The sequence below is a fragment of the Lynx canadensis genome, chromosome A1 (assembly GCF_007474595.2).
Source record: "Lynx canadensis isolate LIC74 chromosome A1, mLynCan4.pri.v2, whole genome shotgun sequence".
NCBI classification, from domain to species: Eukaryota; Metazoa; Chordata; class Mammalia; order Carnivora; family Felidae; genus Lynx; species Lynx canadensis.
This window is the reverse complement of record NC_044303.2, coordinates 138,185,092-138,246,039: the sequence shown is the minus strand read 5'-3', so window position 1 is coordinate 138,246,039 and position 60,948 is coordinate 138,185,092. Positions and strand designations below refer to the sequence as shown.

Here is a 60,948-nt window from a genome sequence, read left to right as displayed (position 1 = left end):
TTTTTTAATGTTTATTTATTTTTGAGAGAGAGAGAGAGAGAGAGAGAGAGAGAGCGAGCAGGGGAATGGGCAGAGAGAGAGAGAGAGGGAGATACAGAACTCAAAGCAGGCTCCGGGCTCTGAGCTGTCAGCACAGAGCCAGATACGGGGCTCAAACTCACGAAATGTGAGATCATGACCTGAGCCGAAGTCAGATGCTTAACCAATGGAGCCATCCAGGCATCCCTGGACCAGGTAAAATTCTAAAGGCAAGTCCCCTTTTAATTCATTTTTACATTCCCCAGAGTAATCAGCACAATGTCTTGCAAAAATTTGGTGTCAGGGAGATTCTGTAAAGAGGTTAGGATTTCCAAATTTGTTTGGAAAATGTAGGTTTTCCGCTGAAGTTTACCTTCAAATCTCTTAAAGAAAAAGTAAACTTTTCCTCTGGCTCTGTTTTTGGGTCTTCCCTCTAAATTTTTCTCTTTGAAAGAAAGCAAAAGACACCCTCCCTCAATTTCCCCAAGCCTTGTGGATGGAATACTCCCACGGTTAACTCTGTTTCTATCACTTCTGGGAAAGGGCTGCTTCCTTGGGGCAGCTGTTCAGTGGCTGCCTCCTGACAGGTGAGCCAGAAATGAGTCTGGAAGTCCATCCTTGGAGGCCTCACCACACTGTCGTCAGGACTGTTTATGTCTGGGTGTGTTGCCTGTGGTACCTCAAACTGGACAACTTCATAGCGACTGGCTTTTGAGTGAGATATTTCGGACTGCTGAAATGAGTCGAAAATGTTTGAGTCAGAAGTAGTCTAAATTGTTAGCAGGGTTTTCGGGATAAGAGTACTAAATGTGAGAACTTTTATAAGAAAACGTGAAAAGTAAAAGAGGTCCTGAACTCAGACTATGATGCTATCAGCTGCCCACCATTGCTGCTTGTTCCTTGCTAAGAGGCCTTCACTGGCCTGTCTCCTGTTGCTCTGGGAAGAGATTCAGCGCTGTGCCTTCCAGCGCTACCTCTTACTCATTAGCTTCGCCTTGCAGAGGATGAGGAGCATCACGATGGATTAGGAAGTCCTGGAAGTAACACGAGTTTTACAGTTAGAACAAAAAAACAGATTGATGCCTGAGACCGCCATGGCTCTCAGAGAGCAGGACCTATTGATCTGGGCTCACTATCAAGAGTCTCAGGGGTGTATCCAGAAGCCCTGTGATGATGTTGCTTTATATTTAGTTTTTACTTTCATCAAAGGTCCGTGTGCAGCATGTAGAGAGCCAAGGGGTTGTATAAGACTGGCACAAAAAACAGAAGCCTTTCTGTCCCTCCCACATCCCACCTTCGGAGGGCAAACCCACTCGACTTTTCCAAACAGTCACGTGCTATTTGCATCCATATCTCTAAAGCACACATTTTATTGCTACTTACGAATTTTCACTTTGAAAACATCACCTGTTGGACTTCCTACAATGGAAGTATGGATCTACCCTGTTTCTCCCTCCCTCCCATGACCCATGTTTACAGGACCCATCGTCTTCCCAAATACTTTCACAGAGGTTTAGTTAGATCCATGTGTAACATTTCCAATTTATGGTCATTTAAAGTGCTGTTGATAGCTTAGCCGTGTGTAGTCCTACCATGATTGCTTTTCCTTTTCTCCATACAACATACTGTGGCATTAATGAACTTGGGGGTTAACTTAGCCTCTGTCTCATGTTGAATTCCCTGTTTCTCGGACCTCATTGTCCTCAAATGATTTATTAATTTGTTGTGGCGGAATACATCCTCTAGTAGCTTTCTGAGAAAGTCAATGGTAAATATTTTGAGAACTGCATTTCTGCATTTCTGAACTGCATATATGTATTCTACTACTCTACCTGATTAATGTTGCGACCAGGTAGAAAATTCTAGGTTGGGAATACTTTTCTCTCAGGAATGGAAGATGTTTCTTCGGCCTTCGTATTTCTAGTGTTGCCGTTGATAAATCAGATTCTATACTGATTATTGGTACTTTGTGCCTGTATTTTAGGATCTTTGCTTTGCCCTAAAGTGTTAAAGTTTCGCAATGATAAGCCTAGGTGTGGATCTATTTTTATCCATTGTGGCCAATACCTGATAGGTCTCTAGTTCTGTTGACTTCAATGAGCTGTTGGATGATCTCTTTCTGTTTCTTTGTCTTTTTCCAGCACTTCTACTCATCAGAAGATGGATGTCCCGGGCTGGTCCTCTAAATTTCTTTCTATATCTTTCCATTTCTATGTCTTTGTTTTACCTTCAGGGATATTTCTCAACTTCATTTTTAACCTTTTACTGAGATTTTCATTTTTCCTTCCCAGTTTTAATTCTCCAAATGTTCTGATTTTTACATATAACATCTTGTTCTTGTTTTAGGTATGTGATAATTTGTTTAAGTTTCATCTCCCTGCATGATTTCTTCCAAGCTGGAAGTATATTGGTTGTTGATTTGGCATCTTTCTTTCCTATTGAAAGTCTTCCTCAAATGCCAGTGACTGGCTCTTGTCCATATGTAAGATTAGGGCGCTACAAAAGCTGATAGGAAACCCTCTATGCAAGACAGGATTGTCAGACTGAGCTTGTCAGTGTGGTGTTTCTGCTTAGGCCGTTTCACAGGCAGATCCCTGATGTCAGTCTGTGGTCTTTTCTCTTGAGCTGCCAGATTCCCCAGAGGAGTCTTTCTAATCAGGAGGCCAAAATACTGTGAAGTGATTCAACACCGTGTCAGTCTTCACTTACTCACCCTATGTTCAGGACGCTTTTTCCCATCCCGACTGTTCTTGTGGTTCTCAGTCAACACATCCTGGTCTTATTGTCTTCCGGAATGAGTTCCTCGGTTTCTGTTCAGGTGGTGGAGGAGACATGGGTGTCTCACCGCTGCTTAAACAAACTTAACCAACCCTCGGATTTATTTTATTTTTAACATTTCTTTATTTTTGAGACAGAGAGAGAGCATAACAGGGAGGGTCAGAGAAAGAGGGAGACACAGAATCTGAAACCAGGCTCCAGGCTCTGAGCTGTCAGCACAGAACCCGACGCGGGGCTCGAACCCACGGACTGCGAGATCATGACCTGAGCCGAAGTCAGATGCTTAAGCGACTGAGCTACCCAGGCGCCCCAGCCCTCTGGATTTTAGCCCCGGCATGTCTCCATTTCCAGGGGTAACCAGTACTGTCAATTCTTGACATCTGGGGATTCCATGGATATAAATTAGATGCCCTCTCAGCTTTTTCCTACTGTTCAGGGGGTCTGCTAAATCATTACGAACCCCTCAAAATTGCTTTCCAGCTTCTAAAATGTAGTTATTGTTTCTCCTTTTCTCTTGTTTACTTTTGCTTTTTGTTCTAGTGTTTAATCCCTTAGTTTGTCCCTTTAGTGGAGTGCTGGAGGAGTGGAGGCAAATCTGTGTATTCAGCTGGTTACTCTAAACTGGAAATCCACGTAATCTGATGTTTTTTTTTTCAAGAAAAAAAAAACCGTTCTACAGAGAAAGCTTTCCATGAGTGCTTGACATGCATAGAGTCTAGGACCTACTGTAAGTTGCTAAATTGAAAGGAAAATGATATCTTTGTCAGTTCCCTCTAATATCTGATCTGTAGGTTGAATCCTTGATTCATACCACTGCCATATTGGTTAGAGGTCCTAAGGAAGTCCTCTGCCCTTGGGTCTATATTTAAAATCCAAGAGTCTCAGGAAGGATTTTAGCCTCTCAGTATATCACTCCACCCTATTCGTTTGTGGTTGCTTGCTGGGTAACAATGGAGAGCCTAAAACTGGGAGAGGGAAAGACACTGACTGGGAATGGAAGTGGAGGACCTGAAACTCTAATAAATGCACCCTCCATAACCCTGTGGCACAGCCAGGAATTGCGCCCACCCCTCCCACCAGCTACCCCTTTGGTCTCTCCTTTCCCTGGTTCCTTCACACCTTTCAGGACGGAAGGGGGAAACACACATTTCATTAGTCCAGTAAGGACTGCCCAGCCCATGGGTCAGAGATGAGAATTCTGCCAAGGTCACTTTTCTTAGAGCCAGTGGATGACCATATCCTGCAGGGAGATAGTTTAATGTGCTTCCCATTTCCATCACTTTTTTTGCAAGGGAAAGAAAGAGAAAAAAGGGCCGTAAAGTTTTTAAAGCTAAGAGTTCCCAACAGGGTTAGTTCTCAAAAGGGAAGTTTACATAGGGGGCCTACCAGCTACCTGCTTACACACATGCACACACATGCATACACACACACACACACACATGCACACACACTCCCCTTGAAGCTTTTATGTAAGGCAGATAAGACCTGAATGAGTATCCTGCAAACCTGAAATGGGAAGGAGTCCCCACAAGGGAGTTGAGTAGTCTCAGTGGATATTTATATGTGTGAAGGGAAAGGAGGACCCTTAATTTGGCAGATGTAGGATGAAAGTTTTAATGAACCGACTATGTACACAGGCCTCAGGATTGCCTGTGTTTTGCCTTTAAAGGTACCACCTGACTGTCTAGTATCTTAAGCTCCACCCTGGCATGTGTCACCTAGCTGTGTCCCAGCAATCCCTCCAGTTCCCAGGACTGTAGCGCCAGAGCCGAAGCTCGCCTGACGTGTTCTTTGGATGATTCACATAAAAACCCCTGGACATTCCCTGCATGGGCTCTGAAGTAGTGGCAAGAGGTCTCACCTAATGGGGACCTTCCTTCCCCTCTGCCCTCTGATATTTTGAATTCAGATTTCTACGACTCAGTCTGCTGCAGAGCTCAAGGGCTCGGGAACTGCAGGAAGTCCTCCAGGTGCCCAGAAGCCACCCAGGTCCGGACAGCAATAACACTGTGCTTATTTCAGCTTCTTGGACAAGTGCTGCAGGCTCCATCATACTCCACGTTCAGGGTGAGCTGCTTTCAGAGACAGCAGCGTTTTCTGCATGTGCGTCTTTATACAGAATTGTCAGTCATACTTTGCAGGCAGCTGCCCTTCTACATAGGAGTAGCTGCTGGAAAGGCAGGAAACCACACAGGCCAGAAACAAAAAGACACTTGAAGTATTGTTTAGAGAAACGTGTAAGATGTTAGAACCCAAACATCCTACACCTGTAGACAACATCTACTGCAGATGGGTATGTGCTTTGCAGTCCATTTTAGACTTTCAGGCGGATCACTTCTAAGAAACAAACTTGGGCTTCCCTTGTGCCAAGTTCCCTGCTGTATGATGATTACTCCTAAAGTCTGCATGTATGACAACTTTTACTATCTCTGGAGCAAGAGAAGGACTTCATTTGCAAAGATTTGCCCCGACTCAAGCCAAGGTCAGCAACTGAGGTTTCTGTCAGAGCCATTTGGCCCCCAGAGATACTGCTTGCTCTTTCAAAGTCAACAGGAAACCAAAACAAACTCTATAGGCTATGCTTAACAAAAGCAGAACTCAGCCACTCACTCACTCACTCACTCACTCACTCACTCACTCACTCACTCATATTGTCCAAAAGCAGCACTTACCGCCATCTCAATATTGGTTCTGTGAAAAGCACATTAGCCACGTTAGTTTTGACACCCTTCTAATTGCATTTTCTGTGACTGGACCCGGGGCTTCAAAGATGGACTCCTAGACCTCACTGTGCAACAGAAACTTGCCACTGACGGGGGGGTGAGCACCCTTATCAAGCAGAGATTTTATCTTTATTAGTTTCCTATTTAAGCCCGAGCCATAAACACCATAACCATTAACAGTTTCACTGCTCAGATATATAATGTTCTCAAAATTGATGGCTATCTACAGTTTTGGGCAAGATCCAAGACCATAAACTCTTCTGTGCTTTGAGAACCAGAGAGGCTGTGAGGCTGGGAGCGGCAGGAGTGTTCTATAATGCCAGCTGCCTCTTAGGAAAGATTTTAAAGTTAGGGACCCTCTGGGGATTTTTCCTTTGTGCTGATTCTTAGGCTCTTTCAGACTAAGCCAACTTCTAAACAGGGATACTGGAAAGGCTTAGTGAAAGAGACCCAGAATGCTTTTCTATTAGTTTTGTACCTGGCTAACTTAAGTACCTTAAGCAAGTGTGTCTGATGATCAGTTTTCTGAAATGACACTTCCCCTGCCTTTTCCACAGAGCTGTAATGAGGACCATATATGTCTTCTTGAAAAACAGAAAGTAATAAACAAGTCGAATCCCCTTTTGCCTTTAAAGTTAAGAGAACGTTTACTTAAGTACTCAGTGTGTTAATTTATCCATTGCTGTGTACCAAATCACTCCAAAACTAAGCAGCTTAAAACAGTAAACATTTATTATCTCACAGTTTCTGTGAGTCAGGAATTTAGGAGTGACTTTGCTGGATGGTTCTGGCTTAAGGTCTTTCATGAAATTGTAGGCAAATGTTGGCCAGGGGAGTGCCTGTGTGGCTCAGTTGGTTAAGCGTCCGACTTCGTCTCAGGTCAGGATCTCATGGTCGTGGGTTCGAGCCCCACATTGGGCTCTGTGCTGACAGCTCAGAGCCTGGAGTCTGCTTTGGATGCTGTGTCTCCCTCTGTCTCTGCTCCTCCCCCACTCACGCTCTGTCTCTGTCTCTCCCTCTCAAAAATGAATAAACATTAAAAAAATGTTAAAAAAGGGTTGGCCAGGGCTACAGTCATCTGTAGTCACCCACTTCCAAGATGGATTACTCACATGGATATCGGCAGGACGTTTCAGTTTCCTGACACATGGGCTTTGCCATAGGTCTTCTTCAGGGTGCATGGCTTGGTGATTGACCTTCCCCAAATTGAATGATCCAGAGAAAGTAAGAGAGAAACCCACAATGTCTTTTATGACCTAGCCTTGGAAGTTGCGTTACACATTGTCATATCTGCAATATTCTGTTGGTTAGCCAGCTCATCATGGGAGTGGAGTGCACAGAAGCTTGTACACTAGGCAGTGAGGATTGGTGGAGGCTAGCTTGGGGATTGGTTACCACAAACCTGAACTATACTGACAAGTAACTGAGTGAACTAAAAGTGGTTATTAAGTGCAATTTGAGATCAGTGTATTGTTTCCCAATATTTTTCCATGTCTGATACACACAGGTGCCAATCCTATGTTGAGTATCATCTGATAAATCCTGAGCATAGCATTAGAGTTACTCAGGTCCTTAGAGTCAGAAAGTGTTGGGTACAAATCTGGCTCATTCACCTACTTGTTTGAGCCTATATCTCCTCATTTACAAAATGGGCGTAATATATTTGCTTCACTGGCTTACTATAGCCATTAATCAAAAGACCACAGAATAATACCTAACTACTCAATCAGTGGTAGGTATTTTTCTTAGTTAGTATTGCTTTTTTTCAATTAAAAAAATTTTTTTAATGTTTTTATTTATTTTTGAAGGAGAGGGAGAGAGCATGAGCAGGGGAGGAGCAGAGAGAGAGGGAGACACAGAATTTGAAGCAGGCTCCAGCCTCTGAGCCATCAGTGCAGAGCCCGATGCGGGGCTCGAACCCACAAACTGTGAGATCATGACCTGAGCTGAAGTCAGATGCTCAACCGACTGAGCCACCCAGGCACCCCAATACTGCTTTTAGCATACAATTCAGCTTGAGAGATGAGCACATAGAGTATACAGAGTTGCATTCTGGCACTCACATAACAAAGGGTCTGGATATTGGCTAGTTTCAGGTTTGATGAATGCAGTGGCTCAGTGACATCATCAAGTACCTGGGTTATTTTCACTTTCTCTGCCATCCTTGGCATTTGGATTTTCTCTTTGATAAGATAACCATGGCAACCTAGAGCATCAGGTCCTCACAGAGAAGCTGGCTGCAAGAGTTAAGTCCTTTCCGTACGCCCTTTTTTAAGGTGAAGAAAATCTTCCTATACCCCAGTAGACTTTTCCTCAGATTTAATTGACCTGAGTTGGGTTACATGCCCATTTGTAAGCCAGTTATTGACCCAAAGTAGGAAATTACAAGTTGTTGGCTTAAATTATTCAAGGCTTCTCTCTGGGGCTGGGTAGAGATTTGGCTTCCCAGAAGCACATGGCTATATGATTAAAAAATAATATGAAAGAAAGTTGGAGATGGCTGTTGGGTGGGTCAGCGATGTGTGTTACAGGGTACATGGAGATAAAAATTTTGAGAATTTTGCATGTTTGAAAATGTCTTTATCAGCACATTTGATGGGTATTTTGCTGGATATAGAATTCTAGACTAGAAATTTTTCCTTAGAATTGTAAGGCATTGCTCTATTTTCTAGTCACTTCCAGTGTTATTTTTGAGAAGTTCAATGCCATTCTGATTACTGGTTTTTGGTATGGGACCTGGTTTTCTTTCTGGAAGAATTTTGGAGTTTCTAGTTATTGATGAGTTTCTAAAATTTCATGATTATGTCCTTTGGTATGATCTTTCATCATTTCTTATGCTAGACCCAGCTAGTCCTTCTAGTCTGAGAACTTACCCAAGTAAGTTCTGGGAAATTTTCTTGTGCTGTTTCTTTGGGGGGAAAAATCCCCCTCAGGACACCTGGGTGGCTCAGTTGGTTAAGTATCCATCTTGGGCTCAGGTCATGATCTCGTGGTTCGTATGTCAGGCCCTGTGCTGACAGCTGAGAGCCTGGAGCCTGCTTTGGATTCTGTGTCTCCCTCTCTCTCTGCCCCTCCCCCACTCGTGTTCTGTCTCTCGCTCAAAAATAAACAAACATTTTTAAAAAATCCCTCTCTATTATCTCTGTACTTTCTTCCTGGAATTACTTGAGTGTTGGACTTCCTGTATTGATCTAGGTTTCTTATCATTTTCCCCCTATTTTTCATCTCTTTGTCTTTTTGTTCTTTCCTGAAAGATATCTTCAGCTTCTTCTAGACTCTTTTACTGATTTTGTTTTTGCTACTGTATTTTTAATTCCTGAAACTTCTGTCTTGTTCTCTTAATGTTTCTCTTTTACAATATCCTTTTCTAATTCCATGGATGAAATACTTTCTCTCATCTCTCCAAGGATTTTACTTGGAGGGTGTGTGTGTGTGTGTGTGTGTGTGTGTGTGCGCGCGCGCGCTCGCGTGTGTGTTTAAATTTTCTCCAACTCCTCCCAGTTACTTATTTTTCCATTTTGGTTTTTATCATTTGGTAAAGGTTTTCCTTAAAATAGCTGGGTGATTCTTCTTCACTTTCTTATATTTCAAGGGGAAAGACTACTTTCCCCTACTTCATAATCTGCCAATTTGGTAAGTTGTAACATTAAAGCAGAAAGGACTGACATGAGGCCACAGGTGAAACTGCATGTTATTTTATTTAATCCTCATAACTATGTGATATAAGTGTTATTACCATCCTCATTTCACAGGTGAAGAAACCGAAAGCTCATAGGGTTTTATAATCTGTTTAGGGGCATACAGACAGAGAATCGCGAACGTGAGCTCTTAGCCACAATACTACCATTGCCTCTCGGTTGGTGAAAGTTGTTCTTGGTATTGGTCCACATCTCTTTCTCTCTGGCCCACCTTTGGGTGGTCTTCTCATTCCCCAATTCCTTGGTTCCCCCCCCCCTTTCCTTAGGGACCCTCACTTTGTATTGATGCCCATCCCTATTATTTCTCAAAATCCCCTGCTTCCTAAGTTTCTTCTCCTTTTCCCCACACCCTCTCGCCTCCTCCAATCAAAATTTCCATTTCTCTAGCAGTACTATCTCACTGTGGGTTCAGAAGAGAAGCAAGTTTGCTGACATAAAGTAGAATCAAGTAGGAATGGTGAGGGAAAAGTTGGGTGCCTCTGCTCACTATCACCACTGTAGTTATTAGCATTTTGAGGGGACTGTATTAATTTTAACTGTGGAATCAACACAGGTAACATTTCTTTTTTAAAATTAAAAAAATGTCTATTTATTTTTGAGAGAAAGAGAGACAGAGTGTGAGTGGGGAGGGGCAGAGAAGAGGGACACCCAGAATCTGAAGCAAGCTCCAGGCTCTGAGCTGTCAGCGCAGAGCCTGACGCGGGGCTTGAACTCAAGAACTGCGTTATCATGACCTGAGCCAAAGTCGGATGCTTAACCCACCACCTGAGCCACACCCGGGCACCCCAAGATAGATAACATTTCTTGATCTGACACTGTACTGAGACAATACCAACACCTGGTCTTGGTCCCTGTCCCCAAGTTGTTAAATTTCAGTTGAGGAAACAGTTTACCAAAAAAAGATAATTATAGTACATCATAGTTTATTGGTGTGCACTCTTTGAGATACTTGCCCCTTTAAAGGTCATGGCTGCTTGCCATCAGAAAGGCAACTTGACCTACATAACACTGAGATTTCCGAGGAAGGGATGGGCTTAGAGTAGCCAGGTCTGCAAGGCTGTGAAGTGCCCACAGGATGGGTGCAGGGGGGCTATGCATGGAATCTAGACAAGGAACTTATGGTTAAGGTGGGGAGGGGTGTATGAAGAAAAGGGGTCGTAGCAGCCCCCCCCCCCCCTTCTGAAAGGCATGCTCTCTGAAACAAGGATGGGGAAGCTGCAGGAGTGGCATGATTCAGCAAAAAGCCACACCAGTTCTTTCCAGTTCCTAACCTTCCTCGTTCTCAACAGCAGACAACAGCAGACAAAGCTGCAGGGAAAGAGGGCTTCTGAAGACCATCACTCTTCCGAACTTTTGAGTGTTTTTAAATAAAAGTGCTTTCGTTTAGCATATTTGAAAAATCTGGAAGGAATACGGTAAATCAATGACTTAAGCCTTATCAGCTTCAGGTTTAGTCATTTTTCTTGAACTGAATCCCCCCCCACCGCGTTTAAAGAACAATAAGAACACAGAGCCCTCAGCACAGCCAGTCTCCTAGACTTCAGGATGAACTCGCAGATGGACTCGTGCTCAAACACCAAATCCCTTTTCGACTTATCTTTGGCTTTCAAGACCCGCATCCAACAGCCATTGAAAATGCTTCCCCTAAGAGCCTTGCTTCTGGAAGAGAGGAAGCATTCCCCGCTCTCTTGGGGCATATACCTATACTCATGAGAGGCACCCGGGACCTCCAGGAGGAACGCATTCCCGGGAAGGCAGACTCGGTTCCCAAAGCCCGGCAGCCAAGGGCGCCGCAAAGACACCAAAGGGTCGCCAAGCCACAAGCCAACGACGTGTGTCCAGAATGCCTGGCCTGTGCTGCTGGGATGTTAAATGTGGGCTCTGTGTTGTTTTAATAAAGCGGGGCAGACGCTGGCAGGTTTCCCCAGGGGCGGGCCCGTTTCCTCAGGAGACAGCGAAAGCAGCTGAGTAGAGAGCTGAAGGCGGCACGGTGCGGGCCGCGGCTTCCCCGGTCTCAAGGACGCCAGACCGCCTCTGCACTAGTGCGGGTACCTCCCGAGAGGCCCCGGGCTCATTTTCCACTCGGCTGCGTCCCGGCCGAGCTGTAAACCCAACCTGACGTGGGCTCATTAATTTGGCAGCGACTGGAAGGCTGGGCCATGGCTGCGCACCCAGGAGGCCTTTGTGCGCCCAGGGTCAGGTCAGAGGGCAACCGAAACACGGCTGAACCCTGCACGCGGCTCCCGGGCGCGGGGCGGCGCGACCCGAGCCGCTTCCTCCGGCCGGGCGGCCCCAGGACCCGGCCTCCCGCCTGCGGCCCCGCCAGCGCGGCTTCCGGAGCCCGGCAGCGCGGTGACCCTGGCCCTTGGCCGCGCCAGACCGGGCCTCGGGATTAGGCGCACACCCGCCGGCGCTCTCCTCCTCCACCCCCTCCCCGGCATTAGCCCGCAGGCGGTCGCAGGCCGGCCGGCAGAGCGGGTCTCCGCGGCCCTTCCGTCTTCGAGATTCCGTCACTGGGGTGCAGGCCCGCCCTGCGCGCCGCTTCCCTCGGTCTCCGCCGCCCCGCGCCGGCCGGGAGCTCGGGGCTCGCGGGGGCGGGGACGGGAGTGGGGGCGGGTTTGGGCGGTTGAAAGGCCCGGCTGCGACGCGCCGCCCTCCCCACCCCCAACCCGCTGAGCCAGGCCGCTGCCCCCAGCCCGGTGCCTGCTCTGGTGGTCGCCTCGGGATGTTTCGGGGAGGGTTTCGGCTGGCGGCCCGTCCCTTGCGCTCTCGGCAGCGCTCCGTGCTAAGTAGCACGTGGCGCAGCCCTGACCCGGTGGGCCAGGATCGATAGCACACTTCTTGTCCTGTTTTCTTGCTTCGCCAGGCCCGAGGCGGGAGTGCCGAGGGAGGCGTGCACACCCGGGGGTGGAGAGAGGGGGCGGCGAGATGGGCCTCGGGGAGGGGGCTAGGAGCCCCCCCTCCCTCCAGCGCACTCCTTAGGCCCTCTGGGTTGACAAGCGCCTGCTCGATTTTCCTTCCCTTTCCCAGTTTTCCCGAGTGGCGGAGGCACACTTCGAAGTCCTAGCCCCGGGATCCCAACCCGGGGGTCTGGCCTTCACGAAGGCGGCGGGGAGGGGGTGGGGTGGGGGTGGGGTGGTTCTGCGTTTCACAAGTGACTCCAGCACAGATTAATTTTAGCAAGTTTCGCAAAAACAAACCGGCCTCCTTCTGTGCCTTTAGGTGACTTTTGTGACATTCAGCAGCAAAGAAAACTATTTCCTCTGTCATTCAGAGCTAACCACGTCTAATTGGCCCAGAAGTCTGTTGTATTTGGGGGAACTGTTTGCGATATCCCATCTGTTTTCATCTCGCGGTTCAAACGAGTCTGTGTTTACCCTTCTGTCGGGGAAATTGGTTTACATGCACAGCAATTTTGGTGCAACACCGAAGTATCCCCTTGAACTGATGCTACGGGGCCGACAGACTTTGTACTGCTAATAACCCTCCATTACGTCTGTCAGGAGACATTTACACAGCCGCGTGGTCGGTCCCATAAAGGAAATTAAGATCCTAGGTTTATCTTAACTGTTTGAAAACCAATTGGTTTCTGGTGATGGCCACAGACGCAGACGCGCGGGTCGCGGGAGCAGTCGTGTCGCACTGGGGGGAAGCCCTGCCGCCTTCTGGCTTCCGCGGGGTGGGCTAGTCTGACAGCGGGTGACCCCCAGCAGCCACTCCTCCTGCCCGGAAGACGAATTTGTGTCTCTTTTGTCTGCACCACCTTCCCGAGCTGCGGGCCCTGTTTCCCAAGTGACAGACCGCGAAACCGCAGGGAAGTGGCGGGAGCCTGGGTGGGAGGTCTCTGACGGCGTGTTTCGCAGATCGAGGATGGATGGAGGCGCAGAAGGCTCAGCGGCCATCTGGCCGTTTCGCAGGCGGCAGGGAGACGATTTGGTGCTCCCAGGAGGGCGAGGTCTCCTTCCCAAGACTGGGGGGCGCGGAAAGAGATCAGGGCGCGTGAATCGCCGGCGGGACGCGGTGCTGGTGGCTGGTGGTCTCGTTTTTGACCCGCCTTGGGCGCCTGCCGGTGCCCGTCGGAGGTGGGGGGCGAGGAGCCCAGAGCCGCGAGGTGGCTGCGGAGTGGCCTCCGCACGTCCGGGAGTGTGCCTGGAGACGCGGCCGGCTGTCCTGGGGCTGAGTAATGGGAGAAATTGCTCTGAAATCGAGTCCGCAGCCCTGGCGGAGAGGCTGGTAATCAGCCCCTGGCATGTGTGCAAATGGTGATTTTGCGGGTGTTACTTAATCCATGCTGGCGGTGAAAAGCCGCAGGTTGGTGGCAGCCTCATCTCCCGTAGCCAGGCTTCTTCCAGGTCTGGTCTGCGGAGCAGGCCCTGAGCCCAGGTTAGGGTGCGGTGACTGGTCAGGGCTTGCGTCTGAGGTTTGGGTTATTATCCCAGTGTCTCAATCAGCCATTTCCTCTTCATCCCATGCTAACTTACTCTGTCAAGAGGAGGAAAAGTTGGGAGAGGAGACAACTGCAATGTTTTACAAACAGTGGAGAATGTAACTGAGGCTGTTTTGGTAAAAGGAGCAATATTCAGTTGTTCTTTTAACCTTAGTATGAGGAACTGTCATAGTTGTCTGTGGGAGGCCATAAAAATCAGTAAATGACTCCTCTGCAAAGGAAGACCCAAGTCTTAGTGTTAAGGATTTGAGAAGTGACCTTTGCTAACTCTATTAGGGTGGAGGCCTGCTCCTGGGTAAATGCGGGAAAACAAAGATCTAAGGCCAGAACCTGTGTTCCCACAGATAAAGTGTCCATCTCTTCCAAAGGTGAAAGGAAATAAGCCCTCCCCACCCCCATCCCCGTCTGCTGGCAAGCCCTGAGTTCCTACTTCATGGTCAATTCCCTGCTTCATTTTACTTATGCAGAAACTGGTGATGAATAATTTAAAACTTTTAAAGAAAATATTCCAGGGGTAAAAGGAGCGAAAATCCCAACCTACTCCACCCCTTAAAGCTCAAAAAAAAAAAAAAAAAAAAAAAAAAAAAACAAAAACAAAAAAACAACAACAACAAATAATCCACTGATTTGTGACAAAGAGCAAGAATTTATATAACTACTTGGATATAGGTCTGAATTATAGGGGACAAGCTCTCTTTTGAGATCCTTGAGCATTTTATTTTGTGGCATTTTCAGTACCTTTTACTGAAAATAAATCTACAGAGAGTGTGAAAAGACCCCAACTCTAGAAGCTAGTTTTAGTCAATTCATGAAGATGGACTGAAAGGTTTGTCCTGAAAAGGAATGATTTTAAAGTTAAAATTCTACTTTGTATTCGTGGTCAGCATAGCCATGAAGCACGAGGAAAGACAACAGAATTATCTGAGAGTACAGTGCTCACATATTCAGGGAAATCATAAAACAGGGTTTTAGTTTAACAGGGTTTCTTAGTAGTGGCTGACTTACTGTTTTTCCTGATGTTTCTCTTTTTTTAATTCTTTTTTTAAAGTTCATTTATTTATTTAGAAAGAGACGGGGGGCGGGGGGGTGGAGGGTAGGGGCAGAGAGAGAGGAAGAAAGTCCCAAGCAGGCTCCTCATTGTTGACACTAACCCGATGCAGGGCTCGAACTCACGAACCATAAGATCATGACCTGAGCAGAAATCAAGAGTTGGTTGCTTAAGCAACTGAGCCACCCAGGCCCCCCTCTTTTTTTTTTTTAAGTTTATTTATTTGTTTTGAGAGAGAGCACAAGTGAGGGAGGGGCAGAGAGAGAGAGAGAGAGGGAGAGAATGTATCCCAAGCAGGCTCTGTGCTGTCAGTGCAGAGCCCAACATGGGGCTCGATCCCATGAACTGTGAGATCATGACCTCAGCCGAAATCAAGATGCTTAACTGTTTGAGCCACTCAGGCATCCCCTGACGTTTTCTTTTGTCCTTCTTATCCATCAAGTACAACTGACCAAAAATTACACCAGACAGACTCCTCACACAGTTTATTTTTGAGAGACTGCTCTTGCTTAGTACTGCACTAGCAATAATGATGGGCACAGAAGGAACAGATGTGTTGCCTGCCCTTTTGGAGCCTCTAATTTGCTCGGGGAGAAGAGACTTAGAAAACTGAGAATATCCTTATCTAGTAGGAAGTAGAAAGTAGGAGTAGGAGGGAGTAGGAAGGGCTTGCATAGTATTGCTGAGGGAACAGAATGAGGAAGCCACCAGCTTCCCAAGACCCAAGTGATGCTGAGGTCCTGTCAGAGAGAAAGCTAGAAGAGGAGACTAGGAAGTCAGTAGCCAGACGGGGTGTGGCTGAGCTATTGTCCTTCTTTTCCTGCCCCTTCTGCGCTTGCAGTGGCACCAGGAGATGACATTAAGGGCAAATCTGGAGTTCATGGTGTATGTCTGCGTGTTTGTAGGAGTGTGGTGGGGAGGGAAAGTCCAAATATATTGTCTGATCGTTCTCCACCTGTGGTGAGGTTAGGGGGAGCTCCATTTTCTGGCTGTCATCCAGGAGCTGCTTGTGTTACTGTTTGCATCAACATGATGCCCACAGGTAATCTCGAGAAAATAAACTAACTGGATTATGAGCTAAAGAATCATGTGGGCTTTTCTCCTGCTAGGATCTCAACAGCTGTTCCAGGACAAACATTGCCCAATAAGACTGCCCCCATCACAGGATGAATCTAAAGGACTTAATTGTGTGTGAGTAATTTCTAGAAAGTACTTGTAATTTTGCATGTGATTGGAAAGAATAACCACGGTGGAAAAGCCCCTGCATTTCTAATTGGTTTTGAGACTGTTTTTACCTTGTTGGTGTTTGAAAGCAAAATAATTGTTTCTCCTTGAGAAAACTGTTTGATTCTAATACTCCACATGCGTTTGACATAGTTAAAAAAAAAATTTTGGATACAGTTGCTGTTTTGATTCTGTCGGCCCTCTCCCCCCACCTCCCCATAACACAGGCTTTGGTTTGATTTTTCAGACCACACACACAGAGAACTGAATGTTCCATTAGTGATCATAGTCTTATCGATTCTATAGGTGGCAGAAGGCTCACTCTAGGACCACCTGCCTCTGCAAAGTATTACACTGTGGGAAGACATTCCCCCGCCACTAATAATGTGGGATGTGGTAGGGTGACTCTCACGGCCCATCTACTTTGGCATTGAGAACAAAGCTAGTTTAAGTTCAACTGGTCTGAAGCCCGCTTTCCTTAGATCTTGCCCAAGATCTATAACTGTAATCATCCATAATGACCCTATGCCATTGAATCTGCCCTGCCCCTGTGCTAGGAGACAGGAACCCAGGCCAGGGTCAGCACTACTAGTGGGGTAGCCTTAAAGATCCTGGAGGAGCCCCACAAGTGAGAAGCTCTCCACACTCACTTTCCGGTTTCCCCCTCCCCACGTGAAGGCCAAAAGCCGTGCCTGCCCCTAAAATCTCTAAAGGAAAACAGACGTTTTAAAATGACTGTCAACCTGTAAACAGTTACCCATTAATGAACTATTAAGCACTTAATTCTTATTTCCTCTATGTATTCATTTGCTCATTGAAATTTTGCCCAGCACACGGAGTATTTGGCAGTCAGTTTCTTCTGTTTTGGGAAACCACTTATGTGTGTTTTCAGGGATGCCCAGGGAGACAAGGATTCGGTTTATGTGCAGCCAGGGAAGCCCTCAACTAGTAGAGGACGAGATCTTGGCAGAGCAGTGGACGGGGTGGGTGGAAGCAGTGGATGGGAGAAGGAGAAAGAGGGGGTGAGCAGACGATCCAGAAGGTCTAGCTTCTGAATGTTCTTAGCAGGTTCTGGCCATAATCTCTTATGCTGATAGGCCTTCAGATATGATAAAGATCATAGCATTGGATGAGAAAGAACAAACGAGCATTTTTAAAAAGCAACTTAAAAAGAAAAAATTGTCATGCATGGTTTGATTCTAGCAAAAGAATGATTATACATAAATAAGACATAGCATTATAGTTATTCCTAATGCATACGTGCTTGCTTTTTTATATCTGTATTTCTTCCATCTAGATACAAAGATAAAATATACAATCCAAGTCAGCATTTACCATTTATTGTGTTATTCACGTTCACTTGTTTTTTTTTCCCTTAAAATGTATACTTTTTTCCCCATGGACTTCCTTTTAGGCACAAAACTCAGATTCTGAAAGAAATACTTTCAGGTTTTTTTTTTTTTAAGCTGAGTTAGCTTTGTCCACTTTACTAACTGTGCTTTTGTACATTTATTTATTTTTATGATTTATAAAAATGTTCTCATCATTTTAATAGTCACCCCTGGGTGCATGGGCAATGGTTTAGAAAACTTCCAAAATATGGTAATACCACTATAGCAAAGCACCACACAGCAACAAAAACACAAACCCACTGAACACTGGCCCAGAACAACATTCCTCCAACTGTCTGGGGAAAATAAACCAAAAAAAGCTATCTTTCATCGTGCCTGAAAGGTCAGCTAACCAGGGCTTTCAGGAGAACAAGAGAATGGTATTTACAGAGGAGGGCCCCTTGTTGAAGACCCTTTGCCTCCAGCTCCCTAGAAATGCACTCCAGGGCGGGGTGTGGAGACAGATCTCATCCTAGAAGAGGGGTTATGGGCCTGAAGCTACGTGGAACCTACCCCATCTTGTGTGGACGTCCTGGCTGCCCGAATGAATATAGCCAAGGTGTCCATTCCAGCTACTAATTGCTCTTATCCTATCAGCTGAGGGCAAGGCTCTGGTTAGTTAGTTAGATTAGTTAGTTACAGCTGCTGTTGTTATTTACAAAGTGCTGAAGGAAAGATTGTTTTGAGTTCAGCACCGTGATATAGACATGGATTTTGAGTCCCAGCTGTACTTTTTACTTGATGTATGATCAAGTCACATAACCTTTTCTTGAATGTTAAGTCTTTTTCCCACTAAAATCAGAGATAACATTGGCTGCCTCACTGAGTTGTTATGAGAATTAAGTGAAATAACACAAGTGAAAGAACCGATTAAATATATTGCAAGTGCTCTGTCAATGACCTGACTGCTGTCTGGAGGTTTTCTTGAATCTGAATTACCAGAAAAAAATTGCCTGTACTCTCTCTTTGTCTTTCCATGGGTGCACACAGCTTTCCTCAACCGCAAGTCAGATCTGAGTGAATGCCTGAAAAACCTGGAGAAGGATAGGCACTTGGTCTGAGGGTGGGGCTGCATGTGCATTCCATCTGACAGCCTAGGGCCCCACAAATACAAACTTAGTCACTCTGGAGTGTAACAGGGCTTCTGGCTGACTCCAGAGTTAGAGCAAGCATAATGGGACAAAAGAAAAGGGTACAGGGGACATGGTATACTCAGTTGACTTTTGTCAGCCATGTCAAGAGGCAGAATGGAGTGCTCGTTATAAGCAAGGATATCTGGAGCCTGCTTAGAACAGTGCTCAATATACTAGGTATCAGTGCTTTCGAGAGGCAGCAGAGACTCAAGCTAAAGCATGTGGCTCTGAATGAGCTGCCTTAGTCTGTTTTCACCGTTTACTGACTAGATGACCTTGGGAAGTTCTTGCAGTCCTTCGGTTTCTTCATCTGTAAAATGGGGGGTGGTAGTAATACTTCATAGGGTTGTTTTTGTTATGATTTAATGAGTTAATAAGTGTCAAGGGCTTAGAACAGTGTCTGGCATGTAGCACATATTTGCTGTTATTGTTGTTTTTATTATCATTATTACAGGTAAGCTGCCCCCACTCCTTTCCTTCCAGCTCAAAAAATGTAGATTACTCCCTAGCCAACCTGAAGGAGAAGGCTGTTGATCACCCAGAAATCTTTCTATGACTCTCACCTGTATGGCTGGTCATGCCTACTTTATCCTAAGGTGGTTCTTTAAAAGTTCGCTCCAGGAGGGACACATTTACCCCTCCCAGGAGGCTGTCGCATCCCACACCTTCACTCTACCCTTGCATGTGGTGCCCATTAGTCCCTTGTGATTTTTCACCACCTTCAGTTCCTCGACTTGTGTTTTTCCTCTCCCTTCCAGTTCTTGAGTATGATGAAGGGCTGTCCTGAGTCCTGTCGACAGTGAGGGGATGTTGCACTGATCAGACCAGGGCTGCTATTTTTCTGGATGAATAGGTGTGTAGATGGACTCAATGGACAGTGTTCGATTGCTAATTCTTTAAAAAAATTTTTTTAATGTTTATTTATTTTTGACAGAGAGAGAGAGAGACAGAGCATGAATGGGGGAGGGTCAGAGAGAGGGAGACACAGAATCCAAAGCAGGCTCCAGGCTCTGAGCTGTCAGCACAGAGCCAAACGTGGGGCTCGAACTCACAGACCACGAGATCATGACCTGAGCCGAAGTCGGACGCTCAACCGACTGAGCCACCCAGGTGCCTCGATTGCTAATTCTTATAAAATCAACAGGAAATGAGAAATAGAGCATCAAAAAAATTAAATGCCCTGTTGGTTTTTAATCATTCTGATAATCTCATTCCTCGTGCTACCAGTGTTATTTTTAAGAGAAGGTGAATAAATATGAACCCCCTTCCAAAACATTGAAGGGCTCTGCAGTTTCCTCTGAGAACTCCTTTCCTTTTGAGGGTGGACTTGAACTCAACAGCAGGACAAACATCGCTAAGCAGGCCCCGTCCGTTAGCAGTCTGTGTTTTCGCCAAGGGCTTATGGATGGCATTTCTTCACGACAGACATAGTGGAATTAGTTGGACATATCACTCTAGACTGAGCTCTGAATCTCCAGATTGTGAGCAGTTTAATTCATACTCTCCATGTAGCTTTGCTATTGACATTTATTAGCCAAGAGTGTTGCTGCCAACACAAGTTTTGAGTAGATTGTGGTATAAACAGATTTCCTCTTTACACATTCTAATCAGCGCAGAAGGATTGTTTTTATTGAAACCGTATCTCAGCTTAAACTTCTCCACACATGTAGGCACACATGTACAGAGTTTAAATTGTATTTATGGTTGGTAAATGTTCTAATTATGGGGCTGCGTGTGTTCAGAGAGGAAAATTAAATCAGCAAACATGGGACGCCAGGATGCCCTTCCGCTCTGGATTGGGTCCTTTACGGTTTCAGGCTTTGAGAAATCAATGCCGTGAAATGGTGGGTGACAATCCAGGCAGACATTTGTCTCCTGGCTGATTTACAGTGTTATCTCCAGAGCTTTTTTTTTCTTTTTTTCCTCCCTGATGAAGTGAAATTTGACTCCTTATTGCCTGCTTCATCCGAACACATCACAGAGCAATTGCCAACAAGCAGTTCTTCTGGATAATGTCCTGGGCCTCATTTTCCATATTAGAACACGTGGAATGCTAAAATCAAAAAGGTATGTAACTGAGATTGTGCCTGTCAGCCCCATCCCATGCCGCTGTCGTGATAATGACAGTGACTAGGTTGCTAGTCTCTAAGCAGTGTCTAGTCTTCTTTGAAACTCACCCAAGAAGAGGTGTCCACATCTTTCCCCAGACTCCTGAAGAATGCGGGCCTGGCTGCAACAGACCAAGGGGGGCTAAACGGTTTTGAAAGTAGCTGCTGCTGTTATTTAGTTAGCTCAAGGAGGATTGTAGTTTGCAAAAATGGGCAAAATATGCGCTCCAAGGATATGTAGAGCATAATCTAGCCTGGTCTCCCCGACCACAGTAATTTTGCTGCTGCAGGCAAAATGCTTTCCTGGTGTAGGTCTGAGTTGACAGATTACCGAGGGAAATTTTTGTCTTGCCCACACTCCCAGATTATTCAGCTCTCTTTTTAATACACCACTCGGCCCTCCTCCACACAGATTGTGTGGTGTAGACCTGGCATCCTTAACTGAATAATCTCTTTGCTGACAGCTGAAAAGTAAAGGCATCTGTGACAATCAGATGGGGTGCCTCAGGTTGGTTCCAGATGTCAAGTTGATTAATGTCGGAGTCAGGGCTGCCAGCAGATCCCCAGGAAACAACCCTGGTGGCTGTAGCATCAGTGGGTAGAGACATATGCACAGATACTGAACAGATGCCAGTCCTTCTGTATCAGTTTAATAGAATGCCCGGAAAATTGTGTACTTCTCCCAGGACGTAAACCCCAATACGTGAATGTTTTCAGCCATTTTTCACGTTTCCTAACGCAGGGAGTTTGTTCCACTAAATTAACGTCAGTATTTCTATGCTAAGAAAGCCAATGCAGGCAAGCCCCAGTGGGAAAGCCCAGTACAAAGTGAAGATCTTTGCGAGGATAAAACAGCACATTTCTGCGTAGTACTTCTGATTTTCCAAAGCATCATCATTTTTACTTCTTTTCCCACCATTAGCCTCAATCCCTATAAAACGGGTTGAGAAAGGTGTGATTGTGTAAGTGACCCAGCGTTCGTGCTCTGAAGTGCTCTGTGGGTTTGAGATGCCATTCATTGTCCTTCCCCCCTACCTGAGCCACCACGAGACGGGCGAATGGCCTATTAGATGTCATGCAGTTTGGTCAGCATAAGAACTACAGACTCAGCACCCACCACCCCTGCTTGTTCTCTCATCGAATTGTGGTCCTCAGACCAGCAGCATCAGCATTTCCCCAAACCTACTGGACCAGAACCTCTGCGAGTGAGGCCCAGCAATCTGTTCCAAGAAGCCCTTTGGGTGATTCTGATGCACACTCAAGTTTGAGAACAACTGGCCTGGGCCAAGAACTAGTTTGCATTTCCTAAACCAGGCCCAGTGGGCATCCCATGAAGCAGTTTTCAAAATTTCACGAAACTTACTAGGAATCATAGCCTTAATGTTACTTTTTAAAAATTGCATATTTCATTATAGATGGCTGATAAATGACAGTTGGAAAGGGAAATGGACTATTACATCTCATTATTGCCATTTTTTAGGAACTCGATTATTAGTCAGTGCTGTTGAGTATTCTTTCCTTCATGCCCCCACTCATTTGTGTTATTACATGGTCTATGATAGATACCAGGAGATCCAAAGATGGTAATGTCCTTACTCTGGAGATAATTATAGGCTTGCGAACAGATTATTGCAATACAATATAGCAAGTACTAAAAAGCAGACTCAAACAGTACTGTAATTGAAAAAAATCTGAAAACCTTGGGGAAATAATCTTCAGGTGAGGCCATATTGCTTCCAGACTTTGTGGAGAAGCTTGGACAGCTGGAATGGGAGGGAGGGAGGGAGGTCGGCAGGGCAACTCTTGGGTGGAAACCTGCTCCTTCCTCTTCATTCCCCAACCACCCAGCAAAGCGGCAGAAAAAGGAGCCCACCTCTGGGTTCTGGGTTTGCCTCCTTCTCTTGGAATCTTCTGCCTCTTTCCTGGGCAACGACATTTCTGATTATGAGAAGCACTGATAGATCATTTGAAACAGGCTCACAGACCCTGCACTAGTGAGAACTTAAAAACGAGAACTTTGACATACTTTTCTAGACCTGCCTCATCTTTTCTTATGATGGGCAGTTATTTAAAAGGCACTTCTCTGTTCAACCAGTGACTGGAAACCAAGAGAAACGTCACCTTGATTCTGAGACTATGCGGAGACCATTTGTTTCCCTCCAGTACAATGACTTTCAAAAACACATAAGGTTTAGTTCCTGTGCAACTTTTTCACGTAAAGAAAAAATCATGATTATGTGGTTTGCGTTGCAGAAAAAAAATACTCTGGGTAGTTTTGCTTTCAGGTTACAGTGAGGTTGGTCCCTATTTATCAGGTTTCTGGTCCAGAACCCCAAGCCTGAGCACGCTACGGGCCTCCTTGTCCTTCCTTTCAAGTTTACTTTCTGTCTGTCTGCAGTGACACTTCAGAACGTGTGTGCATGCCCGAACCCCCCGCAAAACTAAAACAGGAGGAAAGGGGAGGGGCAGGGCAGAGATGTCGATGCAAGGAAACTACAGATGTAAACTGAAACTTATACCAAGAACACCAGCAACTGCTTTCTTCTGTGTGTGTGTGTGTGGGGGGGGGTGCTTCTGGTTCTAAATGAGGTGTTAGTGTTTGTGGGGTGGTAACCTTGTCCTACTGAATTATGATGAGAAAACAACCCAGTTGCCTACAGAGCCAAAAACAAACCTCAGAACTGCTTAACTCATCCGTCAAACAAATTGTATTTTAGGAAATGCAGGACAGAGAAAAATGCACGAAAGAAAAGGAGATTTATTTATTTGTACAAAAGTAGAATGACAGGCGTTTGAGTGGATCCAAATAGCATTTAGGGAGCAAAAAAAAAATGTGATTCATTGCCAGCTATTAAATCTTGTTTATCCTTCTTTAAACTAACCAGAAACACATTTCGGGAAAATGCTAGTTAACAGTTTAAGCAGTGAAAGCCTCCTGGCTTTGCCTTCCCTGCTTCTCCAAGAGGAGGATGAGGGTGTGAAGCAAGTGAACAGCGTTTCAAAAAACTGGGGCCACAAATGGATTTCCCGTCCTGCCTCTGGAGCTCACCCTCAGACTCTGGGAGAATTCCTTCAGTCTCCTCAAAGAGGGATGCTTACCTTCCAGCAGCTGCGAGAAGGTCCATGTTTACCAGGTAGTTTCAGATGAACGTTCCCAAGGGCGTAAAACATTACTCCAAAGCAGTCAGTGACGACGTGCTGTGTCCTTCACAAAGCACCTTTTCCCCGATGGCCCTCGTCATCCCCATAGTGTCTCCCAGACCGACAGCGGACAGCACCAGTGCTGACCCCAGACACGGCTCTGGGACTGAAATGCTTCAGAGCACTTGACAAGGATCTGAAAAACTTGCTGAAGTCCCAACTGTTGGTAGAAGAAATGCCTCCAAGCTACAGTACGCTGTGGTGGCCCCTTCCAGGCTGGCCCTGTGCTCTTCCTGCTGCGGGGCCTGTGAGGGAGCTGCCTTTTATAGACGCTCTTACTGCACCCCAGCACCCTCTTGCTTCAATGTATTCATATAAATATTTGGGGATGCCTGGGTGGCTCATTCGGTTAGGCGTCCGACTCTTGATTTTGGCTCAGGTCATGATTTCACGGTTCCCTGAGTTCGAGCCCCACATCAGGCTCTGTGCTGGCAGCATGGAGGCTGTTTGGGATCCTCTCTCTCTGCCCCTCCTCCACTCATGCTGTCTCTGTCTCTCTCAACAAGAAATAAACTTTAAAAAATTTAAAAAGATATATAAATATTTGGGTCATCAATGCCTTTAGAATTAGAATACAGTAGAATCCCTACCATAGACTGTAGGGATTCACTTGATTCAATCAGTTACAGAGATAGACACTTTTCTGAAAGAAGCCACTAGCATCTTTTTGCCTTCCAAGCAAATAATTCCACCCTAGGGATTATCTAGGGTTTGTGGTTTTAGTAGCGCTTAGAGAGGGGACTATCTGCGGAGTTTAAGGCCACAAGGAAAGGTGCAGGTGGGCTCATTAGATCCACAGGACTAGTCTTCCCTCTCCCCCTCCCACCGCAGTGGTCGAAGCAGAAGGAATATGGCTTGCTGACTTTCCAGCCTCAGGGCGCTCGATGAGGCTAAGTGATCTTGGCCTGTACTGGCTCTGTCCCCTTTTCCCCGAAATCTTCCCCGGAATCTTCAACTTTTCTCTTTTGCCCAACATACCAGATTCCCTCACATATTTCTAATAATATTATAAATTCCTTGAGGACAAGAATAGTGTTTTAATAATTTTTGTATCCCTTTCTCCTAGCAGAGCACCCACCATGTAAAGTTAGGCATTGGAAAACGGTGTTTAAAATGAGTAGGGCCCTTTTACCTGCCAGCATTGTGAGCCACCTAGGCTAGATCTGTGCCGACTGGAGGCGCACGATAAGGCAAATCTCCCCCCAGACAGCTACCTTCAAACCTAATATTAGGGAGACTCTCTGTTTTTCATTTTAATTAGCTCTACAAACAACATTTCAGTCTTCGCTACCACCACAACAGAAGACCAGCCTTGTCGTCATCCTGTGGGTTTCCTCGGCATCTGCACTTTTAGGGTGAGAATCCATTTGAACTATTGCTACGGTGCCTTTGGGATTTATGGGAGGAAAGGAACTCAAATAGCCTGACAAGTCAGAAGAAGACAAGCTTAGATTGGCAGAAAGGTGTGCCTTCTCTTCTGGCCAATTTTGGCCAGGGTAGCAGTTTACAGAGGGAAGGAAGGGGAAGGCACAGAAGAGCATCATTTTAGGTCAGAAATGTCATAGTGTGCGTTGTTTCACAAGGTGCCAGGAACATCACTAAATTGCTCTTGTGTCGGAAGGGAAATTTGGACATGAGCTGGACCAAGGCAGGGTGTTTGCAGGGCGTCCAAACTCTGGACTGTCACCACAGAGCATAATGACAAAGGGAAGAAAGATTAGGTCACGGGGTGGGGCCCTGCGAATAGGATCAACGCCCTTGTAAAAGAGACTGAAGAAACGCTCCCTCTGCCATGTGAGGTCACAGTGAGAAAATGGTGGTCTGCAACCTGGGAGAGGGCTGTCACCAGAACCCCACCATGATGGCACCTTGACCTTGGGCTTTCAGTTTCTAGAATGGTGAGAAATAAATTTCTATTGTTTTTTTTTTTTTAATTTTTTTAATGTTTATTTATTTTTGAGACAGAGAGAGACAGCATGAACAGGGGAGGGTCAGAGAGAGAGGGAGACACAGAATCCGAAACAGGCTCCAGGATCTGAGCGGTCAGCACAGAGCCCGACGCGGGGCTCGAACTCACAGACTGCGAGATCGTGACCTGAGCCGAAGTTGGCCGCCCAACCGACTGAGCCACCCAGGCGCCCCTAAATTTCTATTGTTTATAAGCCACATAATCTATGTAGTTGGCTTTAGCAGCCCAACTAAGACATCAGGGTGGTATCTTACAAAATCTTATCAGTTCTTTGCACCTATTCCCCTGACTACCTGACCCATGTTTTGCTGCTTCTGCAAAGAACAGCAGTGGAAGGAATGTGGATGGGACAGCAGACCCCTGGGAGGAGCTGAGCTGACAAGCAGGAGGCAATGGATGTTCCCTGCAAGGGTCCTCGCTCGGATTCTCGCCTGGCTTCCTTTGCCATGTCACCTTCTACTTGCACTTTTCAGGGAGAGACTGTGGTCACCACCACACTCCTGCAGGCACCAAGGGCTCACGTCACACCGTCACATGGCACTCTCCCTCTGCGCCTCTGGCCTCACATCCAAGAGCGTGGCAGCCAAGGACGGCACTGTTGCCATTTTGCCCCGTACTCCTTCCCTGAAGATAAGAGTTTTAAGACGTAAAGGGACTCTAGGGCCCAGCCATTCCACTCCTAGGTATATACCCAAGAGGACTGAAAACATATCTTCACAATCAAACTTGTACACAGATGTTCACAGCAACACTATCCACAGTAGCCAAAAAGTGGAAACAATCCGTATGTTCATGAGCTACTGAATGGGGCAACAAATGTGGTATGTCCACGCACTGGGATATTACTCAGCTGTGAAGAGAGTAAGTGTGGACATGTGCTATAACAAGGACGAACCTTGGAAGCACTCTCGGTGGAAACAGCCAGACACAAAAGGCCACAGATTGTATGATTCCATTCAGATGAAATACCCGAGAGGCAAATTCACACAGTCAGAAGGTAGATTTGTGATTGCCTGGAGTTGGGGGGAGGAACACGGGGAAATGACTGCTAGTGGGCATGGGGTTTCTTTTTGGGGTGATAGAAATTTTCTGGAATTAGTGGTGATGGTTGCTCAACATTAAGAGTATACAAAACTCACTCAATTGTACACTTTAAAATGGTGAATTTTATCTCAATGAAAAAATGCAATTAAAAAAAAAAAAAGAAGTAATGAACTCAAGTCTCCAGGAAACAGCCCCATTTCCTTCTTGCTTCCCTCCCTGAGCCAACTGGGAACCTTGTTCAAATATTTGCACACCTCAGACCTGCGGTTTGGACGGACCTATTGGCGCATCTTTTCTCCTACCTTCTGGCCACGTCTCTGCACTTCAGTGTCCATCCGTCGAGACTCCAATGGGTATTCAGTTCTGAATGTTCCTTTACGTGCCTGCACTACGTATTTGGTCTTTGAGGTTTGGTTGATCTAGATAGAGATCTCAAATCCCCACCCTGTCTCTGGCAACACTGGTCCTGTGAGCCACTCCCTGTGGGAGCCGTATTTCTCAACTGTTGGAAAGCACCAGGGAGGTTGGTTGGAGGCACTGACTGATAAATAAGGCTCAGCAAAATGCCAGCTTGGGCCATTTGTTTTTGTGTGTTTGTCTTGTTTTGTTTTGCTGGTGTCATAAGCAGAAGCCTTGAGCCAAGAGATGCCTCTATCATCTGATAGATAGGACCCCTCAGTTTGCCCTTCTTCAGCCTGTCCCCTCTTCAGCAGGCACTGCCACACAAGTGGCCTGGTGTGGAATCCACACATCTATCGAGCTGTGAGGTGTGAGGATTTCTCGGGGTATAAACCTCATAGAAGTGGCCGCTCAGGCACTCACTGTGGCCACATGCTGAGGACCCCTGGCCATGAGCCTCATGTCCCTCCATGCCCGCCTCCCACTCACGACTTTGTGCTTTGCTGCCTTGGTGAATGGCATTCTTTCCTGCCTGCCACATGGGTATTCCTGAACCTTTCACCCATTTCAGATGAGCACGTCCAGGAACATTTTTATTCCCATGCATGACCCTGAAGTACAGGTAACATGGGAAGCCTTTTATAATACTAGTTCTGGGAGGGAAAGGGAAATTTCAACCCCCCCAAGGGCTCGTAAGCAGGTGTGCTGAAAGTCTGATGCCACTAAGTTGTGCTGTCTCAACCGGACCCACGTAATTTAGGTTGGTTAATAAAAACGAAGGCTCTTGATTTACTTTTTTTAACTGACAAGCAGAGCCCAGGACGGTCAAGTGGGTTAAGAATATTCCAGTGATTCATATCAGAGCCCTGCCATTGTATGGTCCACACAGAGTGCCAGTAGAGCAGGCCCGGCCACCTATCTGCACATTTATGGACACACATAACCCTATTAATCAGCAGCTCACTGAGCTTCTCTCTTGCCCGCAGGCCGAAGAGAAGGTGTTTGTGGGGTCAGAAGTATGTTTTCCTCAATTGTGTTAGTGGGTGAGTCAGAGTGCTGTGGTGTAGGCAAGAGGCAGGAATTCTGGATGACCCAAGAGAAGGGGAATTTTTTAGCAGCTCTCTGGTGTTCCCAGATTGACAGGGAGCCTGAAGAAATGGGCATGGAGGCAGGTGGAAACCAAGACTGCTCCAGAGTGAGGAAGCCTGTGGTCTGGGAATGATGCCATAGCTGTAATGGTCTAGATAAGGCAAGGTTGCCACCCTTGGGTCACTCAAGAGTCACGGTCTTGAGAAGAGGCATCCAGTTGGTTGGGTTTTTATCGCGGATATGCCATAGGAGAAAATAGTATCTAGTCTCTTAGCTTCTGTGACAGCAGGTAGTAATCCCACCCAAACTACACATGGGGGAAAGAGTTATTTCCCAAAAAAGAAATCAGACTGCTAATTAGGAAAAGGGAACAGATGCTAGGTAGACAAAAAATCAGCCACTGTTTCTTTCCTTTGAAATACAGAAACTCACTTGAAACAAACAAAACTGAACAATAGCTTCTCTCTGAAAGAGGGTGTCCAGTTATCTGTAGTGAAATGATTGTGTATTTACAATGAGACCTTAATTTTATGGGAGTTCTGGCAGAGGTGATATCTAATATGAGCCAAAGGAATATCTGAAGGGGTGCCTGTGTGGCTCAGTTGGTTGAGCGTCTGACTTCGACTCAGGTTGTGATTTCATGATTCATGAGTTCGAGCCCTGCATGGAGCTTGCTGCTGTCAATCCAGAGCCTGCTTCGGATCTTCTGTCCCCCTTTCTCTGCCCCTCCCCCACTTTCTCTCTCTCCCTCAAAAATAAAAAAAAAAAAGAAAAAAAAAATCTGAAACTGCTACTAGCTGTCTTGCTCAGTTTGGTTATGCAGACTCGATACTTTCTTTTTAAAAAAATTTTTTAATGTTTATTTATTTTTGAGAGAGAGACAGAGCACAAGTGGGGGAGGGGCAGAGAGAGGGGGAGACACAGAATATGAAGCGGGTTCCAGGCTCTGAGCTGTCAGCACAGAGCCTGTTGCGGGGTTCAAACCCACGGCCTGCAAGTTCGTGACCTGAGCCGAAGTCGGGTGCTTAACAGACTGAGCCACCCAGGCACCCCAGACTTGATTGTTTCTGTGGAGAGAAAGTGACATGGAGTATTTATACAGTGAATCTGAATCAAATTAGGTAAGGCAGGCTTCGTAAACCTTCTTAGTTGTGTGTGGGGGGGGGGTCTTCGGCCATTTTCTCCTGTCAAAAGATAATAATGGGCAATTAGCGCTTCAGGTATGAGAAGGGTGGCACAGAACCTCTGTGTGATTCATCAGCATCTACAGAGGATGTGTTTCCCATGAGCATATGCCCACCATCCTGCACATGCGGCCAGTTGCATTGTCCTGGGGAGAGTGTGTCAGGCGACATCATTCAGTGGGCTGTTTGCTTTGCTGTGGCCTCTCTTGCCACTTGCGTTCTTCTAAACAGTGTTGAACCCCGATGGCTGAAAAAGGTCTACCGTGATCACGCTGGACCAAAGACAGAGGTCCTGCTGGACCACATTTTAAGTTTTCCAACGGCTCAGGCCCCCCTGAGGACATATGGCCGAACAAACCCAGGGAAGAGTTCCGCGGGCAGTTAGGAATTGGTGGAAGTCCTTTCACGTTGTGGAAGAGATCACAGTTATCGTGACAGCCTCGGAAGACTGAGCCCAGTTCCATGATCAGGAGCTGGGTAACTGCATGTGGAGGCATGTTGTGACTTCCGGGAATTGGGAAGAATGGAGGAAGTGTGACGGCCAAGGCACAGTCTGCCCTTTCTCCAGAAGGAGGAGGGAGGAGGTCCGGACAGAAGACACAGCCTGCCTCAAGGAGCTGCTCTTTCCCCACTGGTTTCTCGGACGATTAACTCGGCTTTTTATATGTGCAGAGCAAGTCAGCACGGTTTTAGGAGAAGGGAAGTCTGTCTCTATAGTATTCAGCACGATTTTGTGGTGGCAGGAGGTATTCCATTAGAACTCTTGGTGGCTACACCACAGGTAACATTCTCCATGCCTCTTTGCATGTAATCCTAGTAATAAAGGGCTTGGCCAATATTTTATTGATTATTGAGAATTATGAATAATCACAGCTGTGTTTGCTGGGGAGCTTCTGGGGAAAGATAATTAGAAACATACTATTTTTCATGGCAATGAAACAATTGTCATGTTAGTTTTTCAGGAATTCCTCTAAAAATTAGGAGTGATTCTTTTTAAAGAAAGGTTTCTAAAATAGAGACCGCAATGCAATGCTAAAATTAATGATCTGCTGGGACAGCAGAGAAATCACTTTGTGAGAGGTACTATTCGTAATGAAAAGCTGAAACATAAGAATAGTTGCTACAGTTAGGCACCCCTACCTCCAGGAAATTTGGCTTCAAGGGGTGGGCACACTGAATAGAGACCAGCAGTTGGGTTCCTCTCATATTCTCCGGCTTCTTAATATGAGAAATGTGCATTTTAATACAAGTTTATAAAGTATTCTAAAAATTATTAAAGTCTGTGTCAGTAAAACAGGATTGAAATGGAAGTGACCCAGTTATTTGTTTCATGTGCAATATAGCTTCTTCTAAAAAATAGAGAAATGTGGAAAATGTATTCCACAGTCTTAAACAACTCAATCTTTTAATTATGGCTCTCTAGACACAGCCTAGGATAGATTCTTTGTAAAATCAAACGTTAAAAGAGCGTCAATATTATGCCTATGACCTAATATATTCCTCTAGGAAAGAATCATGGGGAAATTCTTTCACACTTCTATTAATACATGATTCTTACATTTCTCAAGTTTTAACGTAAGGACATAAAACTCAGAACATCTTAGCATGGTAAAGGGATCAATGAATGACAGAGGGACACCAGTTAGCAGACTGTTGCAATAATTTGAGCAAATGGGGAAAGTGAGTCCTTAGACTGTCACCGATTTTTGAAAGAAAATAAGATTTGCTAGTAGATTTTAGTAAGCGTAAGAGAGAGGAGTCAAAGATGACTCCAAGATTTTTACTCTGAGTAGATAGAAGAAGGCATTTGCCATTTACTGTCATAAAGAGGGCTGTAAGAAGAGGTGGTTTTCAAAGAGAGATCAAGAATTTGGTTTTGAACTCCGAAGCCTGAGATGCCTGTGAGACTTCCAAGGGAAGATGCCAAGGAGTCAGGTGAATAAGAGTCTGCATGTAGGCAAGAGGTCTGGGTTGGAGATAGAAAACCGTGAGTTATCAGTGTGTACATGGTATTTAAAGACTTGAAAGTGAGGAAAGATGAAAAGGGCCTGTGAACAGAGACTCCTGGGCTGTGCCAACATTCAGAGGTCAGGCAGATGCACAGTGGCCAGAGAGGGAGGGGGACAGTCAAGGGAGAGTGGGGTCCCAGTAGACAAGAAAAGAATGTTGTTCAAGAAGAAAGGAGTAATCACCTCTGTGATTGCTCCTGAAAAGTTGAGGAGGATAAAAACTGAGAAATAGGGCAACCAACTGTCCTGATTTGCCCAGGCCTCTCCGTGTCTTAGCACTGAAAGTCCTGTGTTCTAAGGGAGTGCTTAATGCGAAGCAAATGCCAAGCATTTCTCCTACCAGGGAGAAATGGCCATTGGGCTTATTGGTCATGAATGTTAAGGTAAGAAAAGTTTGTGTGGAATAGTGGGGACAAAAAAACCTGGGCAGGGTTGGTTTTAGGAGAGAAACCTGGGCAGGATTGGTTTTATTGTTACACAATATATATTACAATGATGTTACCTCATTGTTCTTACCTACTATTAAAGTTATGTAAGAAAATTTTTCATGTCTTTACAGATGCATTTCAAAATATTGAACAGTGAAATGTCATGTTATCTGTGATTGCTTTGAAATACTTCAGCAAGGGAAAAAAAGAATGAAGCAAGTAAGTATCGCATTCATAATTATTAAATTTGGGTGATGTAGGGGCGCCTGGGTGGCGCAGTCGGTTAAGCGTCCGACTTCAGCCAGGTCACGATCTCGCGGTCCGGGAGTTCGAGCCCCGCGTCGGGCTCTGGGCTGATGGCTCAGAGCCTGGAGCCTGTTTCCGACTCTGTGTCTCCCTCTCTCTCTGCCCCTCCCCCGTTCATGCTCTGTCTCTCTCTGTCCCAAAAATAAATAAACGTTGAAAAAAAAAAATTAAAAAAAAAAAAATTTGGGTGATATGATTATGGGGTTCATTATAATATTCTTTATTTTTATGTATGATTGAAAACTTTCATGGTAAATTGTTTCTAACTTAGATAAAGTGAATGGGAAAAAAGGAATTAGAGACAGCAGGAATACACAAATTTTTTCAAGAGTTTTGCTGTAAAGGAGAGTAAAGAAATGGGCAGTGCCATTGGTCTGGATTGGTCTCTGGATTTCATTTTTGTTTTGTTTTTAGATGGGAGAAGTTACAGAAGGTTTGGATGCTAATAAGGGAACACAGATGAGGCAGGCAGGGCGAAGCAAATACAGGGGTGCTGACCTTGAGTAGGGAGAAGGGATGGGGCTAACGGCACCCAGGTGGAGGGCTCGGTGTTGGAGATGATAATGCTGAGCTCATTCACGGTCAATAGGAGGATGGCAGAAGGAATAGGTACAGGGGCAGGTAGAGTGGGTGTGCTGGTGGGAGGGGATGCACTTGTGTTCTGATGGTTTTGGTTATTTCCAAGAAGGAAGAAGCAAGGTCAAAGGCTGGGGGAGCTTGGAAGTTTAAGGAGCGAGAAAGAAGTGAGAAAGAGTTTTCCGGGAGCGTGTGAGAGAGGGACAGAGTTCCCTGGAGGAATGCAACAAGATTGTCAGGTAGCATTAATGGCCTATCTCAGGTGGAAAGTGGTCAGTAAGTGTAGACGTTGCTTGGGGTGGGGGGTTACCTGCAGGCACTCACCTTCCCACAATGACTGCGTGCATTTGCAATGTGCTGCCTCAGGGCTTTGTTCTGGCTGTGGGAGCACGCGCGCTGCCTACACACTGTGTAATCAGGGTGCGCTAAAGACTTACTGTGCCTCTGAAGCAGTTCTCAACCAATAATGGACAGGGCTTTGGTGGATAAATATGCCAGCTCCCACAGCATTCAGCTGGGGTAGTTTTGAGGCGTGTTCAACACATAGGGCAGCATTCCCCACTGGGATTCCCCAGTTGTTCACAGAGATAATTTGCTTATTAGTGATCCTTTATTGGTTTTCTTTCATCCCCTGTCTTACTTCCTGACTCTTCTGATGTTTCTTAGGATCATCTCCCAAAAAACTATTTGTGCTGCAATCCTTGTCTAAGATATTTCTCATTGGAAAATAAAATCTAAGAGAGTATGGCATGTTTTACGTGCTTGAGAGCAGATGATCAGTGGGTGGAGAATTGGATTTAACAGGGTTGGGTTTTTTCCTGTTGAGCCCTAAGCAAGGTGAGGGGGAAGGGAGTTAGGATGTGCGACAGATCATGGGCTCTGTGCTGGGTAAGGAGGGAGGTGATGCTATGTGGCAGAGGAAGGGTGGTAAGAAGGGATGTAAGTTGGGGATCCTGGTGGATTCCAGGAGTTACTGGTGTTGGAAGATTAGAGGAGTGAGCTAGAAATATAGGAGTGGTGACTGGTAGTGGGGGAAGGTTGGAATCGAGAATATGGGAGGTATGCATAGGACAAGATGACTGGAAGAAAAGAAATCAAATAACTAAGGGGCCAGGACATTGAATCAGGGCAGGAGTGATGTTGCAGAGAGAGATCATGAACCTGGGGCAGAATCTTCAAGGGATGACCTGGAGGCCACAGTCTGATGTTTGAAGAAGAGACAGTCCTCTGGAAAGGAAGAAGACATCTGTCCCTGTGCCAGAACCCCTGAGGGAGCTGTAGGGAAGCAGTTCCCTCAGAGGGGATCAGGCTCCCACCTGAAGCAGAAGGTAAAGGAATGTTTGGAGGAGAAGTAGAGGATTTGGGGGATTCTATTGATGATTGGCTGTGCATTCCAGAGAGCACTGGATGAAGGTGTCTGGGAGTGTGCAAGGTGGGGAGTTGGGGGATATACTTGGCTCAAGCAGGAATATACCTGGCTCTGTGGGGATGAGTCCTAGCGAGAGGGCCGTTGGGGACGTCTGGCTTCTTGGGGTGATGGGTAAGCACCCAGGCAATAAATGTAGATGTAGGCATCATGGGCTTCACCCTGGCCATCTCTCAGATGTGGAGGTGAGACGAAGGGCTGTGGGGAAAGGAGGCAGGCCATCAGGAAACACAAGGGACTCTGCAGGAATGCCTCTAGCCCACTGAGCCCTAACTCGCCCTGTGGTTCAGCCTGTGGAGTTTGGGACCCAGTGATGTTCTTGTCAGGAAAAGGAGGGAAATCAAAGAATCAAGGCAAAAGGCAAGCATCTCATATCAGGGAAAATTAGAAAGAGGCCTGTCAGAGGCCCCTGGGTGGCTCAGTCAGTTGAGCCTCTGACTTGAGCTTAGATCATGATCTCATGCCTCGTGAGTTTGAACCCCACGTTGGGCTTGCTGCTGTCAGTGCAAGAGCTCACTGCAGATCTTCTGTCCCTCTCTCTCTCTCTGCCCCTTCTCTTCTTGTTCTCTCTCTCTCACAAATAAATAAATCTTAAAAAGGAAGGAAGGAAGGAAGGAAGGAAGGAAGGAAGGAAGGAAGGAAAGAAGGAGCGAGCCTGTCAGGTCTCAGACCTGATAAGGTGAAGGCAGGAACATTCTAAAAACCAACAAGGGGCAGGGAGGCTTGGGGCTGTAAAAATGCCAGTACGTTTACTGGTGGATCAGTTTACTGTCTCCTTTGGTCATTCTGCAAATTTTCCAGGGGCAGAAAACTTGTCATGTGAAATAGAGTTTTGTTTTTTATGAGTTTATGGGATTGCTGATCAGTGTTTACCAAGACGTGGAACGTTTCTTTTGTTAGCAATCGGAATGAAAAATAGAATTACTAATTGCTTTCCAATCATTTCTCAAAAACTTGTGAGCTTATTACCAGCCCTCAGAACTAGTCTTACTCGACCCATAGAGACCCAGGTACCTGACTGAGCCCTCTATGATGTACCCTGGTGCTGCCTTCTTTAGGAGGAGGCTGGAGCCCTAACTCCACACCTGCTTCTATGCAAAGCCCACCCTGACCCGCTCATCCCACCAGCCCCTTGACGTGTGAAGGTCTCTGTTGGCTCTCACACCACCCAGTGTTGCTCTTGGGCACTCCCTGAAAGCAACCTTTAGTTCTTTTGCCTGAGCCTCACATCTCTACACGAGATGGTATCTCCGTCCCTCAAGGGACCTGTTATTTTGAGTCGCGCACATTGTCTGGCACACATTGCCTGGCGCGTAGGTATTCAGTGAAAATTTGTTGCATGGAAACCAAATGAATGAGTGAATTTATTTAGTTCTTGAGGACCTCCCAGGTTTCGAACATTGTCGTGGGTACTGAGGAAATGGTTATAAATAAAGGAAATGAAAATTTCTGCCTTGTGGGTCTTACCTTCCAGGGGGGAAGACAATGTGTATAATGGTGTGAAGCCTTGGTTCCTGGGTAGGCGGCAAAGCTGAACTTCAAGGTGAAGTGAAGCTTAATGACTGATCACTGGGAGCCTGCCATGTGCCAATTGTTATAAGCATGCTATCAAACCTTACCCACCGATGTGGGGTAGGTAGTGTTGATCCTGGTCTTGGAGATGTGCAATCTGAGGCTCAAAGTGGTGAGTTTCCCAAGATAAATAGTGGTAAATGTACAGAGCAGGGATTTGAGCACAAGTCTGTCTGATTTCGGGGCACATGTTCCTAACCACTGCACTGCCCTGCCTTTCGCTTTCTATTGAATCCCAGCAGGAGCATTTCTATTGAGAGAATAGGGGCACTGGTGAATTCGGCATTTTCATTTCTCTTTCTCTTACTTGGTTATGGAACAACACAATAGCAAACTCCTCACTTAAAATCAGCCTTTTACTCTGAAGCCACTTGATAGCCTTAAGCTATCTAGCTCTGATTAATTTCCATTTAGCTACCGATGCAAATCTGAAGGCAATCAAAAGGCAGGACCCTGAGTCCAGGAGCTGTTTGACACCCTTATAAGGTAGCAGTTTCCACCATATGAATAAGGAAAAGAATGAAGAAACGCAACAACAATCTATACACATCACTGAAGCAACAGCATTAACCTTATATTTCTGGCTCTCAATTATGCCCCAAATCCTAGACAACACTTCTCTATTATGATTTAAGAAGTATATTTCCCTATTACTAGGCACATAGGGAAAGCATTTTTGTGGGGGAGAGGTGGGAAAGAGAGGCCCTGCACAGAGGAGACCCTGCCTTACATTTGAAGAAGCAGAAAAGGAAATTATCCAGCCAAGAAATGCTGTGAGACAGCTCTCCAGACCCAAACTGTGTCCGTGAGTGGGAATTACTTCCACGCCGATATGGGGGTACCTGCTGCCTCGTGCCACCGTGGAGGGTTGAGCTGCCCGCAGGTATTCAGGACACTGCCTGCTTACCACTCCCCATGAGGTGGGTCCACAAGAATGTCTACCTCCCAGGTGGTGTCCCAGAAGTGTACCCAGGATGAGCCCCGAGAGTCTCTGCTGCTCTCCTGGGAGTCAACCTTCTCATCCCACCTCCCTTTCATCCTCAATAATGGATTTCCCATTGTGCTTGGGGAAGACCGGGGCCTTGTGGCTTAGGGCAAGACACATCAGCTTTGGGGGCACCTACACGCTGTAGGATTGCCCGAGGGCCTCCAGCATGGTCCACATTGGGGTGGGGATGTGGGGAGTGAGCACCAATACACCGTCTGTCTTCAAGCAGCTCCAGGGTGGCTGGGCCGTGGTCACCACACACACAGGACTTTTGGGAAAAGGAGCATTTGAAAATGCAGAATTTCCTGCTGGAAGTTACAACAAGAAATGAAACAGCAGGAGTTTGCTCTACTCGGTCGCCTGAGAGCAGCTGCTGACCAGCGCCTCCAGCCCCCAGCGAGCGGAAAGCAGCGCTTGCCCTGGGTAGGAGATGCTCTCATCCAAACCAAACTTCCCCTCGATGACTTCATTGAAAGCTGGTTTACATCATGAAGAGAAACTCCATTTATTTATTTGTAATAACTACAGGATTTGATGGACCCACAAGAGAATGTAATTTAAGAAAACATTAGCAAGCGATTCCGAATACCAAGGTTTTGAAACCTGCTATGCCAAGTACTCATCAACGGAAATATTTCAATATCGAGACTCCAAAGATACAGCAAGTCTCCTTTTGAGCAGGGCTCGGGAGGTGGAGAGGTTCTGAAATGTATGTTTTTGGTCATAACATCCTGGGGTCCTGAGAAAAGACAACTGGATTTTCAGAAACTCATTATAAACAACATATGACCTAATGGAAGTAGGTCCATCTAATGCCTCCCTCGTGGGGCTTTAGCCCTATGAATAACCGAGAAAATACATAGCTGATCCACTCCATTGCTTTGCTTTGAACCCACTATTGGAAGGAATTACATGATGTTTTTATTAGGGTTTTTAAGACAAAATAATCGAGAGGTTACCAGGAAAGCGGGTGAGCTAAGAATGGCCCCTCGCTGCGGAAATATGATATTTTTCAAGTTCCCATTCTACTAGCAATCATATGTTAGTGATGTTTTTATTTCCTTAAATAGCTAACATCATACATTTTTAGAAATCCTTTTGAACCATGTTCAACCCTTTCCTTCTGTCGGAAGTATGCGGGATTCAACAGCCAGAGACACAGATTCCCCAATCCATCAAAGTCCTCAACTTTTATTTCCAGGAGACGTATGTTGGAAAGGTTGGATGTGCACACATGATCACCTGCTCATCTTACTATGATTACATGTACCTACTTTATAGTTATAAATTCAGATATCTGGTCTCCTACCCCTCCCCCAATTGACTGACCTTCCTGAAGGGACAGTTAAGTCTTGTTTATGTTTATAACCCAGGCCTACAACCGCTGCTCAACGGGTGAGTAAGTTTATGGAGTATTTACTCTACTAAACACTGTTAAGCACTGGGGGCCAGTGGCAAGGAACAGAATCTACAAAACTGACTCGGCTACTCTTAAGCAGCTCAAATCTTACAGAAAGAGAATTACCATTTCAGAGAAAAATTCAAGACCTTCATGTTACAGCTAACAATGAAATAGCAACCTGTAGGTTTACAGACAGTATCTTCTCTGACAGAAAACACTTCGAGGGGGATTCATTTTCCCTATATTTCAAATGAGGAAACCAAGCGTCAAATGGGTTAAGGGGATTTTTTACAAGGTCATAGAGCAAATAAGGGGTGAAGTTGACTCTTTCATCCCCAAGTTTGGTTCCTCTCCCCATGCTTTTCCTCAAGTTGGGATATTGACACATAGACACTTTTTTTCTTAATAACAGCTTTATTGAGATGTATTAGCATACTGTTCTCAAGGTTCACTCATGTAGTATGTATCAGAACTTCATTCCTTTTCGTGGCAGAACAATATTTTCTTGCACGAGTATACCACATTTTGTTTATCCACTCATCTGTTGAGGAACACTTGGGTTGTTTCCAACACTTCTTGGCTATTAAGAATAGTGCTGCTATGAACTTTTGTGTACAAGTTTTTGTGTGAAGATCTGGTTTCAGTTCTCTTGGGGATATAGCTAGGAGTGGGTATTACTGAGTTATAGAGTAACTGTGTTTAACTTTTTGAGGGGCTTCCATATTGTTTTCCAAAGTGACTGCACCATTTTACATTCCCATCAGCAATGCACGAAGGTTACATTTTCTCTATTTCTTTACCAACACTTGTTAGTTTCTATGTTTTTTTTTTTAATTTTTATAGCCATCCTGGCTAATATGATATGATACCTCCTTGTAGTTTCAGCTTGCATCTCTGATGGTTAACAATGTTGAGCATCTTTCCAAGTGCTCATTGGTCATTTGTATACCTTCTTTGAAGAAATGTCTATTCAAATTCCATGTTCATTTTTTAATTGAGCTATTTTTTTTTTTCTTATTGAGTTATTTGACTATCATGGAGCTATGTAGGAGATGAGATTAAAGCAAGTTAAAATACTGGGCTACCCCTAGTTTAGAACTGTTTACGGTTCTGAGTTCAAATTCTAGCCTGGCTATTTGGTCAGCTGGATAAGTCACACATTCTTGCTGGCTCGCCTTCCTTTGGTAAAGAATAGGATTGTTGTATGTTTAAAAGAAAGTATAAGTAACAACACTGAGTGCTGCCGAACATATATAGTAAATGGATCTCTGACCCATTTTTGATGGGAATGCAAAATGGGAACAGTTGCTTTGGGAAGCCCTGTGGCAGTTTTGAATTCAATTCAAATTCAATTCAATTCAATTCAAAGCCCCTCAGTTAAAGTTCAATATACTTTTACCATATGATGCAGTAACCTCACTCTCACATACTTACCCAAGTGAAGTGAAAATCTGTGTCCATGCCAAAACCTGTATATGAATTTTTATAGTGGCTTTATTCGTAATCACCAAAACCTAGGGAAAAAAAATGTCCTTCAACTGGTGAAAAAATAAACATACAAATAATACAAATAATTCCATAATTAAAATTATTTTCAAAAATTAAAAATAACACATTACTGATACTGCCAATAATGTGGGTGAATTTCTTTTTTTTTTTTTTAAGTTTATTTATTTATTTTCGAAAGAGAGCGAATGAGGGAGGGGCAGAGAAAATGGGAGACAGAGAATGGGAGACAGAAAACGGGAGTCAGCGTGGAGCCCAACTCGGGGCTTAAAAACATGAACCATGAGATCATGACCTGAGCCAAAATCAAGAGTCGACACTCAGCCCACTGAGCCACCCAGGCATCCCCCAATAACGTGGGTGAATTTCAATGCTTATGTTAAGCGAAAGGAGCCAGACTCAAAAGATGGCATAGTGTATGATTTTATTCATATGATGTACCAGAAAAGGCAGTGGTTGCCAGGCCCTAGAGGTGGGAAAAGAGGTTGACTACTGCTATGGTCTGAATGTCTATGACTCCCCACAATTCATATGTTGAAACCTAACTCCCAAGGTGATGGTATTTGGAGGTGGGCCTCTGGGAGGTGATTTCGTCATAAGGGTGGAGCCCTGATGAATGGGACTGTGACCTTATAAAAGCAGCCTGAGGGGCACCTGGCTGGCTCAGTTGGTAGATCATGTGACTCTTGATCTTGGAGTCATAAGTTTGAGTGCCACGTTGGGGGTAGAGTTTATCTATAAAAAAAAAAAAAAAAAAACAGCCTGAGAAAGCTACCTTGCCCCTTTCTACCATATGAGAACACAGTGAAAGCATGGCCATCTGTGAAACAGGAAGCCCTCACCAGATACCACATCTGCCAGTGCCATGATCTCAGACTTCTCAGACTTCAGAACTGGGAGAAACAAGTGTTTGTTGTTTATAAGCCACGCAGTCTCTGGTATTTTGTTATAGCAGCCCAAGCAGACTAAGACCAACTACAAAATAGTATGGGAGAATGTTAGATATGTGTGGGCGGAATGATTGAGCTGATTAATATCTTGATTGTACCGGTTACGTAATTGGTGTGCTTGTCAAAACATTCAAAACTGTACAATTAAAAGGGCGAATTTTGTTATGCATAATTTATGACCCTGCTTAATAAAAAAAATAAAGCTAGATATATAGAGAAGAAAAAAAAGTTCTGCTCTCTGCAAACAGGAAATCTTGAGCCCTGAGATCTGGTCATCCCTTGGGTGTCTCCTTCCCTGGCGGAGGCTGTTTGAGTGTGACCCCTAGCCTTCCCTCCATTTAAACTGAAGATCCATACGCCCCCAGGTATTTAGTTGAAAGGCTTCTTAGAACTGGTCCAGTTTAACCCGTGTCTTGGTGCTGGGACCACTTCGCCCCTGAATACTTTATGACTAAAACTCCCGTCCTCCAGGGTGCGCTGAAGGCAAGATCCCCAGGGAAGGTTGCGGCAGTTTTAAGATACCGAATGGTGCTCTAGCATTATTTTGAACAAGCTTGGAAACACTGTCACCACATCATGATTCTGATTACATCCAAAGCTCAAGCTACTTTAAGCTGTCATTACTCCTGCGGTGGCCAGGCTTTGGTTAGCCTGTAGGCAGAGACCGCAATGCAGAGAACAGCCAGAGGCATCATTAAAGGTAGCTGCGTGAAGATGATATGATAGAGCATGGAAACTATTGAGTCTTGGTCTCTTTTTCCCACAATATCTTTAAGAGCCCTTACTGGTATGGTGTTAAAGCTTGTTTGGCTACAGCTTTGAAATTTATATGAAAAGACAACCAGTTAAAGAGAGAAGGGAAAAGAAGTGGAAAGTGGACCTATATTCAGCATCCTAGAGGGAGAATGTTTTTACTCTGTTTTGATTATATACTATGTGCACAGGACAAGCTTTCTCTGGGCGTGGGTTTTGGTGCGGGCTGCCTTCTGGTATGAAGCTTGGGAAAGAGGCTGAAACCAGCCTGGCTTTCTCTAGCTGTGAAGGTAGGTGGAGTGATCCTAACACTCAGGCTTCTCCCCTATCTTACCATCTTGAACTTTCCTCCAGAGCCAGATTGGATTTCTGGTAACCCGCTGCTCATGGAGCAAGATTAGGAAAAGAAAACCGTGGGAGACAGTTGCAGGAAGATTCCTGAGCCTTCTAAAGCTGCTTTTACCTCCTTGCCTGGTTTATTCTGACCATAGGGCAGACCACCAGGTCACGGGAGTTGGTCCCCGGATGTGAAGTACTTGGGTGGCCTGCTCATACCTCGTCTATCTCAGGGAAGCTGCATGTTCAGTCAGGGTGTTGCATGGCATTCTGCAGTTTTCAAATTCTCTCTGGGCTATGGGTGGGTAAGTTGGAGACCTCTGTCCATAGTGAGAGCTGCGACAGAAGCAAATTGCCGAGAGTATTTTCAGATGAATTGCTGGGGCTTCCCTGGGGGGCTCATTGGCAGTATGTGTGCGTTTGGGAGTGGGGGCTGCATAGTGGAAGTGTCAGAGGGGGAGACAAGGACATGAGTAGGTCACCTCTTAACATAGATCTTTCAGTATGATCATGCTGACTGCCAACAACGGCCACACGATGGGGAAGGTCACAACCCCATGATGCTGAGAGATTTGTTCTGAACTCTGGCCACAAGGAACTCTCCCTTTAATCCTGGCCGTGGGACAGAGGTTTTCAAAAGTGATGTGAAATCCTTCAGTGTCCTAGCTCGTAGCTCTTGGATGATACAACCTCTCATTTCTGACAGTTCTCAGGGTACCATTCAGGTCTCTCTGCCTTTCTTTGGCTCATCCTCCTCAGCCAGGTGGATGATCCTAAAGCAGGCTAGCGGTGGGAGAACAGCAGGCTGGCATGGCTACTGCTGAGGGTCACAGGGATGCTGTGCAGCTGGCAGCCCAGCTCCTTGGAGGCCACTTAGCTATGAAGCCAGAGAGAGGAAGTTTCGCGGTGTGGCTCATCTCCCCCTACCTCCCAGGTGGGGCTTCCGGGACCTTTACCTTCCTTGTTCAATCTCAGTCAAGTTGATAGGTTGCTAATGTTGCATTAGCAATATACTTGTTGCATTTGTAGTTTGTTTTCTGCCCCCCATTGTTGTGCAACCATCATCACCATCCATTGCCAGCACTTTTTTCCTTTTGCAAAACTGAAACTCTCTACGTACCCATTAAACAATAATTCCCCATTCCTCTCTCCCCCAGCCCCTAGCAGCTACCATTCTACTTTCTATCCCTGTGGATTTGACTGTTCTCCGTACCTCATATAAATGGAATCATATAGTGTGTATCTCTTTGTGACGGGCTTATTTCAGCATAATGTCCTCAAGGGTCATCCATGCTGTAGCAAATGTCAGAATTCCTCCCTTTTTAAGGCTGAATAATATTACACTGTATGTAGATACCACATTTTGCTTGTCCATTACCCACTGATGGGCACTTGGGTTGCTTCCATGGCTTGGTCATTGTTCATAATGCTGCTACGAACATGGATTTACAAATATTGATTTGAGACCCTGCTTTAAATTCTTTTGGATATATACCCAGACATGGGATTGCTGGATCCTATGGTAGTTCCATTTTTAATTTTTTGAGGAAACACCAGACTGTTTTCCACAGCGGCCTCACCATGTGCAAGCGTTCCAGTTTCTCCACATCCTTGTCAACATTTTTATTTTCTGTTGTTTTGGATAGTGGCTATCCCAGTGGGTATGAGGTAGTATCTTGTAGTTTTGTTAGCATTTCCCTAATGATTAATGGTGTTGAGCATCTTTTCATGTGCTTCTTGGCCGTCTGTATATATCTTCTTTGGAGAAAAGTCTATTCATGTCCTTGGCCTGTTTTTGAATTAGGTTGTTTATTTGTATTGTTGAATTTTAGGAGTTCTCTGTATATCCTGGACACTATTCCCTTATCAGATATGTGATTTGCAAATATTTTCTCCCTCTATGATTTTAATGATAAAAATATTTAACCCCTGCCAGAACAAAAATACTATTGATAACTAACATTAAGCCTTTACCATGTGCCTGATCCTGCCAAGTGCTTTATACAAACTCTATTATTTCATCCTTCATACAAGGCTATACAATTATCCCCAGTTTACAGACTTGAAGACAGTAGTAAACTAAGTAAATGCTGGGGTTTCAAACTCAGGTCTGTTGCTTTAAATTCTGAACATAAGTTCTACACTAGGCTGCTTCAAAGGGTTGTGTGTGGCCCAGAGGCTTGATGTAGTAGTAAATATGTTCCAGACCCAGGTTCTGGTCTTGACTCTGCCATTGACCGAGGGGCTGTAGTGGGCTGAATGGTGGCCCCCTGCAAAAGGTATGTCATGTCCTAATCCTCATAACCTGCGAAAATTACCTTATATAGTAGAAGAATGGATATTACCTTATATAGGAAAAGATGTGATTAGTGATTTTGAGAGGAGGAACTTACCTTGGTGTATCCGGATGGGACCTACATGCCATCACGAATGTCCTTATAAGAAAGACACAAAAGGAGGAAAGACAGATGGCAGAGGAGAACACAGAGAGCCTCACAGGGGAGGAGACCATGGGAAGACAGGGCAGAGAGAGAGGCAGCCACCGTCAAGAAATGCTAACAGCCACCAGAAGCTGGAAGACACAGGGAGGAGCCTTCCTGCAGCTTGCAGAGGGAGCATAGCCTTGCCATCACCTTGATTTTGAACTTCTTGCCAAAATCTGGGAGAATAAATTTGTGTTGTTTAAGTCACTAGCTTGCGGCATTAGTTACAGCAGCCACAGGAAACTAATACAGGGACCGCAGACACACGAGTTACTCTTCCATGAAGTAAGCGTGTGGGTGAGACCACTGTGTGGCTTAGTTGTTGCCCTGGAATCTCCTCCATCGGACTCACCAAACCTTAGGAACGTTTCGAGGTTTGAGCCTTACCCCAAGTAACTCCAGTAGAACGGCTTGGGGGTGGGCTCGGAAACCGCAACGGAGAAAGCTCTTCATTCCGGGGATCCAGCCCCCCTCGTGTCTGTGTCTGCACCCTTAGGGCTCTGAGTCTGTGATTCTCACAGAACAGATCTCTGCATCGTCTGCCCTCGTCTTCCTCCAAAGTCTCAAGAAATCGGCGTGAACTTCCAAGCAGGAGAGAATCAGGACTTTCCAGAATAGAAATGCGCTTCAAGGGAGTCCTCCCTGCACGGCTGAGGGAGATGGAGAACTTAGGGAGAAAGAGGAGGCCAGCAGGGCAGCGGGTGGAAATGAAAACGCCTGGGAGGTCTGGGGAGCCTTCAATACATGCATTGGACAACGGAGGGGGCTGTGGGGCCAGGGGGAGGCACCTGTGGAAAATAGCAAATACTTGAGCCAGAGACGGTACATCCTGCCCGGCCTCCTTCAGGTTCCCCACAGAGGCAGGGATCACAGGGCGAGGGTGATGTGTCTCCCACGATGTCAGCATCCCTGAGGGCCTGTCAGGAAATTTGACAGGGGAACTAGTTCAGGGCTGCAGTGACATCTGAGAAAGGCAAATGAGGAGAGATAGAGGGAGCGATAGTCAGATCATCATCCCCAAAGATATGGCTTTAACCTCCGCCCCCTCCTGCCTGCCAGCTCTGGGAGATCCTGACAAGCCAAGAAACTTCTCTACGGGGGTGGGGGTGGGTGTGGGTTGGGGGAGGGCCTCTGCCAGGCGCCATCATCTCCCCTCCACCACACAGCTGACAGACACTTGAGAACTTTCCTTCCCAAGCTGTATCCTGCTGGTTCAGGCAAAGTGTGCAGCTTTCCCACCAGGATCAGTGAGGAAATGGCCCGGTTTGGACTCAAACAGGCTGATTGTTTTCCCAACATGGCCTCAGCCCAGTTAAGGGAGCCCCAGTTAATGCCCATTTTTTTTCCAGGGTGCCTCTCCCTCCCCTGCCTTCCTCTCCCTGCTCTGAGAACACATCACCTAATGTCTGTAAGGCTTCTGCTTCTTGTTTGACATCCCTATTTACAAAGCAAACAGAATATTCCTTTAACACACATCATGCTAAGTTTATTAATGCAGAAAAACATCCCAGGGGGCCGACCCAGGGGACCCTTGAACCTGCCAGCGCAAACTCTTTCAAACGCTCAGTGCGTCAGATCCCCAGGACAATATTTCACACAATGGAGTAAAAATATATTTTTCTTTGGGCCTTTCCAGCCCGCTTTTGTGGCAAGCAGACAGAAATTATTTTCCTACTCTGCCCCCAGAGCAGAAATCGGACGAAGCTACGTTTATTTGTTTAACACAATGATTTCATCCTAATGTCTCGACAGCAAATAGTTGGTGGTTTAATAAAGGGCCTTTGAAAGGAGGCCAGAGCTGGGAGATGTGAGGCATGAGGCTGTCGAGGCCGAGTGGCCACAGGCCATGGACGATGGAGGCAGAGGAGGACTGGTGCCCCCCTCAGGCTGCTGGGGGAGGGGCGGGGGGCTCTGGGGTCCTGCCATGTTATTGCTCCTTGATCAGAACATTTGTGCTGCTTCTAGCCTGGAAGCAGGAAGGAGACTGACCTTTTGGTCACAAGTGCCAGGGCCTTCCCCAAGACCAGCTCTGCCAACTACAGACAGCAGACAGACACAGACCCAAAAGCAGACACTCAAACATGCTTGGAGTAAAGAGAGGCCTCTTGGAGGAGAGGCCTTGTTGTTTTGTTTTGTTTTGTTTTTTAAATATAATTTAGGTCTAATGGGTTTCCATATAACCACCAGTGCTCATCCCAACGAGTGCCCTCTTCCTTGCCCATCACCCACTTTGCCCACTCCCCCAGCCCCCATCTACCCTTAGTTTGTTCTCAGTCCTTAAAGTCTCTTATGATTTGCCCTCCCTCCCTCTCTGTAACTTTTTTTCTTTCTCTTCCTTCCCCTCCCCCATGGTCTTCTGTTCAGTTTTCTCAGGATCCACATATGAGTGAAAACATATGGTAGCTGTCTCTCTCTTCTGACTTAGTTCACTTAGCATAACACCCTCCAGTTTCCATCCACGTTTGCTGCAAATGGCCAGGCTTCATTCTTCTCATTGCCAAGTAGTATTCCATTGTATATATAAACCACATCTTCTTTATCCAATTTCGTCAGTTGATGGACATTTGGGCTCTTTCCATAATTGGCTATTGTTGAAAGTGCTGCTATAAACATTGGGGTGCAAGTGCCCCTATGCATCAGCACTCCTGTATCCTTTGGGTATGATTCCTGGCAGTGCTATTGCTGGCTCATAGAAGAGAGGCCTTTTGTATTCATGCTTGCCTTTCCCTGACTAACAGGTGTCCCACGTGAACCAAATGTGGGTTGCCCTTCTGATGCCAGGGCTCTGACTGTGGGGCGAGAGTGGGGAGCAGGGCCGGCTCCTGCTTATTGACCTGCCCAACAAGCAGAGCCCTCCGCTCTAGCCAACCAGGTCTTCCAACCTGCAATGGCAGGTGTCAAGAAACACTCAACAAGCCTCTTCTGCGCTTTGCTTTTTTCCTGGGGAAGAACTGTTAGGGGGAGTGAAACGGAACACATATGCATAGAGGAAAAGCTGGAAAAGGTGGTAAATGGTATAAAAACTGGTCCAGGTGGTCCCAGATCACCAGATCCCCAGAGTCCAGCTTCTTCATTTGACAGAGGATGTAGGGGGAGCCAGAGATGGGCAGTGATGTACCTAAGGATGCACAGCTGTTTGGAGAGGACCTGTGACTAGAACCCAGGCATCCGACTTCCAGGGAAAGGGGAGCAAGTCCAATCTAGCCTGCAGCTGACAAATCAGAAGCTGAGTTATGGGTTTCATTTTTGCCAACTGAGACTTGGATGGAACGTCTGATTCAGTTCCTGATGATTTGGTTCCTGGAACAACTGATTTGGATCTAAATCAGTTCCTGAAAGGGATGCAAGAACCAACAAAGAAGAGAATATCCATGTCTACACGCACAGATGTATTTTCCAATTATAAAAGTCATACGAGTTTATTGAAGGTTATGTGGCACATATACAAGTATAAATAAGACAAGAAGATTCTTTATAATTATTATGACTATTTGTAATAATGTATTCTGTTAACTTCTTGGTATACGTCCTTTCAGTGTTTTTTCCTTGCTTCCATAGCTTTTATCTATTCCTTTGTTTTTATTAAAATTAAGATTCTAATTGCCTTATTTTTTAAAAGATTTAATTTGTTCTTAATCATCTCCTTATGTCATTCACCAGTCTCCCTGAAGCATGACCTTTGATGTGGTATCCATCTATTTATATGACTGTAGTAATTCCTTTCCCAATACCCCGAAACTGGTCATAGGAGAGAGTATCTTTGAGCAGGTCTTCAGCCATAGCCACTGAAAGACAGTCAGGCTGTGTGGGAATCAGCCCTTATTCTTGAAGCAATTGAAACCTCCAGCTCAGAGCGGCGTCGGATTGCTTTCAAATCCAAGCGCCCCACCCCCCAGCTCCCTTTCATCCTTCCCATTTCTATCTCCCTCTTTGCTACTTCCTTCTCAGACCCGAAACAGGCAGATATTAATTCCTTACATCTGCATGGTATTTTACAACCTCAAAGACCTTTTATAGGAATGGTCTTATTTGATCTTCATAAAACCCTACAACATGGCCAAGGCAAAATTGATCGCAATTGACTTCAGCAAATGTGGTTCGAGTGCCAGCTATTTGTACTTTGGTAGTCACTGAAGGAGGGACACAAATAAGTAAGTCCTTATCTCAAGGGAGTTTGTAGTCTAGTGGAGCACTTTTGAGGCATTCAGTAGGTGATGGCTGGTGTTACTTTTGGCTTAAATGACTTACTTGCCATCCAACATGGCTATTAATAGCTCAGGGAAGTGACCCAACACCTCCTCCACTTTCTGTACTCTATCCCGCTGCCAGGCCACAGTTAGATTCAGAGTTGGGAGATGGTCAGGGCAGGTTGGATGAGGGAAGCTTTAGAGTTCCCTCCATCCCTTCATTTCAAGCCCTGGTGACAGGTCCTGACATTTGAGATGCCAAATTTCCCCAAGAGAAGTCCATGGATTGAAGCTCTTTGTGTATTAGAGGTAGATATCTCTGTAATTTATCTTTTAATGAACAAGTGATTATTTGGGAATAAAACTACTTCTACATCCCTTAAAGGATTAAGAAAGAGAAAGGAAATAATAGGCCTAAGCATTTCTGTATATTATTTTCATTTAAATCAGAACACACAAGAAGTATTATTCATTTCTGTATTACACGGCATCTAGTGCAATCCTTGGACATGCAATAAGCATTGAATAATGCTACATGGATGCATGTATACCTGTATTATAGATAAGAACATGGAAGGTTCTGAAATTAGGCAACCAGCACTATTTCCCATAGTAGGAATTAATGAAATGGGGATCAAAGCAGTCTGCCTGCCTCTAGAGCTGTGCTTTACCCACACTCCACCTTCTCTCCCTTGGCAAGTGGTAAATGCTGTAGGCCATGGAGGGAATATTCAATTATCATGTGTGATGGTGTGGAGATCTGGTTCACTGTGCATAGATTGCCGTCTGGCTCATTTTTGCCTCCTTCTACACACTTACCGGCACCTTGCTATAAAAACGGCACACGCAGGGGGTGCCTGGGTGGCTCAGTCCGGTGAGCATCTGACTTCGGCTCAGGTCACTATCTTGCCCTTCCCGAGTTCCAGCCCCGCGTCGGGCTCTGTGCTGACAGCTTGGAGCCCGGAGCCCTGCTTCAGATTCTGTGTCTCCTTTGCTCTCTCTGCCTCTCCCCCACTCGTGCTCGCTCTCTCTCAAAATAAACAAACATTAAAAAAAATTAAAATACAAAAATGGCACATGCTGTTGTGTTTGCCCATCGACTGTTCTCTTCCTCTAGTCTTATTGGATGCTCCTTCCTTGTATCATCGCTCACATGGGAGTCCGCTCTTTGAGAGTAGAAAGCGTGTGTATTTTACATACTGTAGTGTTTTTTACGCTCTCATCAGAAACTTGAAGAACACTGGCCTCCCTTTGAAGAAGGTATAGCAAACATAAAGTCAAGTGTTTGCACATATCCTCTGGATGTGGTCCTGTCCCGTTACTAGAGACCTGTTTGGCAAGGATAGGAGACTGCTGAAGGGGCTGCCCTTTGAATCTTGGAAGTCAGTGTTAGCATTTGCTTGGACTGCTTGATCCTGGCCAGGGAGCTACTTGTTAGGAAAGGATCTTGCTACCAAGACTACCCACTGGCCCACTTGGTGGCATATCTTAAACCCATTGTTTGTGCCATTGGGTAGTGTATGGGAACTGAGAATCCACACACCGATATTTTCCTGCATTGCCAAGATGCAGCATTTCATAAGATTTGGAACAAGCGCCTTTGAAATAAAATCGGAGCCAGCTGCTCAGAGGGTGAACAGCACTTCATTTTTTCTGAGCAAGTGAGGTCTTTGCCGGTAATATGCGTATTGACATAAGAAAACAATGATCTCTAAAGGGTTATAAGCACTCTCTGGGAATATCTAGTTGATGCTAAAACGCTCTGTCAGGACTGTTTGGGGAGGAAAATCGATGTGTGTCAAGGAGAGTTGCTGTAACTCTGGCAGAACGCACTTTGGGTTGCTTTTTCATTTTCCTTCCCCTTCCCCTGTCCCAGGATCACACCCGTTGCTCAACTACACAGGGCCCTTGGACCAGAACAGCACCAGCAAAATATTGACTGGAGCAGTGAGATTTCTTCATCGTCATCATCCGAGTCTGAGTTTTCACCCTGGCAGTCCCGGAGGGCTTTTTTTTTTTTTTTTTTTTTAAGGTGGGAGGGGGCCTTTCCAACAGAGATGGTTTAATTTTTGCAACCTTCAGAAAGCAATTGGATCTTTTCTGAAATATTTGTGGGAATCCCAGAATGGAAACTGAACCTCCTGATCATCACTTTCTCTTTATGGAACTATCTTGGGGGTTCATAAAGCTATTAGTCAGCTGTTTGTCTCTAACCCAAGCCAGATGGAAGCCGTTTCCATGTCAGGGTGACCTAGGGAACTTTATCCCCCCACTCTTGAGACTGGCAGTGTTTATTCCTGACACGCACAGATGTCAATGACCTAATTGATTGGGGATATGAAGCAGACCGCTCAGATAGAGTGTGCCTGGCCTAGAATAACCTACCTTCCGACTCGAAGCATCCAGGCAATAGAATCCTAAAACCTCAAAGTGCTCCAAAAATAATAACCTCCTTTACTTATATCATCAGATCGTCTAAAGCACAGTGACGACCCGGCCCTTTTAATATTTTTTTTATGACATGTCATATCTATCACAGGTCAAAAGTGGTCCCCCAAACAAAACAATAACATTGCGTGAAAACTTACATAGAGTCTCTCTCTGTTAGAAAAGTTAGTTTTGGCCCCCAAACACCAGTTTTATGGGTTCTCATAAAGTCATGACTATTTCTTAGCAGTTGGATTTTCCAAGCCTTGAAATGAAATTCTTTTTTTTTTTAAAAATTTTTAATGTTTATTTATTTTTGAGAGAGAGAGAGAGCCAGAGCGCAAGCATGGGAGGGGCAGAGAGAAGACAGAGAGAGACACAGAATCCAAAGCAGGCTCCAGGCTCTGAGCTGTCAGCCTGGAGCCCGACCCAGGGTTCGAATTCATGAACCGCGAGATCATGACCTAAGCCAAAGTCAGACGCTTAGCCGACTAAGCCATCCAGGTACCCTTGAAATGAAACTCTTAATTATACTAGTTACTTTAAAATGAAAACTGAATGACTTGGATATCAGGAAAGATAGAACAGATGCATTTTTTCCTGTTCCTGATAAATGCAACGAAAACCCTGGCATTCTGTATGAAACGAGCACAAAGAGACTATGAAAGGTGGAGGAGAAAAGGCAGACCAGCTAGGGACACGAGGACCCAGGAATGACATAGAAGTGAGTTAGCTCAGTTTCTTATTCCCTTATACATCCTAGACTTGGGGCACCAAAGAAATGCCAATGGGTGCGGACATAAAAGACCCCAACTAACTCCTGCTCTGTCTAGCCAAAGGACCAGGAAAGGTACAGCCTAGCAAAAGAGAAAACTTGGATAGTAACCACCCGACTCTAGCCAAACAACACAGAAAAAACCGGGGCCCTACCCTACCCAAAGGCCTACACTCCCACTCTTACAAGGCTGTATTGAGGCATCCCCCGAACCCTCTTGGATGGAGTCAGAGGAGGCCAAATAGGGAGCTAGGACTTTAATCTCCACCCCTGCGGTGTCAGTGGAGACCACATGGCGAACTTGGACTTTTACCCCATCTGGCAGTAATGAGACATCCCCCACTCCTTCCCACTGGGGTGGGGTCAGAGGAGGCCTAGTAGAGAGTAGAGAGTCAGGACCTTCACAATTGCTACAGGCAACGTGGTCACCCCCACTTCAGTGTTTGTAGAGACCACATGAGGACCCAGAATCCCCATTCCCACACAGCAGTGAAGAAGAGGCCCTTCCCCATGTCACTAGAGTCCACATGAGGAAACCTGGACTCCTACCTCCATCTGTAAGTAACAGGGCGATGTACCCTCACCTCCTTTACCTGCTGGAATAGTGTTTAAAAAGGGGGGGGGGGGGGCAGGGGTAGATAGAGCAGAAGGTATAAATGAGACCCAGTCTCATAATATAATACAAAAACATCCAAGTTTCCATTGAAAATCATTTGGCATACAAGAGCCAGGAAGATCTCAGACTGAATGAAGAAAGACAAGCAAAAGACGCCAACACTGAGATGACAGAGATGTTAGAATTATCTGGCAACAGCTTCAACTCAGCCATGACAAAAATGCATCTGTGGTAGATATTTGAGATGAATTGGCCAAAATCTCACAGCTCTAGACACACCAAGTTTCCATCTCAGGTCTAAGTTCTTTCTACAATAGCATAGTGATAATGATGCCCGAGACTCCTTAAATTTAAGCTTCATAGAGCACTCTGCATTTTAGCCTGCAAGTCCTGCATATGCTTTGCTAGATTTGCATCTAAGTATCTTTTAATATCCAAGCACTCTTGTTACTGTTCATTATTTTCCTTCCTTTTTTATAGCAACTTGTTCTTGTTTTGTGCTTACAATGACTTCTCAAGTTTCTCTAAACATATGAATATGCAGTTGTAGACGTCCTGTTATTTCCTGCATTTTGTCTGTTCCCTCTGTGTAGATTACTCTATTTGCTCCTTTTGTTCCTCTTTTGTGCCATAGACTTTTTTTCTCCCAAAGATCTGTTGGTTCTTGATGGTCTGTTCATATTTAACGATGAAGGACTAGGTTAATATGGAGAAGAGTGTGAATCTTTCCTGCTGGTGAGTAGGCTTGCTGAGAGCTCTTTGTCACCATTTTTTCTTTGACATCTTTATTCATCGAATTGAAAAGTGGGATTTGCCTGTCTCCATGATTTTGGCAATTCATATACTCCGTGGTGGTTCAAAGATTACCAACAACCCCGCATGCAAACTGAAAATGAAGTCAGGAAGAGGTCAGAAATAAAGAAAACATTTTTTAAAGGATAACAAGCAAAAGGATATGCTTAGGAAGAGGTGATAGGAATAAAGCCTTGCCTCAGATATCTAATGTCTTTATTTCTATTGATTATTACGGGAACACAGGCACGGTGGATGGTGCATAAATATTTTTGAACTTAATTATTTTTTCCTAATTATTCCCTTCCATTAAATACGAAACAATGAAGAATATTCACAAGTACTTTGAAATGTATTTAAGTGAAAGATTATTTGAACCTGTTTTGTGTGCATGTCATCTGGGAGAGTCATTACTCCATGCCAGGCATTGTCCTAAGAACTTTACATGTTTATTTTATTAAATCATGATAACAGCCCTATGAGGTAGGATAGCAGATGCTGCTGATGCCCTGACCATATCTGCTGTCATTCTCCCCTATCCTGCAGACTATTGCTGCATGCACCTGAAATTCTTTGCTTAAATAGTCTTTGTTTCCCCTGGTTTGGGGAGCACACTTAACTCACACGCAAGACTCTGGGGATGCTGAGAGTTAAGATCTTCAGAAACAGCCTTCAACCAATGACCGATGGACATTTGGTGGATAAACACTCTAGCTTCCTTGCCTATTTATTTGTTTATTTATTTTTATCTTGAGAGACGGGGAGAAAGAGTGCAAATGGGGGGAGGGGAAGAGAGAGGGAGAGAGAGAATCCCAAGCAGGCTCCGTGCTGTCAGCGGGGAGCTCGAGCTCACGAATTGTGAGATCATGACCTGAGCTGAAATCAAGAGTTGGACGCTTAACTGACTGAGCCACCCAGGCGCCCCAAGCTTCCTTGACCTTTGGTTGGGAATATCTGGGGTGACGTTCTACACTCTCCCATCTCCCCAGTGCTAAGAGGCTCCAGCTGACCACAGAGGTAACCCTTTGCTAGTTTCCTTTCCTTTTGTGTTTCACTTGTCTATTTCCCTACCAGTGTTCCCTAGAAGCACCTCCCAAATAAACTCCTTGCTCTCAAATCATGGTCTCAGAGCTTCTGGAGACACCCAAACTAAGAGTATTAGGTAGTATTACTGTCCCTGTCTTGCGAAGAAAGAAACTGAGGCAGTGAGAGGGTGGTTACTTGACCATGGTTAGTAAGTCAGTGAGGGGAAGAGCCAGGCTCCTAAGTCCAAGCTCTTAACCACCAAAATGCCTCTGAGTGCCAACTAGATGCCAGACACGGTGCTAGTGTTTCAAACTATTTATTTTACAGGGTATAACGTAAGCTCAGATAGGTTACGTGACATATCCAAGGTCATAAGGTGGTAAGCGGCAGAGTGAGGATTTAAACTCAGGTCTATGATCTCAACCAGCCTGCCATGCTGCCCCATGCAGGCCTGCACTGTTGAGCTGCCTTTCACCTAGATGGCTCTCCAGTGGAGGTAAGCAGCCTGGGGCTCTCAGACGCAATTCCCAGTCCCCAAATGGGCTGCGTTCCTCGTCCCAAATCTTTGTGCCCTTTCTTCGGTGTGAGGTCCAGAGTCTCCAGGCAGTTATCTTTCCTCTACGAATGCTTTCCAGTGCTTACTTTCTTCTCAGGAGTGTTTCTGGATGCTGGTCTTATCCCTGAGGAATGGATGGGGCGGAGGGGGGGCAGCAGGATGAGGTAGGGCAGCCAGTGATGACTGGGCTTTGCATAAGTGACATCATTTAATCCTCTTAGAAATGCCTTAAAGGAATTGCTCTTTTCCCCATTTAAAAAACCAGGAAACAGGGTTAAGAGAGGCTAAGTAATTTGCTCAAGGAATTCATCCAAGGTTAAATAACTCAAAATCCAACTCTTTTGGATTCTAAAGCAGTCCTTTCTCCACTGAGCCAGGTGAGAGTCTGGCAAGTCAGGGATAAGTAGAAAGCTGCCAGGAACTTCCACGGTACTTCTTGTCTAGCACCTGCTGAGAGATGCCAGATAATTTCTGATTATGATGCTTCTGGCCTAAAATCCCTGGTTAGATCACAGTTGGCTGGGATTAGTGCCCATTGTAGGGGCAGATCCGTCATTACCCAGAAAATAAGCCTGTGCACAAAGATCATTCAAATCTTAAACACATTTGTCTTTCCACATAGAAGCTTTCTCCAGGGGTTGGGCTCTGGGCTGTTACAAGATGGGGTGAGAGAGCCGAGGTAAAGCCCTGGTTTCCATTTAGGAGAAGCCTAATGCCTGGTTTGGGAAATGACCACATTTTGATGAGACCGCTAAATACACAGGTGACACTCATATATTAGCTACTTCTGTGATCAGACCAGGAAACAGTTGGGTTGGTCAGTGTGAATTCTAACCCCCTTTCTGCACACTCCTGACTAATCTGTCATACCCAGTTTGGCATCCCACAGCTTGAACAAGATGGGAAAAATTGGAAAGGAGCCAGAATAAATGTGCAATGTGAATTGCATCATGGCACTCGAATGATAAGAAATGTCACATTTATTTCTCTAAATCAAAATAAACCTGCTATACACGCACCCACTTGACCGGATGTGGAGAATCCCAGGACCAGTTGTCAGAGTTCTGTGTCTCCTCCCCCGCACCCCTCCCCCTTCTTAGGTCAGAACCCTTGGGCTTTCGAGACAGGAGGATGTATCTTCATCTGTCAGTCAGCATTCAAAGGAGGGTGGTTCTTCTTGAAGATGCTTCCCTTTATGCCAGGCTTGGCCTCAGGGACTGTCGTGTAGGGTTCCAGAGTCACAGGAATCAGTGTCTATTTCCATAGGCACTGGGCATCCTGATATTTCCACCTTGGGGTCTGAGTATGTGAGTGGGTTCAGCCTCTACCCACCCTGGATGCTGTTTGTACCGACCCCTTCCAGATCTTGGGAGACAGTCCTGGGCAGAGGGCCCTTTTCTCTTAACCTCAAGCTCACAGTGCCTATTACCTCCCTACTGCTAGGCCATCATGCCAAATTGCCTCTCTGGCCTCCATCTTTGAAACCAAAGGCCTGACTATGGGTGATCTCTCGGGCAAGTCTCTGAACCACTGTACACAGAACAAAACAAACAAAACACGAAACAAGAAGTTGTTTATCACCTCTCTCCATTACACACACACACACACACACACACACACACACACACAGCATGAGCAAACCAAATCCTTTGCAAATGAAAGGCTATTCCCTGCCCATAAAGGGCTTTTACAAACCCACATATTGTAGAGGCTAAGAGCATGGCCTGCTTCATTTCATGTCCTAGCCCTGCCATTTATTAGCTGACTAATCTTGGGCAGATTGCTTAACCTCTCTGTTTTCTGATGTGCAAAGTGGGGATAATAACCACAGCACCGGATGTTGAGTTAAGGCATTTATTTAGCCCAGAACTTAACAAGCACACACATGGCAGAAGCGCTAGAACTCACTCCAGCTCTGATGTGAGTCGGGGGGGAGCCTTCTCCTGAGGTCTAGGCGAAGGTAGAGGGAATGCCTCTGAGCACCATCAGGGCATTTTAAACCAAACCCCATCTGTCATAGGCTGAACTGTGCCTCACACCCAAGTTCATATGTTACCATCCTAACTTTCAGTACTTCAGAAAGTGACCATATTTAGAAATAGGGTCTTCAAAGAGATGATCGAAATGAAGCCATTAGAGCGACCCTAATCCAATCTGGTGTCCTTCTTGTAAGAAGAGGAGATTAGGACAAGCAGACAGAAACTGGGGATGTGGAAGAACAACGGGATAACTTGGTAAAGGGCAGCAAGAGGACAGCCGTCTGCAAGCTGAGGAGAGACACCTGGAGCAGGTCTTGCCCTCATGGCCCTTCGAGAAAGCCACTTGATCTCTGCCCTGCAGCCTCCAGAACTGTGGACAAGTAAGCCGCCCAGTCTGTGGTGTTTTGCTATAGCCAGCGAATACACCATCCCAGAGATAAAGGAGTGTCAATGTCTCCAAAATGCACCCTTGCCAGTCTTTGACCCTCCCTCAGGGAGGAGGGCGCCCCATGGCTGCAGTCACGGAGGACCTGGGATGCACCACCCAAACCATGGTTGTTTCCAGTTACTCCCCTCCCACAGCACCAAAAGGCTAAAAGAACTCCAAAACAGTAGACGGGCAGAAATTCCCAGAAGGCACTCATGGAAAGGATTTAGTGCCGTCAGCTCAGGAGGCAAAAATAATGCTTCTGGAAATTGACTCAAAAGTTCACGCATTGGCGAGGGCATGGAACCCTATGGAGGTACTCTCTCCACAACCCAAGAATTTTTAAAAAGTCACTTCAGGGGCACCTGGGTGGCTCAGTCGGTTAAGCGTCCAACTTTGGCTCAGGTCACGACCTCACGGTTTGTGGGTTCAAGCCCCATGTCGTGCTCTGTGCTGATAGCTCAGAGCCTGGAGCCTGTTTTGGATTCTGTGTCTCACTCTCTCTACCCCTCCCCTGCTCTCTCTCTCTCTCAAAATGATAAACTTAAAAAAAAATTTAAGTCATTTAAGTACTCTATAAGCCCAGTGCCTAGGGCTTTTCAAGCAAAATGTTTCAGAATGAGTGATTAAATTGATTTCAAAATAAGAAAATAAAATGGCCAAGTAAAAATTAAAAAAGGGCGCCTGAGTGGCTCAGTTGTTTAAGCTTCCCACTTCGGCTCAGGTCATGATCTCGCAGTCCGTGGGTTTGAGCCCTGCATCGGGCTCTGTGCTGACAGCTCAGAGCCCGGAGCCTGCTTCGGCTTCTGTGTCTCCTTCTCTCTCTGCCCCTCCCCCACTCGTGTTCTGTCTCTCTTGCTTCTCAAAAATAAATAAACATTAAAATTTAAAAAATTAAAAAATAATTTCAAAAGAAAACTTATAAAATTACCTTCAGAATGTTTTAATGGCATTTATATTTAAGATGGGTTGTGGAAACATTTTAATATAGTTGCTGTCATTGAAGTGGTACCTGTAGAAGTTACATGTCTTAGGACCTACAAAGGACTTAAAGGTTCTGTTCTCTCTCCACACCCCAGAGCCTCATACCAGGCTGGTCTGGGTTTAGAAGAAGGCAGTGACATGGAACTGTGGTCCGTGGTATAGGGTGGAGGTAGGGGAGAGGCTGAGGGTCCCTGAGAAAGGCTGTTATGCCATATAGGAAAGTGGTCAAGGATCCAGCTTAAACCTAGGTTCGAATCTTAACTCTGCCCCTGTGTGATCCTGGGCGACTCGCTGAACTTCCCTGAGTCTCAGTTTCGTCACTGGCACAAAGGAGACAAGCATGCCTCGCTCATTGGGTTTTCATGAGAATTAGGTGAGAGGAAGAGTATCACGTGCTTAGCTCTGTGCCTGGGAAATAGTAAGTGCTCAATAAATGTAATTGTGACCCTCAGCAGTTTCTCACAGGCGAGGGAGAGGGGGGAGTCTTGATCACTAAGGCTTTTACTCAGCTTGAGCACCAGAGAAAATATTTAGGGAGTGGATGTTGAGTGGCTGCATTTTTGTTCTCACAGTTGAAGAAAAACAGCAGTGCAGAGAGGTTATGTGACTGGCTGGCTCACAGGTCCCAGGCGAGGATTATGAGGGGGTGTCTGGCCAGGGTGCGGTGGGGCTCCAGGAGGAGCTTTGCATAGGAGCCTCTGTGCAAAGCCCGAGGGACTGACGCCATTCCCAGGGTGCTGTGGGCTCAGGCGCCTCTTCTGCAGCTCCAGGACAGGGGGAAGCAGAAATTGCCAGCTGGCATCCCAGGAATGTGGACTGTTTGGAAAGCTTGCTGGTGATGGGGGACCAATTTTATCTACTCTGCCAGGAATAGACAGATACGGGACAAAATCCCTGAGGGCTCCAGTCCGGTCACACACCGCTGTCAGAGGCAAAGCCACGGCCAGGACAAAATGAACTCAGGGTTTTGATTCATAAACTTACAGCAAGGGAACCCTTCTGCAGGTCGCTTTTGTTTCAGCAGGGGTTGAAAGGTAGTAGGAAAGGACAGTTGCTTTACAGAATAGAAAGAGGAGATACTGAGACAGTCTCTGATTGGCAAGTGTTCTCTTAAGGTGGGAATTTCGGAAGCAAGGGGACTTTCTTCATTTTTTTTTAATCTTTATTTATTTTTGAGACAGAAAAAGAGACAGAGCGTGAGCAGGGGAGGGGCAGGGAGAGAGCGAGACACGGAATCCAAAGCAGGCTTCCAGCTCCGAGCTGTCAGCACAGAGCCCGATGTGGGGCTCAAACTCACAGACCGTGAGATCATGACCTGAGCCAAAGTCAGACACTTAAGCAACAGAGCCACCCAGGCGACCCTCAAGGAGACTTTCTAATTGGTCTTCAGGTATATGTGGTGGACCTTCATTGGCTCACTTGCTGCAGGGTAGCAAGTGAGCTGTGGGATATTAAAAAAAAAAAAAGATTGTTTCATGTTAGAGGCAGAGGGTTTTTTGAGGCTGGCCATTTGCAGAAGGAGGTTGGTAGGGTGCATTTTTGCTATCAAATTGCCATCCTGACCCTTATGGGGGAGTGGAGGAGGTGGGCCTGCCATCAAGGCAGTTTTCTCTGCAGAGATTCGAACCAGAAGGGCACCGGCCAGGGAGCCAGGAAACCTGGGTTCTGAGTCCAGCTCATCACTGACTGAATGAGTTGTCTCCCCAGACCTGTTTATTATCTGTACATCAAAGGGGTGTGACCACCCAAGAATATCAAGTTGCTGACCCTTGGGACAAATCCAACCTGCAACTGTGTTTATTTTGACCTGTAATTTGTTTATTAAGATTGTTTTGTATGCTATTAGAAAGGGTACGCATTCTCCAATCCATAGCCCCCCCTCTGCTCCAGGCTGTATCAGACCTGCCAAGTTCCTGCTTTTCGGTGACCTACTCTGTCACTGTGGGCATCTGTATCCGTGGCTCCTGAACTAGGTGACTTCTGCTGCCTTCCTGGTCCTGGCCTTCAGTGGGTCTACCATTCTCCATGGGGCCTTCTCACTTTTGCTGCCTCCCACAGTCACCTCACGTCGCCCTCCACAAATATTTGACACTCCGGCTTCTTGAGTCAATTATTCCCTTCAGAAAACTGCCGAGAGAAATGATATAATTAACTACCCGAGAGAAAATGAACAGAGCAACAAGCTGTAACTACGGAGACCCACAATGGAGGCTGAACCCCAGGGCCCCACTCGACCTTGTCCTGCTAAGAGTGGTCTTGATGTCCCCCTGGTTGGAAGGGACCAGTCTGGCCAAGGCTGGTTCATGCTTAGAGCCGCAGCCTTCCCACAGCAGGGCAAGAAGCTGTCTCAGCTGCCTCTAGGCTCCAGGACCAGCAGACAAGGAAGCAATACCTCCACCCCTCTCCTACAGCTAGCAGGATCAGGATCAGCACCCCGAAAGGGAAAATCCTTTCCTCACACACTGTGCCCAGGAAATGGTTGCTCTGTCCCTAATTTGAGGCCGGACACTGTTGTGTTGTTGGGAGGCCTTCCACCCATCCTCAAACCACGGACCAGATAAATCGAGTTGAACGACCTTCAAAGCAAACACTGAGCAGAGCCATCTGCGATTCATTCCTGTGCGGGCCCTTTTTCTAGTTATGTAACCAGAGAGATCCAGACAGAAAGACATAGATTGCAAGAACTCTTTCTTTTTTTTTTTAAAACCCCCAAACCTTTACAGTATTGGGATATTATGGCTTTCCTAGCGTTGATTGCTTTAAGCTGTCAGTAATTTGAGTCGTTTTCAGAGTCAGATGACCAACTTTTTATAATTGCATTATATCTTCCTACTTCCATCCTTAACATAAAGAAAACAGAATCCTGAGTTAACAGGGCTTCCTTCGGAGCACCTCACCCTGGGCACTTGTCGTTGGAACGCCACAAGGACTCTTGTGGTCTCATGACGCCCTTGTTTTCTCATTCCACTGTCTCATTGGAGAATGTCCCT

The 60,948-nt window shown here is 45.8% G+C and overlaps 1 long non-coding RNA gene across 1 annotated transcript; it reads left to right on the top strand.

The window, feature by feature from the left end:
- The first annotated feature begins 18,005 nt into the window (after window positions 1-18,005).
- LOC115519110 lies at window positions 18,006-32,143 on the top strand. Its single transcript, XR_004343702.1, has 3 exons — window positions 18,006-19,313; window positions 20,397-20,527; window positions 32,023-32,143. It is a non-coding gene; the product is annotated as an uncharacterized LOC115519110 (long non-coding RNA).
- Window positions 32,144-60,948: the final 28,805 nt, after the last annotated feature.